Source organism: Coenobita brevimanus, chromosome 95 (genome assembly GCF_032717465.1).
Source record: "Coenobita brevimanus isolate Jiangsu-jjx chromosome 95, ASM3271746v2, whole genome shotgun sequence".
NCBI lineage: Eukaryota > Metazoa > Arthropoda > Malacostraca > Decapoda > Coenobitidae > Coenobita > Coenobita brevimanus.
The window spans coordinates 34,137,399-34,209,487 of NC_137048.1; the positions used below are offsets into that span (position 1 = coordinate 34,137,399).

The following is a 72,089-nucleotide window of genomic DNA, read 5'->3' on the forward strand; positions in this document are numbered from 1 at the left end:
TAGTAAATTCTCGATAAATTACTTTCTACAGTGCAAACTCTGCAATACTAGAAGAAAAGTATGTGGCACCTGACTCGTGGCGTTGCATACCTACGGTGAAGAAAGGATGGTGTTCCTTGGGGGTGAATTGAAAAAGCCAGAAGTATGTGATGACTGCACAACATCATTGCAGCCCATGGGAGTACAGAGCGCCTACTGGCAGCTGCCTCAGTTGCCAGTGGGCTGTCAGAGCAGATGTGTTGCACCTTGCTCCTCAAATAGGTTGATTTTTTTCGTAGAAACAGTTGGTGTTTGTGGCTTTGATACCTTACTATGGCCCCTGCGAAGGAGTTAAGCAGTGATACCAGTGCTCAGATCATTGCTTAAAGAATCCAGGCCACCAAATAAAGGAAATAAGTGAGTTGGTGGGTGTGGCAAGATCAACAGTTTAGAAGTGGTGTGTGCAGTTCCGGGAGGAAAACAGTGGTGCGATGCCATCGCAGAAACCAAGGTCTGGTTGTCCCAGGAAGACCTCTGCATGATCTGTTAATGTTGTGAAGCATGCAGTGGAGTCTAACCCCCGTGATACGGCACGCTTTATAATGTTAACAGACCTTGGAGAGGTCTTGCTGGGATGCCCAGACCTTGGTTTCTGTGATGGCATCTCACCACTGATTATCTCCCTGAACTGTGCACACCACTTCCACACTATTGACCTTGCCACATTGACCAACTCACTCATATCCCTTGTTTGGTGGCCTGCATCCTTTAAAGCAATGATATGAGCGATGGTTTCACTGCTTAACTCATTGTTAGGGGCCATAGTAAGCTATCAAAGCCACAAACACTGCCTGTTACCATGAAAAAATCGACCCAGTCGAGAAGCTACTGTAAGTGCAACACACATCCACTCTGACAGCCCACAGGCAACTGAGGCAGCAGTCAGTCAGTGCTTTGTACTTCCATGGGCTGCAGTGACATCATGTAGTCACCACATACTTCTCTGGCTTTTTTGTTTCACTTCCAAGAACATTCTTTTTCCACAAGAATTATGTGGCACCAAATACTTTTGTCTAGTAATGCATGGATCTTAAGTATTACGGTAATGGAAAATGTAATCTGATTTGAAAAATACATGCATTAGGAAATTCCCGCTAAAATACTTCCTACAATGCAAAATTAAAATCCAAATTGTTTGGATGTTAAGGATTAATGGAAAATAAAGTTTTGAAATTAACCAAGTATACTGTAGTAAGCACTATTAACTTGGGAACAAGACAAACAAGATCAGTCTTCATTCTTTTGTTTTTGAGTGACAAGTATTTACTTTGTGTGTGTGTCACTACTACTCCCTACTTGAGATCATCCCCCTCCTCTCCTGACATAATTACTGGTGCAGTCCCCTTTGACTCCTATTTATTATTGCCGATCTACCTAGAAGTTGGCATAGATGCTTTGTAATTTCATGGTACAAACTTTAATGCAGCAGTTTAAAGACTAAGAGTAATTTGAGAAGTTTGAGGACAATGGATACAAGATCATGGTATTGTAAGAAAAAATAACAGTAAATAGGAGGTACTTGAAAATAAGAATATTAGATTTTAGAGTTTGCACTGTTAAGTTCTGTATTTGATGAAAGTTTTATGACAGTGCAAGAGAACTTTGAGATAATGATTGGAATAGATTAATACAAAATAGTTTTGTTAGACAGTTGTATATCAATCAATTTGCTGTGAAAGTATGCCTTGGCCCATGTTACCATTAAATTTGTTAAAGCATTTAGTAGACACATCAGTCTTATCGTCAGTTAACGTAGGTTGTCTTATCTAGGTGTAAAGTTGAGCAAAAGTGACTGCATTGAAAGACCAGTAACATAACCAAAATGTAATGAGTTTCTCCTTATGAAGGTCTTATATGTCATTTTTGGTTGATAGTTATTTTAATGTATCTTTTATGCATTGCTGGTGTTTGTATTAGCAATGCATAATTTGTATGGAGGCCTGTTCATCGCCTATTTCCTGCGTATGTCATGGTACTCCATTACTGCTCGAGTCTCATTTGGTGTCTGAGGAGTAAGGGGTATTTAGACATAGACAGGGAATAATGGATGATCGGGCTCCGGGCCCGCCGAGAGGTATATGGGGCCGGAGCAGAAACTATCTCGATGGTCTGCCATTTTCACTCTTATGGCCTCAGCTCTGTCAGTATACGATGCTTGTGATAATAAAAGGAGGTTGATTGAACACTGTCTTTACTATACATTATATCATTACAAAATTTCTTACAATTCATTGGCCTTCCAGTGTCCTTAGTGACATGTCACTAAGAGGACACTTTGGAAGGCCATTACAAAATAGTCTTATAATTAATTGGCCTTCCAAAGTGTCCTCTTAGTGACATGGCACTAAGAGGACACTTTGGAAGGCCATTACAAAAGTGCTTACAATGGAAGCTTATATAAAACAAAGCAATGCATGATGACATAACAAGGGAAAGCATCATAGGAGATATACGATGGATAGAGCATCATACACGAGATGAAAGGATGCTTCTCTAAAACTTAGATGATGGAATCTCTCAGCAATGAAGGCAAAGCATCAAAAAACGGGAATACAGCAAGGCATCATAAAAAGCGGGAAGACGACAAGGCATCATAAAAAGCGGGAAGACGACAAGGCATCATAAAAAGCGGGAAGACGACAAGGCATCATAAAAAGCGGGAAGACGACAAGGCATCATAAAAAGCGGGAAGACGACAAGGCATCATAAAAAGCGGGAAGACGACAAGGCATCATAAAAAGCGGGAAGACGACAAGGCATCATAAAAAGCGGGAAGACGACAAGGCATCATAAAAAGCGGGAAGGCAAAGAACATCACCACCGAGATCAATGGATGCTTCTCTAAAACTTAGTATTTTTTTCTGAATCTCAAAGGACATCATATAGGAGACAAGCAAGACAAAGTACATGAGACAAGCAGGGCAAAGAACATGAAAGACAAGCAAGGCAAAGAACATGAAAGACAAGCAAAGCAAACAACATGAAAGACAAGCAAAGCAAACAACATATAGACAAGCAAAGCAAACAACATATAGACAAGCAAAGCAAACAACATGAAAGACAAGCAAAGCAAACAACATGAAAGACAAGCAAAGCAAACAACATGAAAGACAAGCAAAGCAAACAACATGAAAGACAAGCAAAGCAAAGACAATCATAAATGAGATAAGCAAGGCAAAGCATAAATGAGATGAAAGTCTGCTTCTCTAAAACTGTTTTTGGAAGCTCAATTCTAACCAAACGGCAAAGAGTATCACAAGTGAGATAACAGAGTGCCTCTCTGAAACTTTGTTTCTGGAAGCTCAACTCAAACCAAGGGAAGGAAAGCAGTAAGTGTGGCTGACTTGCAACCCTGAGATGTACCATGCACAGCATAGGACATGAGGAGATAGGACAGAGTAGGTGAGGCAGGGTGGGGGAGGAGGTGGCAGGTGAGGCAGGGTGGGGGAGGAGGTGGCAGGTGGGGGAGGAGGTGGCAGGTGAGGCAGGGTGGGGGAGGGGTAGGTGAGGCAGGGTGGGGGGTAGGTGAGGCAGGGTGGGGGGTAGGTGAGGCAGGGTGGGGGGTAGGTGAGGCAGGGTGGGGGGTTGGGGGGTAGGTGAGGCAGGGTGGGGGGTTGGGGGGTAGGTGAGGCAGGGTGGGGGAGGAGGTGGCAGGTGAGGCAGGGTGGGGGAGGAGGTGGCAGGGTGGGGGTAGGTGAGGCAGGGTGGTAGGTGAGGCAGGGTGTGGGGTTGGGGGGTAGGTGAGGCAGGGTGTGGGGTTGGGGGGTAGGTGAGGCAGGGTGTGGGGTTGGGGGGTAGGTGAGGCAGGGTGTGGGGTTGGGGGGTAGGTGAGGCAGGGTGGGGGGTAGGTGACGCAGGGTGGCAGGTGAGGCAGGGTGGAGGAGGAGGTGGCAGGTGAGGCAGGGTGGAGGAGGAGGTGGCAGGGTGGAGGAGGAGGTGGCAGGGTGGAGGAGGAGGTGGCAGGGTGGAGGAGGAGGTGGCAGGTGAGGCAGGGTTGGGGGGGGTGACAAGTGAGACAGGGTGGGGGTGGTAATATGAAGGCATGTTGGTATGGTGATGGAGGTGGTATAGTAGTATTATGGTGCTGATAATGGTAGCGGTTGTTGTGGTGGTGTAGTGGTTGTGGTTGTTGTGGTGGTGGTGGTATCATTAATGTTACATCCATACATTACCTCTCCATTTTACATTATTTCTCTATGGCAAGACACGCATTCATTATTGTGTAATCTGTTTGTTTTCATCTGACAGAACTGGTCCACTCATACAAGTTGAATATGAAGCCATGACTGCATGACACTGAATAAGCCTTAGTTATAAGACATAAGTCTCCTTAGTTACTGATCAAATCCTCCACTCACTTGACATAGTGCTGCCTACTTCTACCTTAGGTGACTCTATGCTGGGTGACAAGCATGTAACCCAGGAAACCATTGACAATGCTGGGTGATAACCATATAACCAAATAACAGGGTGATGTGGAGCCTACTATGGTGCCCCTGTTAACTGGCTGGTGAGATCTAAACAAATGTGGCATCCATCCAGGAACTAAACTCCCACACTCTTCCCCACACCTCACAGAGGCAAGATGCTGTCCACTGCATGGGAACACTGGTTTACTGCACATGATGGCCCTGCATGTGCGATTGCTTGCCTGTGTCTGCTCAGCCAGACACCCCAGGGTTGATTAACTTATATTATTAATCAAATCAATCCTCACATCTAAAGTCACATGGCCATCAACTGAGCTCAAAGAGTTGGTGATGTCGCATTAACACAACCAGACTATTGCAGCACTTCACAGTAGGCTGTTGTTGGCTTTTCTGATAAACTTTTGTACCTTTAGACAGGATCGTATTTTAAAAATAACAAGAAACAATAACTTTCTGAAATCACTAGTTTCATCTATATATGTACAATATCAATGAATGTTTAAAAAAAAAAAAAAAAAAAAAAAAAATGTAGGTCTGTGGTATGGTGGTGGTGGTGTGTTGTTGTCACTGAATAGGTGGTGATACCTTAATGGTGCTGGTATGGTGAAGGTAGTACAATGATAGCCTACTGCAATGGTGGTATACTGTGGTGCCAGCTGTAGTATGGCAGTTGTATGGTGACAGTGATGCATATGACCTATTTGTAGGGGAGGGGGGTGATATCAGGGGCATGGGTGAAGATGGCAACGAACAAACAACCACTGTCACTTCCCACACCTTGTTGGGATGAGGAAGTGAATCCCAAGGACACTGCCAAGAGGCCCACACAGCTACTCATTTCACTGGAAAGTAATCATTAAAGGGGCAATGGTAGCCACTGCCCTCATCATCTCACCTTCACATTCATTTCCTTTTAGTCCTCAATTAACACTACCGTATCTTGGACGGCCCAGCAGGAGGAGCTTTTAGGGTATATAATTTCCCATACCAAGGGGTGGGGAGAATTGAAATGCCCATGGGCAGGCATGACTCTCCTGGAATTTTTACCCTTAGGGGTATGGATAAGGTGGAGAGCCATCAGAATTACTTACTGACAGCTCAGTAGTAAAAACAGAAACTAAGAAGGGTTACCTGCTACTCTAGCTAAAATCAGCAAAGACTAACCCCAAATTCAATGGCAACATCATAGGCAAAAACTGAGACAGACCCAGTACGTAGGGCGGCATGAGCTAAAAACTGGATGTGAATCACTACATCCGATGCCACTGCCTTAGAGAGCGTGACGTACCGGCAATACCTGACCTCAGGTAACACCCAGGGTGGAACCAAGTGTGTCCTCATGCACAGGCCTGGAGTACACACACACAACTTGTGGTAGTGGTGGTGACCATCATCCACTTAATGTAGTGCTGCCTACTGCTTCCTTCACCTTTATCATTCTTTTTCTGTGTCTGCCCTCCTCTCTTCCTATTTCTCCCTCTCCTTCTTGTCACTTATAACTCTTCTTTCCAATTCAGGTGGCTCTACACTGAGTGATGAGCCTAACGGTTTAACCCGAAACCATTTGCTATGCTGGGTGGTAACCACAAAACTAAAATAATTGATGAAGAGCCTACTATGGTGCCCCAGTTAAATGGGTAGACACACTAATGCAACATCTATCCAGGAACCAAACATCCACACTTTTCCCTGCACCTTGCTGTGGAATGCCGCTGTCAATCAAATGTGAACATCAGTTCACTGCACAGGATGACCCAGCAGAGGTGACTGCTTGCCTGCAGCTGATGGGTCTGCTTGGCCAGACGAACTGGGGTTACTCAACAACAATACAGGAGACAGGTCAGTCAAGATTTCTTTTGCCCTATAACAAAAGAGGTATGGACATCAGTCATAAAATGGGTCTCAGGCAAGACTAAAAACAAAGTCATTTGTTAATGAATCCCATGAAGCTTCTGGATTCTGTACTGGCACCAGCAGCTCATAATGTGAGACTGACATCATAGCATCAGCCTCATTACCCTCACATCCACAAGCAGATTTGGGACTTGGGAGGCGTGATATGCTCCTGCAGCCAAACGAATGCTTGCATAGTACAAGGTCCAAGGTGCATGACAGGGCAAGGGTGGCTGTGGGATACACCTCATAACCATAGTACAGTTTGGACCAACCCTGGTGAGGTGCTATCACATGGGGAACCCAGTTCCCTACACAGCACTGTATCTGTAGGACGGCACAACAGTAGTTGCTTCCCCGTGACTGTCAGGTCTGCATGGACTGTCAGACTGAGGTAAAGCAACAACTCCACCTTGGATAACACCAAAGCTTGATGGGGCAGCAGAAGGGTACGGTACATGGGTTAGCACCACATCTAGCATGGGCCATAACCTCAAAATAGTTCAAAAACTTCAGGCAGGAAGACTTACCTGCTTTACATGTACAACCCAAGTAAGAGGAGGGAACACTACACTCAAAACACTCCCGAGGGAACCCATCATCTAAATGTACGGGGGAGAGAACTCACATCACACATGAATGATTGGAGTGGTGGTGGTGTGATGGTGATGGTGTATGATGGTATGGTAGTGACAGTATGACAGTACAGCGGTGATATGCTGGTATGGTGATTGTGGTATGGAGGAGGAGGTGAGGGGGAAGTAGGGTTAGGAAGGGTGAAGGAGGTGGGAAAGGAAAAGGATGGAGAGAGAGAGAAGTAGGAAAGAGGGAGAAGAAGGACAACAAAAGGATGAAAGAGCAACACAACAAAGCCCAAACTTTCATAAAAAAAGACCAAATAAACACACACACACATAAATGGTCAATAAATCATATATAAACAAAGCATCAATTACCGAGAATGGGGATTACCTCGTTATCCAATTCTTTAAAGTCTGTTCTTAACAATTTTACTTGAACTTGTTTGAATTATTTGTGTGCATTCTCAGCCTGATTATCTTTACATTTTCTTTTATATATTTACTGATGTATGTTACTCACATTTCACAGATTTCAAGGTTACTGAAGCTGACCTTACCTTTATTTAGACTTTATAAGACTGTTATGTATTTAAAATCACACTGGCACTATCTTGGAACTCCATCTAGGCATTAACTGAACTTCAACTACCGGTACTTAACAGTAATTTTATTGACCACATACTAAAAAACAAACAGTACTTTATTACTTCCTTATAATGCTTCTGAATTAGTCCAGAGGCAAGGGATAATATTTTTGGTACACAGTATATGAGAAAGGCAGTCCCACATCTCGATAACACACCCTACCTAAATTAAAAACGTATGTAAAACAAATATCCTATCACATGGGGTACAGTACCTCAAACAGTACCTACACTCAAACCTCCTTGACCACAGTTAACTGGTTCATATGTTTTATCATGGTTAACTGGTTCACTAAGTTACTGTCCTAACCCTTTTGATCACGGTTATCTGATCCACTAAATGACAGCAATAAGGCACTAAAGAGGAGCTTACAATCATGGCAGTGTGCACCCGTGATTGAACTGCTGTTGTGTTTATCTGAGAGTCAAACCACCCCATCTCTCCCCGCACCTCACTGTGGGAAGGCCTCTGATTCGACCCTGGTGAGGCACTGTCTACCCTCATGGGGATGCTGGACACCTATGTGACATTTGTACAGTATGTTAACATACCTTGTCCCATAGTTGCAGTTGTTTACTTGTGGTTGATGGGTCTGCTTGGCCAGACAAACTACAGTTAAGGAGCAACAATATGTATTCAATCAATGAAATGCTAACCCCATTTGTTATCATTAATAAAGGTTCCAGCATAGCCTAGCCTACTTGCATGCGTCAGCCTTGGTCACCTAATGGCGAATCCACACTGCTCAATCTTTGGCAGCCTCCCCATTCAGTCCCTTATCCCTGAGGTCACACACTATGACCTCATCCCAGGTTTTTTTTTTTTTTCTGCCTCTCGCAACCCTACCCTCAATGTTTGCACTTCTCACTTTCCACACCCAACTGTCATGCCCCATCCTCTCCACATTCCCAAATAAGCTCAATCTACTCCTCCTCATCACAACACCAATACGGTACACTCCAGTTCCATCGTTCCTCTCAGCTCTTCAATCGTAAAATTTTCATTTAAGTTATCTGGGGAAAAGTGAGAAGTGAGAACACTCAGGGTGGGGTTGGGGGAGAGCCACACTGAAAATGACCTGGGACAAGGTCATAAAGTGTGACCTCAGGGATAAGGAACTGAACAGGGAGGCTGCCAGAGGTCAAGCAGCATGGAGAACCACCATTAGGCGACCAAAGCAGAAACATGCAAGTACCGGTATATTGGAGCCTTTATAAATGATACAAAATGAAGCACAATAAAGTAGCTTAGTTGCTTTTTGTGTATCAAATGCAGTATTTCAAACCACTTAACTGCTGAATGTTGCTTTTTTATTTATTTTTTATTTATTTATTTTTTTTTTTAAGCACTTTCACAACAAACAGGGACTATCCCTGAAAATTCCATTGATTTTCCTCATAGCCTAACCACAATTACATTTATTTTACCACTATACTGAAGGTACTGAATATCTTATAAGACTACGATCAGCGGGGTAGGTGGTGGTGGTGGCCATCATCCAATCACTTGATGTATGGTACCCTAGTACTGCCTACTTCTTCCTTCACCTTTATCATTCTTTTTCTGTGTCTGCCCTCCTCTCTTCCTGTTTCTCCCATCTCTCCAGTCACTTTTTATTACTCTTCTCTCCTTTTCAGGTGGCTTTACATTGAATGATGAGCCTAATGGTTTCTTGTAAGCCAGGAAACCATTTACAACACTGGGTGGTAACCATACAACCAATCTATATGTGTTCCCTATGTGTCAACAAGTGGGTTGGCAGAGGGTTAGTGCCCTTCCCCGTAAAACAACTAACTCAGACAAACGTCCACTCCTTACAAGATTATGGTGGCTGGCTAAAGATAGACTGCGATAAAAAAATAACGCAAGAACGAAACCCATTTGATCTTCCTCAGTATTTCTCACGGCCTAACTACACTTACGATGGTTTTACAACTATACTGATGGTACTACATTAATTATCAGACCAAGATCAAGAAATAACACAATAACCAAACCAGCAATCAAGGAGATTTGACTCTACGAAGCTCACTTTAACTTGGCCTAACATTAACATCCTGCCACCTTGAATATTGAGCTGTAGATTACCATTTGTGATGAACTCATGGGTAAGTGCTATGGAGAGGATGTAGAACCATAGCCTTGTCTTTTTCTGCCACTAAGTAAAATAGGAAGTGGTAGGTGGGGGCACTCACCATCCACTCACTCGATGTACTGCTGCTCTCGGGTGTCTGCCCTTTCCTCTCCTCCAGCCTTCTTTTTTTCCATCCGCTTCTTTTTCTTTCCTTCATTCTTTCCTCGTCCTTCTGCCTACGGGTGACTTTACACTCCCTCTTCTGTCTTTCCTTCAATTTTTCCTCTTCCTTTTGCCTGTGGGTTACTCTACACTGAGTGACGAGCCAAATGGTTTCCTCTACACCAGGAAACCATTGACTACACTGGGTGTTAACCATATAACCAAATTTTGGCATCTGGTGGTTTAGTGAGTAATTATGGCACTCCAATTGGATTTAGCCAGTGAAGGTTTATATCCAAGGGATGGTTGGGGATTACTGCTCATGTAATGCCACTCTGGGATGAGTGAGGCTGGTCACTCTCATCTTAAATGTCAGGACCAACTTGCCTAGCCCCAGGCTCCTACACTCCTCATGGGGCAACCTAGGATTGGATGATGAATGAATGAAAATAAAATAGGCAAGAAAAGGATGAAAATTGGCCAACTTAAAGTGGACTGACTATTAAAAAAAAAAAACTGTCATCATGAGGAAAGTACTCACACTTCCTGTAGCAGTAGTATGGTAGTATGGTGGTAGTAGTAGAAAGGATCATTTCAGCAGTAGTAGTCACCCCAATAGTACCACCAACCACATCTTCATTAGTACGGTAGTTGTAGCGGTCGAGTTACACTAACTCACAGCACAAAGCATACTATCTCTCACATTAATAGTAACTACAGTACTAAGCTAATAGCAGCAGTCTGATAGGTATAGAGTACAAAGCACATATGTACACAGGGGCACAGGTAAGCAGATGAGTGTGCTGCCCATTTCACTAGGCATGTTCTTGATTATGTCTCACTTCTCACTTTTCTCTTTCTTTTTCCTTGTTTTCTAGACCTTACTTCACTTCACCTGTGGGGAAGGAAAAAAGAATGATAAGATGATGAAGATGAGGATGAATAGTACTAATAGTGCTAATACTGAATACTAATAATAATAATAACAATGATGATAATAATATTAATAATAAAAATAAAAATAATACCCAGTAATAAAAAATAACAATAATAGTAAGAGTAATGATGATGATGATGATGATAATAATAATAATTTGTGGTAGGTGGGGGCACTCACCATCCACTCACTTGATGCAGTGCTGCTTTCGGGTGTTTGCCCTTTCCTCTCCTCCATCCTTCTTTCCATCCATCCTCTTCTGTCTTTCTTTCCTTCATTCTTTCCTCTTTCTTCTACCTGCGGGTGACTTTACACTCCCTCTTGTGTCTTTCTTTCCTTCATTCTTTCCTCTTCCTTCTGCCTGTGGGTGACTCTACACTGAGTGACAAGCCAAATGGTTTCCTGTAAACCAGGAAACCATTTACTATGCTGGGTGGTAACCATATAACCAAATTTTGGCTCCTGGTGGTTTAGTGGGTAATACAGGTGCTCCAATCGGATTAAGCCAGTGAAGGTTTATATCCAAGGGGTGGTTGGGGTTTATTGCTCACATAATGCCACTCAGGGATGAGTGAGGCTGGTCACTCTCATCTTAAATGCCAGGACCAACTTTCCTAGCCCCGGGCTCCTACGCTCCTCTTGGGGCAACGTAGGATTAGATGATGGATGGATGGATGGATGGATAATAATAATAAGCTATCTACAGCCTGATGCCCTAATCTCGCAAAGAGTGGCCACAGACAAAATTCCTCCAAGTCACTGTCACCCACCATTTAACCCTCCCTCATAATAATAATAATAAAACTCGGGTGTCTGCCATGTCCTCTCCTCCATCGTTCTTTCCTTCCATCTTCAACTATCTTTCTTTCCTTCATTCTTTCCTCGTCCTTCTGCCTACAGATGACTTTACACTCGCTCTTCTGTCTTCCATTCCTTCATTCTTTCCTCTTCCTTCTGCCTATGGGTGACTACACTGAGTGACAAGCCTAAAGGTTTCCTGTACACCAGGAAACTATTTACTACGCTGGGTGGTAACCATATAACCATATTTTGGTGCCTGGTGGTTTAGTGGGTAATTATTGTGCTCCAATCGGATTGAACCGGTGAAGGTTTATATCCAAGGGGTGGTTGGGGTTTATTGCTCACGTAATGCCACTCAGGGATGAGTGAGGTTGGTCACCCTCATCCTAAATGTCAGGACCAACTGCCTAGCCCCAGGCTCCTACGCTCCTCATGGGGCAACGTAGGATTCGATGATGGATGGATGGATAATAATAATAATAATAATAGTAACAATAATAATAGCAGTAATAATAATAAGAATAATAAATATAATAATAATAATCATTTTATATATTACCAGGTTTATAAATTTACCAAAAGCAGCAAATTAATACCATATATACAAACAGAATATAACAATTTTTCTTTTATCTACTCACTTTATCTCACTGTATCTATTTATCTTCGGCCGCATGCTTTAATCCCAGAGCACGTGACCTCGATGAAACTTCCTCTGCGTCAACCATCCCTCTGTTAATCAGGCTGCCCACCCTCCCACCACTTCCTCTGTGTCAACCTTCCCTCTGCTATCAGGTTGTCCACCCTCCATTCACCTTCACTCACCTCTCTCTCTTCAACACCCCTCTCCAGCCAATGTTCTGAAATAGGGGAAAAAATTAGTATTGGAGGGGAAAAAAAATACATGCGTCAGCCTTAGCCACCTAGAGGCAGCTCTCTATGCTCCTCAATCTCTCGCAGCCTCCCTATTCAGTCCCTAATCCCTGAGGTCACACTCTTTGGCCTCGTCCCAGCTCTTTTTCAGTCTGCCCATCGCAACTCTACCCTTGACATTCACACTTCTCACCCAAATGTTCTCCTCTATCCTCTCTGCATGCCCAAACCATCTCAATCTACCCCTCCTCATCACAACACTAATACACTCCAGTCCTATCCTTCCTCCCAATTCTTCCGTAGTAAATTTAGACCCCCCAGGGCTTCCTCTCAATTCTTCCATATTAAACCTAACCTCCCCAGGCCTTCCTCTTAACTCTTCAATCGTAATCTTATTTTTTATTTAACATCTCAGATCAGGGTGATATCTGAAAATTTTTACTTTATGGTTGTTGCTATCAATTTTATTCAACTGAGGAGGGGTACAGTGTATTAAAGCTATAACCCCTAAGTTCAAAATATGGTCCAATTCTGAAAATAAAAAATGGATGGGATTAAGTTGTCAAAGTCCAGGCTGAAACTACTACTCCTATGTGTCTCCTCTCAGGGTTTATGCTTCCTCCTTTTCACCTCCACCTCTTCATATGAAAGGACAATGTTTCAACCCAAGCAAAGTTTCTCTGACGCACAAATGCAGCTGCTTTCTTGTGGTTGATGGGTCTGTTCAGCCACACAGACCAGGGTGGAGCCATAATAATAAAAATGCTACAGAAGACACCAAAACAATAGGGAAAAAACTGTATTATCAGCATCCTACCCACAGCCACTCCAACAACTCTCCAAAGCCTATCCTAACCTTCCCTAAAGTAGCCTAACAACACACTAATAAACCCACAGACACACACACTTATTTTACTTGGTGAGAGGAGGGAGGGAGGAAGAAAGGAGGCAGAGGGATGAGGGGGGAAGGTGGGAGAAAGGAGTCAAGAAGGAAGAGGGAGGATTGAACTATTGAAAGACAAGTGAGGAGGGTGAAAAGAAGGGACAGAGAAGGGAGAGAAGAGGGAGAAGCAAGGAAGAAGGGGGGAGGTACACAGTAGGTCTCTGGTGTGGGATGAAGGGGTGTGTGCGATGGCTCAAAATGCATATCAGTGCCATTAAAAATGTTTCAATTTAACTAACAGATACCAACATTACTGTATATACATAACAAACAGTTTTAAAGGCAAACTGGTAAACAGACTATGGAAGCCCTTGTATGAGTCACAGATATACTCCATGGTAACTCTGCAGACTCCTTGATGACTGTTGACTCCTGGATGACTCTGTTGACCTCCTGACTGCTCTTCTGACTTCCTAATGACTTCTGACTTCATGATGGCAGGAACATTAGGACTTCTTCACGTAAAACCAGCCAGGTCCGGTCACATCCATCTGTAAAGGCAAAATAACATGAGGTAAAAAAATGATTAATAAATGAATAAAAAAAATAAATTAAATGAGTCACTGTTTATGAGTTGAGACACACTACACCTTTTTCATAGTAACTTGGCCCAAAATTACCATCTCTCCAACTAAAATTGAGTTGAAAAATACAGACTGACGCAAGGATACAATGCTAGTCACAAAGAAGTGCTATGGTACAGATGTACAGCACTAGCACTGTCTTTCTTTTGTCACTGAACTAAAGGAAATAAGCCGCAAAAGGATGAAAATCTTTTCCACGCTCAGGTGAAAGAACTATACCTGATGTCTCTGCTGACTTCCTGCCCCTGCTCACATTGCTGACCTCCTGACTTCTTGGCAATTTCCTGCTGACTGCTTGCTGATTTCCGGCTGCATGGTAATGGTAGGAAGGTTCGGGTAATGGCAGGCAGGTCAGGTCAGCTCCATCTGTGAAGATAAAATAACAAAAGCATTAGTCATATATACTGTTTAATCCTGCTTCTACAACAGACAATTATATTCTTAAAAATGATCTGCAGTTGTCTATCTATCCATCCATCTATCACCAAACGCCTCCCGTACATGGTAGCCACGAACATATCGCCTCCATGTCACCCTGTCCAATGCCATTTGAAAAGTTCCTCTCAATCTGAATTAAAGTTTGAAAAAGAAAGAGAAACAAGGGAGTGAGGGGAAAAAAAAAATATATGCCCATTGCTTGAATAGTTAACAAGACAAGGGATAGCCACTCCAACATTCACGATAAACCAACGAATACCATAAATACAGTACGGTACATAAAAAATAATGAATTTTTAGGACAGTTGTTCATTCGCACATTTCACAATTTTTTACATTTGATACACAAATACCTGATATGAAACTTTATATATTATTCATGAAGTGTAAACAATCATAAGTACCATAATCTAAAGGGAAATGAATGCTGAGACGAGAGAGGAGCTTATACAAGAGAAACAGTTATAAGTTAACACGACAAGCAAATACCGTAAATAAATAAAATAAAAAATAAAAATCTATCTACTGCCAGGCACCTTAATCCCATAAGAGGTGGCCACAAACAAATCACCTCCATGTCAAGTTGTCCCCTGCCATTTTGCTGCCTTGGTCCCAGCTCATACACCCCTCTCTCATATACCTCTCCACTCCATCCCTCCATTTCATCCTTGGCCTCCTCCTCCCTCTCCCCACCTCCACCTCACTCGCATACACTCTCCTTGTTACTCTCCCTCTACACTTATCTTCTGATTCAGAAACTTCAGGAATGCACAAAGAAACAAACTATGGTATAATTTAAATGACAGGGACCCTGTGAGGCACCTGCTTGCCACTCTAGCCACTGTGATGACTTCAGAATTATCGAGTTTAAACCTGTCTCATCAGATTCAATACTCTTACTTTATGGCATATATTAACTACACTTACGATGATCATTTGTTTTTAATAGCTTTTTGTGATTCCCAAATTGGGCAGTCTCATAGGATGGTTACTCTATTTTATGGCATCTGAAACTAAACTGACAAACTATGAGGTTATTCTATTTTATAGCATCTGAAACTAAACCTACAACAATCTTTTTTGTTTTAATTGTTTTTCTTGACCTTTCTAATACACTTGTTTTTAATTGCTTTTCTAGACCTTTCTAATACTCTTGTTTTTAATTGCTTTTCTTGACCTACCTAATATTCTTTTTGTTTTTAATCACTTTTCTTGACATTTCTACACGTCCTTTTCATTTAATTTTTACAACAGGATCCATGTGGTAGCCTAGTTCTGAAATCTGAGAATCGGAGTCTGCTGTGGCTTATGTTACAAATCATGAAGTTCTAAAATATTCTCTGCAGCCAACTGTATTTCAGCAACAGAATAAATCTAGGAAGGTTGGGTTAGGAGCATTAACCCAGGGATTGCAAGCCACAGCTCAAGTTGGACAGTGTCGCGTTGTGAACCACAACTCAGGCTGTGCTGGCTGTGCATCACCGCTAACTACTCCACCCCTACGCAAATTTACGCATGGCACTACGCACAGACGGAGAAAGAGGTTTTTTCTTTTCACCAAATGATGCCCTGGATGTTTATCTTCCAGTTTATAAAAACAAAATCAATTTTTTTTTTTTTTAATTCATTTTTTCACTACTCCCCTACATAAACTTACGCATGGCCCTACGCAAAGACAGAGAGAGATTTTTTATTTTTTTCACCAGATAATGCCCTGGATGTTTATCTTCAAGTTATATATAAAAAAAAAAAAAAAAAAAAAAAAAAAAAAAAAAAATGCACACCACAGGGTGGGATTAAAAAAAAAAAAAAAGGTAACTGCTCAATCCACGGGTTAAGGTTAGGTTAGGTTACGATAATCAGGTTATGCTAGTTAAGGTTATGGTACGAGAAATTAGGTTAAGTTACAAGAAATTAGCTTAGGGTATGAGAAATTAGGTTAGGTCAGGATGTAAGTGAAAATAGGAAAGTTTGCTATAAATGAGGTTAGGTTAAGTTAGAATAAATGAGATTAAGTGAGTTTTTGATAAATTACAATAGGATAAACCAACACAGATGAGTTTAAGTACAGTAGGTGACAAAACAGTGTTCCGAGATAGCCGTCATGAGGTTGGGTATGTTTAAAAGAGTTTAGGTTTGGTTATATTATATCAGATTAGATTATGCTAGGTTAGGATCAATTATTGCAAGAGGTTAGGTTGGTGCCCAGCTGGTCACCTCATGTTACAAAAAGGTAACCATCCACTTTCAATGTCAATTGGCTGAGTTCTATCTATCTATTGCCAGATGCCTCAATCCCGTTTGGGGTGGCCACAAACAAATCGCCTCCAAGTCGCCGTCCCCCGCCATTTCACTGCCCTGCTCCCAACTCACACTCCCCTCTCTCATATACCACTCCACCCCATCCCTCCATCTCATCCTCGGCCAACAAAGTCATTAATTAAATACCTTATAAATGATAACACACATCAAAACTTTAAAACAAACAAAAAATATCGCAAAAAAAATGAAGGGCTTTGATATAGGAAAAATCTGAAAAAACTGCAAAATAAAAGTGCCCTGCCTCGTTAACGATTACCCTCATTTTTGTTGGAAATTCTTTGCCGTAGTGGTAATGGAGACACTGGCAAAATATGACAGTTTTGATACAGATGGGCCTCAAAAAAATCCAACCACATGAAAAATCATAAGAAGTCAAAATATGAGTACCGTAGCAGAATGAAAAAAAAAAAAAAAAAAAAAAAATGATTTAATTAAAAGAAAAAAGGATGAGGGAGGCATTAAGAGCCAAACCGCAAAATAAATATTCTTTGGTCTCCCCCTCCTCCTCTCCCCTTCCAACTCACATTTACACTCTAGTAACTCTATTATAACCTGACAATGATCCCTACTCCCTTTCAAGCGCTAGGCTACCCTAGTTACAGGCAGTGTACCGGAAGCCGTCATATAGGGCTGATTTGACTAATAACCAAGGAGATTCACTCGTAAATCCAAACTAAGGCTGATCATATGTAATGCAATCAGGACTTGAAATTTAACCTGTATGAGTAGCCCTGTTCCCGTAAGGGTGGCCCAAATTTGTCAGGCGAAAACGACCTCACTCGTCATTTCCCACATGATCACCCACATCCTTACAGATCTAAACGTCCAAATATGCTCACCCGCAGCGTTCTGGTGGGTAGAGAAGATGCCAGGGCAGGATAGGTGGCGAGTAGATACATCATACATCGCCATTCATCCGTAAATGTAAAAATAAACATACAAAATACACTGCACGTTTGTACACCAACACCAAATCCGTAACAGCAAAAACACCTGCTGAATGGAGAATCTCACCTTCGGGACAAACTTCTAATTTTACCGATTTTAAATATATTCAACATTTACATACGACTCTTGATATACCATAATTATCACATCACACGTGTCTGTTCGTAAATGTTAAAAAAAAAAAATGTATTTCATACAACACCGAAGTTGAGAATAGCAGTGTTGAACCGCGAGATGTGAATGTCTCTCTCTCTCTGCTACTATACACATCATATAGGCTAAACTGCAAGACATTGTCATGGTACATAATTCTCTCTGCGACTATTCATATCATATATAGGATACAGCACAAGACAGTCATGGCCCTGTACATATTTTTTTTCTCTCTCTCTCTGACCACTTACTCAACCCTTAGCAAACAGCATTCCATGAGCAATAAAACCTAACCACCCCTTGGCATCTATAAATAATATGAAGGCAATGACGCTAGTGCACATCAGTATAGATAACAAAGACCCATCACTAATATCCTTGTAGTGAAGTGTTCCACAAAGGGAAAAGTACACTACTACTGCTGCTGTTACCACTATTATCCATCTAGAGCCAGGTGCCATAATTCCATAAGGGGTGACCATTTATCTTTGAGTTAGTTGTTTTACTGGGAGGGGCACTAATCCTCTGCCTACCTACAGTGCTTGTTGACACGTAGAGAAAACGTATAGGTTGGTTATATGTTTACCACCCAGCATTGTAAATAGTTATGTAAAGCTACCTTAAAAAGAAAGATGAGTAATAAAATGTGACAAGAAAGATGGGAGAAATACGAAGAGAGGAGGGCAAACACAGAAAAAGGATGATAAAGGTGCAGGAAGAATTAGGTAGCACTATAGCAAGTGAGTGGATGATTGTCGCAACCACCTACCACCACCACCAACTACTACTACTAGCATCCAATCCCTTTTTGCCCGACTAGGAGCATTGGAGTCTATGCTATGGTATTCAATCCTGACGTTTAAAGCGAGGATTAACCAGCCTCACTACCTCTAATTATATTATGTGAACAAACAACTAACTTTTGGACATAAACCCTTACCAGTTTAATCTGTTTGGAGAGCCTGAACCCACTAAACCACATATTCTTATTCTCATCACTTCCAGGGGGCATCAAGATGGGTTCTTGGGGTATCCTGAAAAAACTGAACTATTTTGTGTAGGGCCATTCTTGTAGGTTAAGGAAGCTACCTAACATCTCTTCCTGACTGACTTATTTTGCTTATTATGTCTTGCTAACCTTTTCTGTGTTATGCAAATCATTCTAATATCACCATACTCTTCATAAATAATGTACAGAGTTATATTAACCTGCCATATCCAAAAACAGATAGCTATGGAAGAGGTGTTAGGGAGCCTCCTTTCAAGATGAGAATATGGGCCTATCATTCCTCTGAGCCAGGTGTGTTTGAGAAATGAGGCTCTGGACACTTCAAAAAAACAGAAGCACAAGCCCCATGCAGATCTCAGTCAGGAAAATGACACTGAATGAGAATAAATGGTGTTGCATATGATAATGTAACATGGGGAAACAGTCTGACAGTAGAAATAAGAACTTGTGTATGAATATTACTGTCTTCTGTCTACCTATAGCTAGATGCCATAATCCCATTAGGGGTGGCTGTTTGTCTTTGAGTTAGTTGTTTTACAGGGAGGGGCACTAACCCTCCGCCAACCCACTTGTTGACAAGCAGGGAACAAGTATGAGTTGGTTATATGATTACCACCCAGCATTGTAAATAGTTTCCTGGCTTACAGGAAACTATTTGGCTTGTCACTTAGTGTAGAACCACCTGAAGGCAGCACTACATCAAGTGAATGGATGGTAAGCACCCCACCTACCACAGCAATAAAGGAATAAAGGTGGTTGTGTGGCAATAAAACAACCAGCTATACAATGCCCTTATTCTCAATTAAAGATACAAGTTGTTACCCTCTGTCCTAAAAGAAGATTCCACCTGATGTCTAAACCAAGTATATAAAAGTAATTAGAAGTGGAATGCACAAGGGGATGGACCTCTCACACACACAGCCACACAGACAATGATATCAACGGAATGCTCTCACACCAATTATGGCTCCAACACTTGCTGCCTTGGAAAACTCTCAACAAATCCACCTCACTGATTTATTTTACACATTTCACCTTAATATTCAACTGTTGTGCTAATGTTACATATTTCTCCTCAATATCTGACTATTTATCTACTATTACAACACAGCATTGAAGGAGAGATGGCAATTTTAGGCCAAGTTAAAGTTAGAAGAGTATAATGCATAAAATGTTGATGTTAACTGGATATTTAAAAGATACACACGAATTTGAAGAAGATATTTCATGCTCATCCTCATCCTTATCATCATCATCATCATCATCATCACCACCACCACCATCAACACAACCATCATCATCATCCTTGTCATCATCATCATCCTTATCATCATCATCATCATCATCAACACAACCATCATCATCATCGTCATCATCCACACCTCTCTTCACACCTACTGATGGGATGCAGATACAAACAACATACAAGAATACAAAGGTGTAACATGCAAAATAAATAACTTAAGAGGAGTTGCTGAGATACCTACACCAGCAAGACCACGGCTCCATGACTTGTAACATTCCTGGAATACTGAACCTTACTGAACCCGAGTGGTCGGTTTTTATTTATTATTAATGCTGCTAACTGATTATTTATTCAGGTTAGGAAGGTTGTAGTGATAGTAATAGTAGTAGTAGTTGTAGCAGTGATAGTGGTGGTGGTAATACTGTAGAGGTAGTGGTAGTAGTAGTGGTGGTAATAGTGCTGTAGGGGTAGTGGTGGTGGAAGTGGTGGTAGTAGTGGTGGTGGTGGTAGTAGTAGTAGTAGTATAGTACAGTGTCCCATTACTTTTTTTTTTTTTTTTTTTCCTGCCTGTGTACTCTGCCTTACCACATATCTCCCACCCTTTGATAAAATACAGAGTAGTCAGATTGGTCCATATCTTACATTCCCAAATCTTGAATGTCATGGTGATGGTTCAGTGTAGTGAGGAGTACAGACATTTTAACTACTTTGTAAAATTAATCAACTATGCATTTAGAAAAAAAAAAGAAAAGAAAGAAAAAAAAAAAGGCCTTGGAAAGCAGAAAACAATGCAGGGTGGACACTGATAATGCTGACTAAGCCATCCCCACAACACACAAGACTTATCCAGCTAGTGTGTAATGGACAAAGAAAGCACTCAACAAACCCTCCCCCTTCCCTCACACTATGCCACACAATCATCAGTTTACAAATCCAGATCCCTATTTTGGTTCTACATTCAAACTGGTTGAGATATAACGACACCCTGTCCTATGGTCTAATGGTTGGCCTGAAATTGAACCCATAATGCAGTCCCACCTCATCTTGACTAGAGGTGGGACTGAGGTTGACTAAGGGCCCCAGGCTATGCTCCAAGACTAGTAGATTTAGTAGATGACTAACCAAATTCTCTTGATGGCTTTACAGGACCAAAAATTTACTTTTTGGGACTGAACCAAAGCAAGGAAGTAGATGTCCTATCACTTGACCACACAGCTGATAATTTTTCATTGGCAGGCAAACATTTTTAGAACTTGGAACTCTAGCCATTAAAGTCTAAAATATGATCTTCACTCAGTTCAATGACATCCAATCTAGTATTCCCTTTCCAGGAGTGCAGGGGCCCAGAAGTAAGCCTCGCAACGTCAAACATTTAAGCGATCAATGACTAGCCCCTACATGTATGTGAGCAAATAAAACCCTGAAACTAGACCCACTATGACTAAATCTGGTTGCATCTTGACTCACTAGACCTCCAGGCATGTAAAAACTACTGAGGGGCAATGGCATTAGGGCAAAAATAACACTCCATACCGGTACAATTATTACTTTGTTGACTGTCTCTATAACCTTCCTCAGTTTTACATTATTGGTACTTCTGCCTGCACACATCTAGTAAACAGAGATGATGATAAACCATGGGATAAATAAATATCTAAAATATTATTACCCTTTATTTGTTGATGGCATATTCAACTCAAGCTTTCATAATGCAATTTTTAGTTCCAGCATTGTTTATATTCATTCCTAGAATTTTGCAAACACTACTTTATTATAAGTACTGTATTTAAAGTTGAGGATAGTATCTGTACCAGGCAATACAATGATAAAAACTTGAATAAGATGTTAAAAAATGATGCCAGCTGAATGCATATCAACACTTTCCAAGAGTTTTCTGTCCCCCACTGAAGAGCTACAATGAATGTATATGAACAATGTGAAAGATGGCAATGGGGTGTTCACCGGTTTCAGAAAAAGGCATGGGTGTCACTAGGGTTCATGGAGAATATGACTGCAATTTCACTTCTGAATCAAATATTGTTTTTAATGTACACCACAAAGGTCTCATCATTTCTATAATTACCCTTTTTTTTGCCACATAAGCACATAAGTTAAAAGAGTTATCAAGTATATAGTATACTGAAATATTATCAACACAGCTTAATCCTTGTATAGTGTCAGTGATCCATATTCATATTCTCAACTATCCCCAATATATGACTTCAATAGGCATCCAGGAGAAAGAATGGGTTGTTAAAAGTATATTAGTATATTTCAGTTCATCTTGTCGTATAAGTTTAAATTGCAAGTTAGTATCTGAACACCATCAGTAGTTGGGCAAGGAAGTTAATTTCATAAAGATATTGAGAATAATTAACCCATTCACTCTGACTCCAAAATTTCAACAATATTCACTCAGCTGAGGCAAACAATTCCAAGTCTGCGTATGGAAAGAGTGCGGTGCCAACAAAGGTAATGCAGAGCTGGGGATGAAAAGTAAGCCACAGTGACATTACTCTTTGGCATAATTTTAATCACTTAGACTTCAATGACTCTTTAATAGTCCGTTCAGTAAAGCTTTTCATTTTTACTTTTGTCCTGGTATCTCTTATTCAGCACAGGAAACATTCAAAGTGAAGGAGTTAAATGTAGTCATCATTAACTCAATCCCAACTACAGTGCTCTCCTAAGCTGAATAAAACTGTTCATACAACAAGCTGCTGGAAAGGGACACTTTCAGACAGTGGCACCAATATACCCATGCAGCCATGCTGCCCAACAGTACACAAGTCTCCCAACTCACTCCCTGTTCCTCAAGAGGAGGATGGTGGATTGCTGGAGAAAGGCAGCTTCAAACTGCTATCCACTGGGTTCGTGGTCAAATGAACCTGGGGCCACTACAACAGCAGCAAAAAAAATAATATTACCATAATGTCCTTCGGATGAAGGTTTTAATTAAGTGAACTTTGTCATTAAAGTTCATTGAACAATCTCTTAATTTTTTACATGATCACACCTTTCACAAACTGACATGAACCAATCCCATAATACCCATTTCAAAGTGTATGGGCCCTGAGGCCAGGCTCTTATAGTCCAGGTCATATAAGGGTAGGGCACTGGCATCTGCCCCTGATAAGTATTACATGAACTAGAAATTTTATTGAAGATACATACATGCATCAAGCAAGTTCCTTCTATCTTGTCTTCTTAAGCCAAATTTTGTACACAAATACTACCAAATGCCACTTTAACATACATATTTGTGGGATATCTGGAACAACAAAACAGTGCAAAGGAGGTAAATTCCAGATAAGAAAGCTAAAGTAAACATCCAATCCCATATTTTGGGGGTGTACAGAGGCCCAGTGCAAGGCTATCACTGTTCAAACCATTTAAGAGTAGGAAGCCATCCTACTTCCCTGGCAGCATTTAACAGGACAGAAAAACTTCCAGTCAGCTCTAAGCCTGCATCATTTTAAAAGCCTACCTTTTCACTGGTGTCACTAGTAATCTAACCAATGGTCTGAAGGGAACATGATTTTAAAATGGCTGACTTCTCACAAACAAGCACATGCAAACACACAAACAGGAAGGCTCTGTGTCTTGGAAAAATAACATGCATGGTTCACATTAACTCTTGCATGATGCATTTCCTTTCTCACTGGCTGGTTATCACTCAGTTGAGCCAGCATACAACATGAGGAGAAACATAAATAATGTACTGCTCCACTTGCATCCTGTACAGGACTTATTTACTTGCATAAGGTTTTTATCAGTACACTGGGAAACTTTGTGATACTCTATAGAACAGTGTTTTCTTAGCAATGATTTGGTTGTGAGCAAACTCAATCCAAATACTTTCATAGTGTATAAACCTACATTAATAGAAGTGTAAAAATAAAAAGAAAAGAAATGAAAAAAGAAAAAAAAAAATGCCTTGTGCACAGACAGAAACCTATGCATGTCATACAAAGCAAGTGTTCCATTGTTCATAGTACAAAACAGGATGTTCTGGAAATTTAGTAGTAGTCTGAAGTATCAAACAAATCATCAGCTACTGTTAAAAATTTTCAGTCACATTACACTTCTGCCCTAGAGATATATACTGTATATATTAACAGAAGTCAGTGTGAATGGGTTAACAGCCTAAGGATGTGGGTGTGATAAGGAAACAAAGGGTGGGGAACAGCACCTGCAAACTTTATGGTACAACTATTAAAGCATCAAACTAACTTATAATTTTTTGGTAAAACACTTCAAGACTTCTTATATTTTTTTAACTATTAATACTTTTAACCTTTTCACTGCTATGGACACATTCGGGTACTTTACTCTGGCAAACACGAGAGGACTACGCTCAGCCAACCAACGTCCTGAGCAGTTAGAGGGTTCAAAATTCTTCCTCACCTCCCTTACTTTGCTTTGGACACATTTACTGGGTATTCTGGCAAGCAAGAGAGTACAGTATTCTGTTCAGCACAGGAAATTCCTTAGCAATCAAAGGGTTACAGTTAAGCCATATAACCACAAAAATATATGAAACAAGTGATTGCACTCTTTATTGATTTATTTACTGGATTTCCATTAATGTTCTGGTGCATTTTTTGTCTTGTACTATGGTCCAGCCGTTATTATCACAATGCTGTGGTCTTGGTATTATTATTTTTCCTATTCTTGATGTACCGTAACAGATAATTCATGACATAATATGGTTCACTTTGCCATTTATGTCAATCTAATGGGTGACTTGGAAAGAGGCAATTTACTATTTTCAGCAACAATATTAATCAGCCTTTTCTTACATGGTATTGCCATGCTCTACCAGTGAAGTACAATACAGCATTTAACAGAACTCCATTATCAAAGACAATGGATTAATGCATAACCTGAATTATTTAAAGGCTCATCAGGTATAGTTTGCTTGAATTTCTACTTGTACATCCACACTATACTTCAATGCAGCAAATGCTCAGAACCATTAAAAAAAAAAATAGAAAATCTTTAAATTATTAATGTTCAATACTATTATTCTCCTCCTCAAAGCTGTATAATGTATATGAATATATTGGGAAAAAAATGGTCAAAAGGTAAAGCGACGTAGTAACCAGAAATCAAGTGATGTGAAAGACCTCAGTAGCATTTTTTATTGACAGACTTCTACTACATTCTTTTCTCATTACCCTAAGCTGTATTTTGGTGCCAGAATGGACTGCAGTTACTAGTGGGGGTGTGTCACTGCTACATCTCTAATATATTGTAGGTATTTTCTAAGGTTCCTGGGTAAACACTGGTTAGAATTAGTTGCTTGAAAGATACAGGACACTGTTTAATAAAAACTGGTGGTTGGCTTCTAGGTGGCACATAAGTTACAATAGAAGCAAGGGCAGAATTAATATGCACTGTCTGGATATTATTTTACTTACTGCTCCTTAACATCAAACTTAAACCAAAAGAATGAACAAGATGATATTCATGGTAATAAAGCTTGCCAATATGATTTTAAAATGCATTAAACCTATAATGTTATAGCACTGCCATACTTACATGAATACAAAATATTGAAAGGCAGTAATTGAACTGTTACATCTGCACAAAATTTACCTATGTCCATGGTCATTAAAATGTTTTCCGGCGGCTAAATACATGGCAGAATTGCTCTAGTATCTTCTACATCAGCTTGAAACTTGGCTGTGGTGTTAATAAGGTTGTAATGCACTTCACTGCTTCACATGACCTCATCACTTACAAATGGAACTGTATTCTCAAGGGCACCAGAGGCTCCCTATCACCTCCTCCTTACCAATTTATGTAAAGTCCTAGTTATTAAGAGATGTGCTCTAAATATACAGCAAATTTTTACTTACAACTCCAAGTGTAAATTGGAAGAAATAAGCAAATCAGAATTATGTGTAGCACTGGAACTTTGATAAGCAAATGGTACATACTGAGGACTTGACAGCAAAATAGAATATCAAATAACTTATACTGAGAACATACTGTAATGTAAAAATATGAACCTAGATTTTCATCATTCATTCATCATCCAATCCTACGTTGCCCCATGAGAAGCATAGGGGCCCGGAGCTAGGCAAGTTGGTCCTGACATTTAAGATGAGAGTGACCAGCCTCACTCATCCCTGAGTGGCATTACATGAGCAATAAACCCCAACCACCCCTTGGATATAAACCTACACAGGCTCAATCCGATTGGAGCAGCGTAATTACCCACTAAACCACCAGGCACCAAAATTTGGTTATATGGTTACCACCCACTGTAGTAAATGGTTTCCTGGTGCAGAGGAAACCATTTGGCTTGCCACTCTTGTAAAGTCACCCACAGGCAGAAGGAAGAGGAAAGAATGAAGGAAAGAAAGACAGATGAGGGAGTGTAAAGTCAACCGTAGGGAGAAGAGTGAGGAAAGAATGAAGGAAAGAAAGACAGAAATGGACGGAAAGAAAGAAGGATGGAGGAAAGGAAACAGCAGACATCCGGGTACAGCACTACATCGAGTGAGTGGATGGTTAGCGCCCCCACCTACCACATGCCATTGATTCCCTGCAGTAACTAATATCTACTTTTGGATGGATGTCAAGGAAAGGAGAGCGCTAAAGCTAACCATATATCTCATTCGTCTCGCAAAAACATATCTGACATTACAACTGGGAACTGAGCCAAGTTTGTTTGAGAGTCAGGCCGATGGAACATTATTAACAGCTTGTAATTTATTTTTGCAATATACCAATAACAAAAAGATGCAAGTGACGAAGAAAGGACTCCTACAATTTCCTTATTTTATGTCTAGAAATTGTGCTGCCAAAATGGAACTGTAAGTTAAACAGCTAAAATGAAATGCTTCTAGTTCACAGTTTCAGACTTCAAAACAATTTTCAACTTGATCACAAGCTACCGGTATTTCAAGTACACAAAGTAATTCATCTACTGTTTAATAATTTAAACAACTTTCATTGAAAAATTGAATAAGGACTACAATATAGTGCATTATGCAAAATAAACTGCCAAGAAAGAGGTACTATGGAGCCTCATAAACCAACATGAACACAGCCCACAGTTCTCATAATAAACAAAATGCAAACCAACTGGAACTGAAAACAATGAGCATCAAAGTGTGAGCAATGTGATATGGAGGCTATCCTTAACTCACCCAATAATGAAAAGATGGAGATAAGATATAAAATTATAGTTACAGAGTAATAATGTAACTGCTACAAAATAATGGATATATGAGAACATGGCATTCATCACTCTAAAAGGATAATGTGTACCCGGTATCCCTTCTTAAAGTGTAAGTGTGGGAAGCCTGTGACAATGTATCCTAATCACAGTGTGTGTCAATGTGAAGCTTCTTGACCCCTTCCATGTGATGTCTTTTTCGATTTTATTCTCTGTTACCACCAAACTATTTTACTCAGCTAACAAGACCTCCAGTACTGACGGGGTTAATTAAAGATGGTTTCATCTATCCCTTCCAGTTGGAAAAGTCTCACCTAAAAGGAGAAAACTCTTATGGAGATAGCAAAAAATAAATCAGGACATCATTGTATTGTAGGGGTTATGGAAGATGACTAATATGAGACTAAACTTTGAAGTACCAGGCTGTGGCATTCCATCCTGGCTATTGTCAGACATGTGGCATATTATCACATGCCACAGCTCCCTGATTTCCATGTATCACTGTCCATTAGAGTGCTCAAGACAACATCTCAACCTTTACCATTACAGAATTATCACAAGGATACCAGGAGTATAGTGCTGGTGACAGCACTTAGGCCACATAGTTGTACGTGTTTGGGTTGTCCTTGTCCCGCTCCATGTAATCTCGGTCAATGAGGGATTCTATTCTCTTCTTCAGATCAGCAGGCTGTCAGGAAGAACAGGACTGTTAATTAAAATGGACACATGTGCTATATGATTAACAGTATAGTACCAATGCACATCTGTAAATTTTCATTACTCCACATGCTTAAAGTAAGGAATACCAAATTTACTAACACCTGTATATCCTTAAAAAGACACTGTTGATATCATTACCACACATACCGATACATGGTTATTTATTTATATATTTCCATCCATCATCCAATCCTATGCCACCCCATGAGGAGCATAGAAGCCTGGGGCTAGGCAAGCTGATCCTGACATTTAAGATGAGAGTGACCAGCCTCACTCATCTCTGAGTGGCATTACATAAGCAATAAACCCCAACCACCCCTTGGATATTAACGTGCATGGGCTCAATCCGATTGGAGCGCCTTAATTACCCACTAAACCACCAGGCGCCCCATTATCTAAAATACATGGGCACTGCTGTTCCCTGTTTATCTACAGATGGAAAAGCCATTTCTTATCAACTGAGTACTTGAAAAGCATTAGAACTGACATGAATAAATAATACACTGCTGGATACATACCACTTGTTTTTCAACACAGTCATCCTGTACTCTTACACACTTATGTCAGTAATGCTGTAGTGCTGAGTCTCTCCCAATAAAACTTGTTGTCATAAAAAATGGGATATTCACCTACTCCTTTGGTACATACATACATCATCCAATCCTACGTTGTCCCATGAGAAGCGAAGGAGCCCGGGGCTAGGCAAGCTGGTCCTGACATTTAAGATGAGAGTGCCCAGCCTCACTCATCCCTGAGTGGCACTATGTGAGTAAATATCCCAACCACTCCTTGGATATAAACCTGCACTGATTTAATCCAATTGGAGTGCCTTAATTACCCACAAAACCATCAGGTGCCATAATTTGGTTATATGGTTACCACCCAGCATAGTAAATAGTTTCCTGGTGTACAGGAAACCATTTGGCCTATCACTTAGTGTAGAGTCACCCATAGGCAGAAGGAAAAAGAAAGAATGAAGGAAAGAAGAAGAGAAAAGAAAGAAGGAAAGAAGGACATAAGAGGAAATGGCAGCCAACCGCAAGCAGCAATACATCGACTGAGTGGATGGTGAGCGCCCCCACCTACCACAACTCCTTTGGTACAAAAACCCATATTTTTCCCTATATATATATATATATATATATATATATAAAAAAGGGGGAGTTCTCTGACTGGTAAGCATTGTTAAGGTAAGCAACTTCTAACATCTGATGAACCAGTGCAAAATTTTGCTCTTAATACTTGTGCAAATTAGTTAACCCCATTTTTTCCAGTGAATTACAAGTGAAGGCAATAAATCTCTTTGAAGTCTCCTTCCAGGTTTCTAGGTGGGGGCACTCACCATCCACTCACTCGATGTACTGCTGCTCTCGGGTGTCTGCCCTTTCCTCTCTTCCATCCTTTATTCCTTCCATCCTCTTCTGTCTTTCTATCCTTCATTCTTTCCTTGTCCTTCTGCCTACGGGTGACTTTACACTCCCTCTTCTGCCTCTCTTTCCTTCATTCTTTCCTTTTCCTTCTGCCTGTGGGTGACTCTACACTGAGTGACAAGCCAAATGGTTTCCTGTACACCAGGAAACCATTTACTACACTGGGTGGTAACCATATAACCAAATTTTGGCACCTGGTGGTTTAGTGGGTAATTATTGCGCTCCAGTCGGATTGAGCCGGTGAAAGTTTATATCCAAGGGGTGGTTAAGGTTGATTGCTCATGTAATGCCACTCAGGGATGAGTGAGGCTGGTCACTGTCATCTTAAATGTCGAGACCAACTGCCTAGCCCCGGGCTCCTACGCTCCTCTTGGGGCAATGTAGGATTGGATGATGAATGGATTGATGGATGAAGTCCCTTTCAAGGTTTCTGGACTCATTCCACCATTGTGGGTGAAAAGAAACACACCAACAAAAATTACAGTTACATAACCACAGAACTGATTTGCAGTACCTTATGAGCTTCCACAACAATTATATATTATAGCACAAGACATATGGATATCCAGCATTCAATTGTACAATAAAAAATGGTGAAGACTATAAAGTACATCCCAGTAATCTCAACATCAAACATATAAACCGTTTAGCAGACAGCATACCTTAACTGGAAATTTGAGTTGGTTGTAAAGCTCGGTTATCAGGAGGTTGTGAGGCAAGACTTTACGCATTTTCATGATTCTAACTATGGCAGCATCGATCTGGTACTGGCGGTCCTGGAACACTCGCTCTTCAGTCTGCTGTTGTTCCTCACTCTGCAGAGAACACAACAATACAATAACAAAGAGTAAGAAATATGAAACCAAAAGGAGACATATTACCATAATCTTAATCCTTTCAATCTCATATTTTCCAATTTAATCTTGCTGTCATAAGATGTGTTTACTTATCATGGAAGAAATTTTTCAATTGAGGGCTTAGATACAGCCTTCATTATTCCCACCAGTTCGAAAAAATCTCTCCTATGCTGAATAAAATCTGAAGGAAGCAAGAATATACAATTATAATATTGCACTCATCCAGAAACTAAAAGGGTCAAACCACAAACAAAGGGAAACTATCTAAGGACATTTTCAGTCGCTCATCATCCAAGCCTTTGAAATGTTATGAAAACAAAAAATAAAGAGGCAACAGCTAGTCCCTCATTACTCCATGATAGGTGTTAGGACTCAGCTAACACAGCTCTGGATATTTAACCCTGCAGAACATGGGGTAGTTAACACTTACAGTCAAGTTTAACCCCAGTCAGAAAACTCTCCTGAGCTAAACAGTCATGTGGCCAGTAACCAAAATAAATGCAAACAATAATATGTGACCGAAGAAGTCAAGAAAAACTACAGTAAGTTTGCTAGAAAAGAGGGGCTTCATCACTCACTCCTACTTCCTGACAGCATTAAGAGGAAAGTGGGGCTGCCACATCTTTATATCATACTGGATCCCAATAATAAATACAGCCACCTGCCAATCTTTTCTCATGCCTTTTGAACCACTGGGGGGTCAGAAGGAGACTGACCTACTTCCCCTGGCAACATTTCTATCTATCTATCTATCTATACCCTGATGCCCTAAACCTGCAAAGGGTGGACGCAGACAAAATGCCTCCAAGTCACTCTGTCATCCACCATTTGACTGCCATCCCCCCATCTCACTCCCCCCTCCCTCATGTACCTCTCAACTCTATCCCTCCACCTTATCCTCAGTCTACCCCTCCCTCCATTTCACCTACATACACCCTCTTAGTCAGTCTTTCATTCTACATGATAAAAATAAAAAAACTTCAGTCATCTTTTGAGAGTTTGAACCACTGTGTTTATGGCATGGCTTTTATCCTTGAAAGTATTCTACAATGGGACCAACAGGCATCCTGATGATCCTGAAGTAAATTCACTCATAATATGCATCACAATGAACAGATTACTGAGTCAGGCAGTGCTCTTACAAAACAGTAATAAATATACACAGCAATCAAGCAGTTCCAGCAGAACGGTAATAATCATGAATTCCCACCGTTTCTTTCATCTGGATCTGATTAATTCTAATTCTGAAGAGCTGGTTGGTGAACTCCTTATTATAGATGAACTTGTCTTCATCATTAATGTCTTTACTACGAGGTGACTTCTGGACAACTCTTGCCTTTCCACAGGCTAATGACTGCAGAGTGCGACGCAGTTCTCCATCCTGCAATAATAAGCCATATCAATCAACTTTAGATACTACCATATTAACCTATATTTCCTCTTACATAATACATGCAATTCATACTCCCATGGAGAGAGAGATGAGAAATTCAGTACCAATAAATTTCAGCAAAGACAATCCTTATCATCTAACTACTTATAACCTGGTAATAAACAAATCACCTTTGCCACACTGCCCTTCACCATCAGGATGTCCCTTCTCCAACCCACACCACCCTCATACATATACCTCTCCACCCCATCCCTTTATCTCATTCTCAGTCCCCTCCCCCTCTCCCAATCATTATATATTACCTTTTTTAGTAATCTTTTAGTGTCCAAGTCACAGAAAATTATTACCAAGTCACAGAAAATTACAAAAAACTATCAGTTAAAGTTCCACTGCTCTCTATGAAGCTACTTCCCCAATTCCACCCACTTGAAATGATTGTTGCCTGCACTCATTCACATTCTCTACTACCAGTAATCACAAACAGGTAATCAGTTTATCTGACACATTTCTTGCTGTACTTCATTTACTCTCTGCCCAAGGAGCAGCCATGGTAGCTTGTCTGTAATGACTACTCGTATTATTTTGAAAATATCCATTCATCCCTCCATCATTCAATCCTATGTCATCCCATGAGAAGCATAACCCAGAACTAGCAAGTTGGTCCTGACATTTAAGATGAAAGTGATCAGCCTCAATCATCCCTGAGTGGCATTACGTGAGCAATAAACCCCAACCACCCCTTGGATATAAAGCTACACATCCTCAATCCGACTGGAGCACCGTAATTACCCACTAAACCACCAGGTGCCATAATTTGGTTACTGGTATATGGTTACCACCCAGCACAGTACATGGTTTCATGGTGTACAGGAAACCATTTTGGCTTGTTACTCAGTATAGAGGCATTTGTAGACAGAAGGAAGAGGAAAAAATGAAGGTAAGAAAGACAGAAGAGGAAGGATGGAAAAGAGGAATGGGCAGACACCTAAAGCAGCACTACATCGAGTGAGTGGATGGTAAGCGCCCCCACCTACCACTCTAGCCCTACAGTCTTACTGACTTTTTATCATTCATCATAAATATGTAAAATAATTTGGTACTACATTTCAACCACAAATTAATTAAGTCACAAGTCTGCATAATGCAATTTTTCCCAGAAGCTGTTCTATACTCCATGTACATTTCTTGATTATATGTCAAAGCCTGCCATCAGAGAGGGGAGGCAATAACATGTGGTCAACAAGAGTGTATCCCTCTTAACCCCTTGAATCCATTTTGTTTTTCTCCAGTTTTATCTTGCCACCTCTCCAGATTGTTTTGTTAACACTGGAGAAATCAATTGTTATTACAGAGTTGAAACAGTTTCCATTAATCCCTTCACAATCTGGTATTTCAATCTACACTGGATAATACTGTCTGAGAGAATCATAATAATGTCACAGGGACATTATCAGAATGAATGTGTTACCATATAATCTCCAATCTTTTAGTTCTACTCGCAGAAATTACTGCTGATCTTGCCCACCTTTAGGCAACAATGATTACACATAATAAATTTCAAAATCACCTCTATCAGTATTATGCATTTTATGTCAGTAAGAGCTAAATTCATCATGAAATAAACAATTCCATGTTCATCTACCAACCTCAATATTGGTTCCCGAAGCTATGTCGGCCAAGCTCAGAATATCCGCTTTGTTAAACAGTAAAAGGACTAGGGCCTGAAAGAGCGACACCTGAAGTTCCTTGGGGCCTAGTGGAAATGCCGCCTTCAAAACACAGTGACCTAAAGTTGGCTGCCACTGGAATAAAGGGGAAAAGTACAGTGAAACTCTGGATACAATACTCACACTCTGCCTTTTTTCCCCAGCCAACACTGAATGATTTTAGGCAGGTCAGAAAAAAACATCACAGCCAAAATGTTAAAAACTGTCTCAACTACAGACAACCTGAATAAAATACAGTACTGGCATCTAACTGCAACAATACTGGCACTAATGCATCAACATTATCATCACCATTATCACCCATACTGAATTACTAACAAATAAGGTGGATAGGATTTTTAAAATTCATCCATCATCATCATCTTCCAATCCTGTATTGCCCCATGAGAAGCATAGGAGTGTAGGACGAGGCAAGTTGGTCCTGACATTTAAGATGAGATTGACCAGCCTCACTCATCCCTATGTGGCATTACATGAGCAATAAACCCCAATCATCCCTTGGATATAAACCTACCCAGGGTCAATCCGATTGGAGAGCCTTAACTAACCACTAAACCACCAGGCACCATAACTTGATTACATGGTTACCTCTCTGCGTAACAAATGGCTTCCTGGTGTACGGATTAAAAAAAAAAAGTAATTAATAATCAACTCTAAGATTTCTCATGGGCCACATCCAGGTGGAACACCCTAAACCACCAGTCCACCAGGCAGCCATCATCATACAGATGGGGTTATATATAAATAATGAGATGCAAGACAAACTAACCTCAAATAACTATGCCTTACCTGAAGTTTCCTGTTGCAGTGTTTAGCTAGATAGAACTTTGTGAAGATCTGCTGATAGTGTACCATCTCTGGAGGCATATTCACTTCCATCAAGGGGTAGTTTGGCCAGTACCCCATTGTTAAAATATTTACATTAAGCTCAATTGGCGTACTGCCCAAGTGTGAGTTCTGTAAGAAAAAGATAATAATTAACTGCATACCACACCATCAACACCCCCATAGGTTGAAGGGTACAGCTGATGCTTTCAACAGACTGAAAGCAAAACCATGTGCAAAATACTAGCTACCTACTTTCAAAAAGCTGTTGAGAAAAAAATTGATCTCGGAAGTGTAATACGATCTGTGACATGGTGAGGTCTCAGCTTGGACTTCGACTATTTACTTGTGGCTGAATGTTTCCCGCCTGCACATTATGACTGTGTGGCTGGTACCCAAGCTTGCAGTCATAGTCATTCTCATGGTAGTACCATACCTCCCAAGACCAACAAACCCATTCATCTACTTTTTTCTTTTTTGTGCGAGGAAGAAGGAACCAAAGACTGAGCCCACAAAATGTTCCTCTAAAAAAAAAAAAAAAAAAAAAAAAAAATATCAAGATCCATTCATTTCAAGATGCCTGGACACACTGCATTTGAAGTAGGAAATACAGACAGAGGGAGACAGTTCCAGAGTTGACCAGATGCATAAATGAAGGACTGGGAGTAACGGTTAACTCTTGCATTAGAGAGCTGGACAGAAAAGGGAGGAGAGTTTACTAGATTGGTGCATCGCGCTCATCGCACAGGAGGAGGGATGCAAGCAGACAGTTCAGAGAAGCAGTGACCATTGAAGTAGTGACAGAAATGAGATAAAGAGGCAACAGTGCGACGAAGAGACAGAGGTTGAAGGGAGCCAGTAAGAGGAGGAGAGTTGATGAGAAGGTCGATGGTGCACTGAAGAACAAGAGCAATTTCAGCCTGCAGTCCACTAGGTTCAAATTCAGATAGGCTTGGGGCTACTACTACAAAAACAGCTAATATTCCAACTTGTAAAATTTTACAACAAATTTAAATAGTACTGAGTGAAAACAGTCTAAACTATCATCATCATCATCCGGACCTCCTTTCTCACCGTAGGGCAAGATGAGGAGCAGCAACATCCAAACTACCATAAGTGCATTACCTGCTTGAATGCCAACATTATATCTTTGGACAGCTCCATATCTTTAAACATCCCTTCTAACTTGCTAGTGAAGCCTGGCCCACACTCCTGCTTCAGTTTGCTAAGCATACTCTTCTCTGCATCAACACTTGCTGACTTCCCAACTAACAATCTCTTTGCCAGGTCCTGGGGGGGGGAAAAAAAAAATTAACTCCTCTACTCTGATTATGTACTACTTCAGTTTATAACTGCTTCAAGACAATTTACTTAACTTGGGGTTTTTAGTAGGTTTATGGTTAGCAAATGGTATTTCAAAAGAATAAATGAATGGTTATTTTCATAAGAACCAATAAACTGTATAACCATGAATGCTTCCATAAATGAGATAAATAAACAAGCAAATAACAAGAAAGACTTAAAATCAGCCAAAAAACAGATACTGTAATTTAATTTATACTATGAGATATACCAAAGGAACTACATGGACTGTTTATTTAAAGCAAAAGCAATTTATCACTGATCTGAAAGGAAGGAAAACCAAAACAGATGTCTAAATATACAGTAACATAATCCATCCATCCATCCATCATCCAATCCTTCGTTCCCCCATGTCGAGCATAGGAGCTCGGGGCTAGGCAGATTGGTCCTGACATTTAAGATGAGAGTCTAATAATAATAACAATAATAATAATAATAATAATGATAATAATTAATAAACGGGTGACTTTACACTCCCACTTCTGTCTTTCTTTCCTTCATACTTTCCTCTTCCTTCTGCCTGTGGGTGACTCTACACTGAGTGACAAGCCAAATGGTTTCCTGTACACCTTCCTTGTGTCACTCTACTTTTCACTTCTATTGCACATTTTCCTCTCTTTTCTATCGCTGCACCAGGTATTTGAACTCTCTCACCAATTCCAGTCTCTCCTTTCACTGTAACTTCACACTGGAAGTCACCTTCTCTCTCAATAACCATCGCTTTACTTGTCTACATTAACTCGCAAGGCACGACACTCACAGACATCATCAAAACTCTGCACCAGTCTACGAAGTTCTTGTCCAGTATTTTCATTCAATCAAATGCCCATTTACCCTTACACATGCTTCACTACCACCCACAATACTCTTGACAGCGCCTAGTAGCTTACCACCTACACCGTACATGTGCAAAACCTTCCACAATCCTTCTCTGTCTACTTTGTCGTATGCTCTTTCCAGATCCATGAATGCCATAAACACCATATAGTCCTTCTCACAAGCCTTTTGCACTATGTCTCACTGCACATATTTGATCCACACATCCTCTGCCACTCCTAAAGCCACCCTGTTCATCACTCACCAGGACTTCTGATATCTCTCTTACTTTCTCTATAATAATTCTTCCACATACCTTCCCTACCACACTCACGAAACTTATGCCACAATAATTCTTGCACTCACTTCGCTCACCTTTATTTTTGTGCAGGGGTACAATCACAGTTTTCTTCTACTCTGCTGGAACAGTTTCACTCATCTATGCCTTCCTGCATATCACCAACAAGCACTTCATTCTGCACTCTCCACTACACTTAATCATCTCTGCATACACCTCATCAACCCCAGTTGCTTTCCCATTTTTCGGCAGTTTCACAGTGTTCTTCACCTATGCAAGTGTCACGTTTCTTATCACTGCATTCCTTCTCTGCACCCCCCCAAAACCAATCATGTTTACAGCAGCTCTGCTCTCTCTATTCCTATTCATCAGGCTTGCAAAATATTCTTTCCATATGGTCCTTACTTCATCCCCATGGGTTAATAATCTACCATTTACATCCTTCACACTTTCAACTTTCTTTCCGCTGTCACTTCTACATTTCCGCACCTCTTTACAGAATAACTTCCTATTTTCAGAGTAATTTGCATTCATCCTTCTTCCTACACCATCAGGTGCCATAATTTGGTTATATGGTTACCTCCCAGCACAGTAAATGGTTCCTGGCGTACAGGAAACCACTTGGCTTGTCACTCAATATAAAGTCACTCGTAGACAGAAGGAAGAGGAAAGAATGAAAGAAAGAAAGACAGAAGAGGGAGTGTAAAGTCACCCGTAGGCAGAAGGAAGAGGAAAGAATGAAGGAAAGAAAGACAGAAGATGAAGGTAGGAAGAAAGGAAAGGGCAGACACCCTACACAGCACTACATCGCGTGAGTGGATGGTGACCCAACCCCAATGCTACCCCACTGCACCCCGCCCAACTCTGCTCCTACCTCAGTGCACCCCATCCAACCACAATCCCACTCCAGTGCACCACACCCAAATAATAATAACAATAACAATAATAATAAGAAGAAGAAGAAAAAGAAGAATAACAATAATAATAATACAGTAATAATATTAATTTATTTTTTTTCCCCTGAGGACAATCATTATAAAATTTACCTTTTTGTAGAAAGCTTCAAAAACATCCTTGCCATGAATGAACCTGAAAAGCACCATAATCTTGTCCAAGAGGCGCTCCAACTCATCCTCGGTGGCTTCCTTGTTACCTGCACGCAGCTTGCTATCCACAAACTTGGCTACAAAATAGAATATAATTACGGTCTGAGAAACTTAACTTTCATGGAGCATGCTGAACATACTTCTAGGTCTACGGTTGCCTGTTCTGATTTATGGACCCTATACACTCTATCTATTGGTGAAACAAGATGATGATGATGAAATATAATAGCATTCTGCTCTCTAAGCTTAATGGTTTACAGAGAAACAAACACACACAGAAATGATAAAAAAACTTTAATATCCCCTTCGATATGAGAGTTCTTTCCTAAGTAAAACAAAACAGTCTGGCGGTTGCAAAATGTATAATACAAAATTCTTGTTTGCATGAAGTGTTCCTTTTAATGCTTACAAAAACTTCTAATATGTACTTGCCTATCAATTCTGCAGGCTTATTCAGTCTCTGATTGATGAAGTGCTCAAATGCCTCTTTAAGAGCAAGAACAAATTTATCTGATGAGGTGAAGCATTCCGTGACAATGCCATCCATTTTGTCCTTGAAGTCCAGTAATTCCTGCACCATACTCTTGTCCTTTTCTGGGTTGATTACAATTGTCTTGCCATATGACTGCAAACAATACAAATGGTCAATTCACTTCCAACATCCAGGATACCATTATCAATTTCATCCTAACTTTGGTTCCCCACTAATAAATTGAGAGAAAAACACAGAAAAGAACAATATGGAAATGAAACTAAACACCAATACACAATGAGGAGTTTACTACTGGCCAGTCTGGCTGGATGAACAGTAACTCCCTCACTACAAAGGTGTGTTATTCATTTTTGTCAATCAAACCATCAAATAATCTTCTTATTTACGTAAGACCCCTAGCAGCGAAAAGGTTAATCCATAGTATATAATATGTCCTGTCACTCTCATAGGCAGTGGTGCACTGAGGTGGTAAAAGACTGGGTACATACCAGGAAACACATACAAGATGTCAAGAAGAAGAAATTTCCCAGGGATTTAATTCGTAGTGCAATCTTGATAGATGTCACCAGCAATCTGAGCCTGCTGCACTTACCAAGCCAACTGTAGTGAAAGGATAAGATATTCCTATGTTTTACAGCTAATATATGAATACCTTGATATAAGCATTAAAATGTGTGCAGAGATCCTCTAGTCCTCCCTTGATGCGTGCAAACAGCTGGTAGATGAGAGCAAGGTCACGCCGTCGATTCTGATCAAGAAGAGAATCTAGGCCCTTCTGGAGGAGAAAGGTCTTGTGTTCACTTAACAGCTGTTTTTCTACACAGTAGATCAGCTGTCGTCTGTGGGAATAATTTGTATTTAGTAAGGCTCATTATCAGAAGCTTGACAATCTGCAATTCTGAAAACTGTCAACACGGTTTCAAGTTTTGAGGGTTTCACTGCGTTAAACCATGTAGTCAGTTGAAAGTAAATGAGAAGAACAAACAGTACTCATTCATTCATCAGCAAGCAGTGTACATATACAGTATGATCCCATCCTAATGTTATTATCTGGGCTGGTACATCAAGAAAATAGTGACACTTAGAATACTGATAAAATGCTACATGAGAGGGCTGTATGTTACTAAACTGTATTCCCTTAAGCTACAATAACTTCATCTAAAAATCTAGCTGATTACTGTTTTATTATACTCCAGCTAACACTAGATGAGATTTCTTGCCACTGGAAAACTCCCCATGCTCTAAGGCTTAAATTCAAAGCACACTCATATTATTCATTCATTCATTCATTGCCAGACACCATGTATCCCAAACGGGGTGGCCAAGGGCTTAGAGTTAATTGTTTTACAGGGAGGGGCACTAACAAAAACTGAACTACTGTAATGGAATGGCATAACAGGCCTATACTTTTGAGAGGGTGGGATTGGAAAAGTTTATATCCCATAGGTGTATTTCATATTTCTCAACTCAACAGTTTTTCATAATATACCTTCTTGTTTTCACACAATGTATCAGTAAGTCATACAGCCAATAAATGCAGTTGTATACAGTATTTGCAGCAATGCCACTGTGATGTTTATAGGAGACAAAATGGGGATAAAAATTACTGATGCCACTGAGGCACTGTAAATCACAAAGTTAACTTCTTGAATGCTGAATAAAATTGTCTGGCATTAGCCTAAATATAATTCCTTGGAGTATGAATATTGGTGACAGGGTTATTCAAGGTAATTCTTTAAGCTTTTCATTATTTGTATGTCTCTGCTGAAGCAAACTGTCTGGTGCTGGCCTGAAAATTTTACCCAAGTGCACCAGCCACAATGAAAGGGTTATGCTACTCAACAGACGAACCAATCGAACATCTTTGTCACGTACGGTGAATAATGATATAAATGCTTTCATAACTTACTTTGTAGACATATCTAAGTAGTGAAGGACTCTGTTATTCTCTTCATTAAGTCTCTTGTCAACATGTAGCAGGTACTGTGGAACATCTCGGTCCTGCGTTAGTCTCTGACCCTCACGAAGGTAAAGTTGTTCTGTTGCAACTAAAAATCTGAAAAAAGGGCAAAATCCTAACCCATCCATCATGCAATCATTTACTGCCCCATCGACAGGGTACAGCCCCTGAGCTATGCTGCTTAATCAAAACATATAAGGCAAGGGTAACCAGTCATTTGCTAGCTACTAAGTGATAATACAGTCAGCAAAAAACCTAACCATCCCTCAGATTTGAGCCCTTATGGGTCATAGGTATGAGCATCCTTACCCTACTCATTATGAATGAATACATACATATATACATACATACCTTCCACACCCTGCCCTTGGGTGCCTCACCCTGCCTCAGAACCCCTTCTTATGATGATGATGATGATGATATACATATACATATATATATATATATATATATATACTCTCTCTCTATATATATATTTAGTGTATATATATACAGTACATCGCCCTAGTATGCGAAATCCTAGTATGTGAAACCCTTAGTGCGTGAGGATCTGTTTTTAACATTTTCCTAACCACAGTAAGCGTCATACCCACACGATGCGAGGTGGCAGGAAAAAACTGCCCAAAACTGGTGTTTTCCGGTGTGAACTCTAAGAGCGACACCAGCCTCTCCCCTATGCACCACCCTCATCACCCGTTACATTCAGGAATCCAAGGAAGCAGTGCCTTCTTTTGCAGAGCCAATTCCTGGGGAGGAACTAGAGGATGAGGTGATGTCAGTGGTGTCATCAATCAACTTTGAAGGACTCATGGAGGAAGTGAGTGAGGTGGCTCAAGAATGTGTTGATGAGGAGGTTGGTGAGGTGGGTGGTGCAGCTGGGAGTGCATTGGGTGGTGCGGCGGGTGGTGCAGGAGGTGCACACTAAGTGCCTCACCCTGCCTCAGAACCCCTTCTTATGTCCATCAACCCTGTTGTCTTCTTGATGAAGGTGAGCAGCCATATTTTTGTTATTTCAGTTATATCTAAAGTACTGTACTGTACTGTATATGTCTTAGATATTTTCCCTCAGACGGGTAAAAAAAGTCACCGATAGGGGGGGGGGGATCGCCCATATGTTAATTTTCCCATTAGTTAATGTATTCCTAGTACGCAAAATCCCAGTACGCAAGCACGTCTGCCCCCCATATAGGCACGTACTAGGGGGATGTACTGTATGTGTGTGTGTATATATATATATATATATATATATATATATATATATATATATATATCCATCCATCCATCCATCATCCAATCCTACATTGCCCCATGAGGAGTGTAGGAGCCCAGGGCTAGGCAGTTGGTCCTTACATTTAAGATGAGAGTGACCAGCCTCACTCATCCCTGAGTGGCATTACATGAGCAATAAACCCAAACCACCCCTTGGATAAAAACCTTCACTGGCTCAATCCAATTGGAGCACCGTAATTACCCACTAAACCACCAGGCGCCAAAATTTGGTTATATGATTACCACCCAGCATAGTAAATGGTTTCCTGGTGTACAGGAAACCATTTGGCTTGTCACTCAGTGTAGAGTTACCCACAGGCAGAAGGAAGAGGAAAGAAAGAAGGAAAGAAGGAAAGAAAGACAGAAGAGGAAGTGTATATATATATATATATATATATATATATATAGTGCCAACTCTAATATACGGATGTGAGACTATGGTGTGGCATGAAAATGAAAAGTCAAGAGTAAGAACAGTGGAGATGGGACTCCTGAGGAATGTATGTGTAGTACTGAGAGTGGATAGGATACGGAATAACTTGATTCAAGAAAGATGCGGAGTAAGGAAGTCTGTGGACACCAGAATCGAAGAGAGTGTACTGAAATAGTTTGGTCATGTGGAGAGAACGGATGACAACAGAGTGGTGAAAAAGGTACATCTGAGTGAATTTGAGGGAGGAGGGAGGCGATGTAGGCCAAGAAGAAGGTGGAGGGATATGGTGGATGAGTGTGTGATGAAGAGAGGTATGGATGTTGGTAAGGCTAAGGGACTGACAAGACACCTAGCTGGAGGGATGAATTTTGTGCGGAGAAGCGCATGACCGGGGATCTGGCACCCCTTCTTAATGTGACAGCGTTCGGATTGGCTATATCAGATAAAAATATGTAAAGCTACAGAACGTGGTGAAATTTTTCTTGGCCTATCTGATGAAGCCAGGAGTTTGATGGTTTGAATGATGAGTGAATGGAAGCGTGGCTCATTGAATTGGGCAAACTTTGGCTGTCGGGACATTGCAACTCCTCACCCTGCCCTAGGGTAGGAAAGGAGGTCCAGATGATGATGATGAATGATACCAGTATATAATATATATACTGTATTTCAATTAAATATAGGGTGACCAAGGATCCTGGAAACAAGGAGAAAAAAATCATGAAAAAGGGAGAACTAAAAAGAGTATGAACTGTGAAATGGGCCAGAGACTCATTTATACATCAATCAAGCCCTCAGAATCCTAGCTCCACTTTACTCTTAATTTTTCCCTAAATTCATTCCTTCATATAACATTCAAGCTTTCAAAATTCTCAGTGCTGCCCCACAAGGTTAGACCCCACAAAAATGTGCTTAATGCGATAATTACTAATCATCAATCAAGAGAAACTGCAACTGTTCACACTTACTTGCTTTCAAAGATCTTGTGATACACTTGTAATGAAGAAAGCATTCTTAATAACGATTTCACAAGAGACCTGTCAATGGTTTCTCCTGACCGCTCCTTCTCTATCATCATCAGCAAACCATCAACACATCGATTTTCAACAACAACTTCTTCTAATATATGTTGCCGGAATAGTTCAAGGCCCATGTCCCTGTAAAGATTTGTAAAAATCTTAATTTTGTATCCTGATATAAAGTATAATTCATATCTTTCCAGCCTAAGAGACCACTGTAGTCCTTTTACCTTAACCTGGCCCAGATTTTGTCCTTTTGCAGCTTATTTCACAAAGTACGGCAGCAGAATAAGCAATGCTATGATTCTATATCCTTTCCATAGCACTTCTTCATGATTAGCACCATAGAACAGTGTCAATCTCCTGCTACAAGTCAATACTGATGATGAAGTAGCAGTTTTAGGCCAAGTCAGAGTAAACAGGGTATTGGCACCTCTTACAATAATGACTGCCAGTATAAACAAATGTTCTCAGTGCTAACCATATTGAAGAGACGTGGGCATTTTGGAGGACGTAACCACGGTCGAGTGCAAGAAAGATATTGCAAACCATCTTCATCTGGTGGCAATGGTGAGTCCAGCAATCGTTCAGTTGTCGCAGGAACGTCAACCGGTCGCTGGTTCCACTCAGAAACTGATTCAGTCGTGACTTTATGTGCCGCTCCGTCAGCTCTGGGGATCGCACGTTTCAGTTAACGAGTGACCAACATACAGGTATCACATTATCATTAAAATTATTCATAGCCAATTGTGAGGTGCATCCTAAGAAGGAAAGAAAAGAAAAAAATAATATATAAATATATAGCTAGACAGATTCATGAATACTTATATTACCATAAGGTGGAGTAGAGAATATTGAAGACTTCAGTAACTGAATGGATGTGTGGTTCATTTCACTGGGCACTCTATTGGCTGGCCTAATTTTATATCACTTTGCACTTCCTACTTCTGGATCCTACCCATTCCACATTTAAGTGTTCAAAACATTTATGGTGATTATGATACTGAAGGTAATGAAAGATTCTAAAAAAATAATTTTATACAAAAAATCCATCCTTCGATCTTTTGCCACCTCGTCAGGAGCATAGAGGTCCAGGGTTAGGCTACTTAGTCACTCATCAGAATGGGAACATATTCCAATCACTCCTTGGATGTACATCCTTACTGGCCCTTTCCGGCTGAAGCACTGTAATTCACTATGGTACATCACCAGGAATCTACTGTACTTAGTTATGTGGCTACTATCAAATGTAGTATATTTAGCAATGGTCACATAATATAAAGTTGATATTTTAAAACATATCCCTGAAAAATAATGAGGAATGCCTGAATCATTTTGTCCCCTCCTGTACCTCTCAGATCAAAATAAAGGCGTGATGGGTCTTGCTGTGTGATGAGGTTGTCAACATAGCGATACAGATCCTCCTGAGTCAGGTTGTCACGCAGTTTCCTCGATTCCTGTATGGCCACAACTGCCTCTTGTAAGAACTGCCATGACTCAGCCACATGATCCACTGCTGACTGGTTGCGTTCTGCAAAAATACAACGGTATTGTAATGAATAGTATGAAATGCTTATCTAATCTGTTCTGTACACTGACTTCCAGTTGTGACATTCTTGTTACCACCAAGTTATATTATCCGGATTAAAAGATGCCTCTCATACTGAAGGGTTCTGAAGCAATCTCAATTTGCCTAACCCCTTCTGAATAATCATGTCTTCTCATATATATATATATATATATATATATATATATATATATATATATAAGCTATTGGTTATCAATATGTACAGGTAGCTGGTGCCTTAACCACCACATTATTGTGTCTATGGGATTAACAGACATACAAGTGATGTGTATAACCCCCACATCAGCAAACGAGTGGACTTTCTCAAGCTAAATAAAAATGTACAGTAGCAACAACAATACCCGGAACAATAAAAAAATTACATTACTGTACCAATGAGGTTAATAAAGATATTTCTTAGCCCTTACATAATGACTGGACTTGCCGAAGCTGAATAGTAGTTTGTCCTTAATATTCAAAACAGATATTCATAGTGAAGGGTTTAATTAGTTTGTTAGAACAATGCAATACTAGTGATCACACCTAACTTACAGTTCAGAATGTAAGACAGTAAAACTTTGCTGTCAATCAAAAATAAAACTCAGGTGATAATTATGTTTCTAACTCATGGTTTAAGGACTGCAAATATTAGAAAAAAAATCAAAACAGCTAAACAATGAATTATGGACATGATGACGACTATACCTGCAACAGAAGAGCCATACCCAATACTGATACTACTGTACTTTGACAATACTGTAATACAAGACACAGCCGTTTTACAGTAGGCTACAGGTATTGTACAGCATGCTCTTTACTAATTTACTTTCTTCTGATCCTTACCAGGTGTCACTACACAAACAACACCATACACAGGGTGACACAATGGCACAGTCAGTCTGGCAGTGGATCGATATTTGGGGGTCTCTGTTGTGAGATGGAGTCCTCTAATGTCCACTAAGTTTGTGGGATGGATGTTCACAAGCTAACATCGTCCACAACAATAAAATAACCAAACCTACTGTACATCACAGCATTGTCTACAACCACTTTGTTATCATCTGTCAGTGGTGGCTTTAGGGATGGGAAAACTGAAACCACTCGAGGTCTCCTCACAAAGGGGGCACCAAAATCTGGCTAATTTCATAATATTAATGGAAGATACTGTATTTTAAAAGTAATTCTAGTTTTCATTCTTTAACTTAGCATCATAGTTAGGTAAAAATAAATTAAAAACTGGAATGTTTGTAGAACTGCTACTGATATTTTAATGCCGGGATAACAAAATCACAAGTTATGCTGGAGAGTCCCACTGGACTCTCTTGCCCAGGGCTCTACAAAGGGCAAGGCCATTGCTGCAAAGCTTTTTTTCACTACCTATAGCTTGTGCCTGTCTTAAGCCTTCTCCTAATCCCCCTATGACTGTATCATGGTAAATATGTCTCTTTACCATAGGCTGTTCTTCAAACTGAGACAACAAGGGAGCATGAAATTCCGTTTAGGCTATCTGGCAGTTATGTATGGAACAGCAGTGAACATTGCATGTGGCATTTGTTTTATTTTCTTCTACCTTGTCCTTCATTTCCAGTGACCTTGCTTTCTAAATGCCCAACCTGTCATCAAGATCCTCCTGTTTCTGCTGTTCGTTAGCTGCGCAGTCCCTTAATTCAATTACATTTCCTTCAAGTTCATCTTGTTTGTTCACAAGTTCTACTGGCTGCTTCTCAATCTGCCTCATGAACTTGTGTAACTTTGCACTACCATGTTTACAATAGCTACAGTACCAAGATAAATGTTTTCCTGACTCCTCATTTACCATGAACCTATATATCTCTCTGTGTATTATGGTACCAGTACCACATTTCACACACTTCACAGTTTATAGTTTTATCCTTGGCCTTAACACTGTCCTTACATAATCTGCACTTTGCCATGTTTCCTTTTACAGTATTTTCTTCCTGCTACACACTCGCCTCGGCTCCTTCACCATTACTCATCTTGATTTTTGTATATTGTATCTTTAATATAAAGTTATTGTCACACCCTGATGCTCTCCCGCATATGCATGACAATATCGGGCAACTTCTGTAAACTTTCCCTCAATATTTATAAAACAAATATGGCACTTATATGGAGCTCCATGGGCACATCTATGCACCACGTTACCATTTATTTAACATCTACATATAAACCTGTTTTCTCTGCATGCTGTGACCGAGGACCACACATGGGCACAAATGAGGGGTAGAAACCTTCCTTCCTTTTACTGAGACGAATTTCAAGCAGTGATTTTAATGGGTAATGGAGATGCCCAGTTACAAAAATGTCCCTCAACTCTTCCTACCTCCAGAAAGGAGGATAGTGGACTGCAGAATAGGAGTAACTTCAACCTGCAGTCCACTGCATTCCCATTCTGATGAACTTGGGGCTACAAATACTATATGGTAACTGTGTAATAAAAACTCACAGTATCCAACTTGGCAAAAGTCTAATACTGGTGTGCTTTTACTATACAGTACTGCCCAGTGCTAGAAGTTTTCAGGGTATCTCAAACAACTAGTAAAGTGCAGCAGCTACACAGGGCAAGTCCTGCACAAGTACCTGCTATTAAACCATTCTAAGCAGTATGAAGTATGAATACTGTAATAATATGAAGGATATCTGGTACCTGGTACGGTAGCTACCGTAACAGTTTATAATGCACAAAGAAAAGTACTGCACAGTAGATATATGCATGCTCAGTTAAGTTCAACACTCTGAACTCAGGAGGTTTCCCAGTAACACTATCATCTGACATTTGCCAAAGCAAAATACCATACAGTACAGGTACGGTATAGTAAACAGCTAAGTCATCACTTGCCAATTACAGTTTTAAATCACAACCCATTAATATAGCTATGTATATGTTCCTCCAAACTACAGTATATACTTTGTAGTTATAATGATAGCCTACAGCACTGTAACATCTCATGATAGCAAAGTAGGCGTGATATTGAGTGGGTACCGGTATGTTACAGATACAGTACTATATTGCTATAGGTCATGAGAGTGAGAACATTGTGTTGTAAATAGCTCTGTAACTGCTGCACCTCTGTAAGGAAATAAGTATACTATCACATACAAAGAACTTCCCATCTCCTATTATCAAGTACTCATGTACAGTAGGGTACTAAACATGATAAAAGCCTCCAATACATTTCTGAATCTCCCTATTCCACCTTGCCCTAGGGTGGGAAAGGAAGTCCGGATGATGATGATGATGACAAGGAAAACAGGGTTTGGATGACAAATGATGATGATACTGTAACTTACATTGGTACAGTACAACATTTCTGCACCAGTTAAAGCAATCACTTAAGTATATAGTATTTACTACCATGGTAAAACAAGAGTGAAAAACCTCCTGCTTGGTCAGAAATCCAATGCAGCAAACCATACAAGACCACCTCAACTGGTGCCCCTGATCATTAGACCGTAGCATCTTGGTAAAAATACATAAATAAATACCCAGTAATAGCAACAGCTAATACTACATGACCTGCTTTGAAGTGTAGGGGCCAAAGGATAGGCTACCATGCTTCACCAATGCTAGCTATTGAGCTGAAGTTGTCAAATGTGACTGACATACTGTACATATCTTACTGTTATGATCCAAAGTTCACCTATACATTATACCCTCCCACTATTGTAAATTTTTTCAAATACCGGTATACACCACCTGGTGGATGAGGAATGGACAGTTAAGAATGAGCCACCCTCAGAGGATGATCAGTTCCTGTGGATGGAAATAATACAGGGAACATACACAGGTGGGTAAGTATTGTTTCTTTCACTCTCTAAAGAACTACCGGTATATTCAGCTTGAGACTTTGCTGAACCCCTCTGAGCAAAAGTTATCTGAAAGTAAGAATACCAATATTATCCTTGAGCTGAGGAGATTGTATATACTGGTAGTATTACATATTCAATGATGCCAAGTGAGGCATGGAGGCTTTTACTAAAACTTACAGACTAACAGCACCTACATCTAACATTTTTCTGCCCAAATGTTGAATGGCAATCCTCTGAGTTGTCAGAATGTCAGACACACCTGCCTATAAAGGAAAATCCAAGAAATTTTTCATCAGGTGTCTATGAAACTACAAAGGAGCAGTGAAAACTGCATGGACAATTTTTAGCAATTTTCAGATTCTAGATTTAGGTTAACAATGTACCTCCAATGGATAAAATTTGATTCTGCAACTAACAATCTGCAGCCCCTTCCTCCACTATGGCTCCTCTCCCTCCCATCTAACTTGCTTTAATATGTAATCATAACATACAGCCATACACGTCTAGGCAATACTGTGATATCAAAACTAAGCATAACACAATCCAAATACCTTTAAAATTCTTAATGGACAATATTTTCTTTTCAGTGCCCTGCTTCTTCCCCAGAACTGTGGTTTTGTTGACACCATTAGGGGCCACAGAAAAGTTTGCTAGTTTTTGATTCTCCATGATGTCTGAGTGCCTACAAAACTTCTTATGAAGGTGGGGACAGTCCGGAGAACCCGATGAAAATCTCTTCCTCTGGCCGTTTGTTACACTCTCACTGACAAAGCTTGGCCTCTGAGAGGACATCATATTCTAGTCTTCATGTAATTATATGGCCTAAGCCACCCTCACGCCGTAGCCAGCACTTTCACCACCACACACAGTTGGCTCAAATTATCTACACGTCCACATATTTGGGTGAGTGGAAAAAGACATGGTTGAGAACACAAAATAAGGTGACGACGGATTGTACAATAAGCGGTGTGTGAGCTACAGTGTCCGGGACCCTGCACACCACGCTTGCTTCGCATAAATCAATCATTCACCTCTGCCAACCAACGAACACTGTCTGTACAAAACACATGCATACTTCTTGATATATGTGGAGAATCTTTAATTATGAGAGTATGTAGTTGCAAAATGAGGAATTAATGGAATCGGACACATAAGGTTCGGACATTCCGTCTCATACTTTTGTATATAGAGGCTGGATGTGACACTCAGCTCGGACATACTATATATTATTCATGATATTTGCAAATATAGTCGTACTACAGGGTTTAATAGGATACACTCGTGAATGGCGGTGTTTTCGTGTGGCATATGTAAGTAAAAAAATTTTAAAGTGTGCAAGTCATAGAGGAAGGAGTGGGTTTATGGCCAAAAGAAGGCAATCCAGTACTCCCAAATTCGGGCTTCGATTCAACCTTGGTGAGGAAAGTTTGTATATTTTAGTATCATATGGTGTTCAAGGTCTCATTGTTGTGGTGCTAAAGCTACGACCATATCAGTAGGGGTTTACGTCTTTTATTTATCGCTATAACAGTATATACGGTATTGAAACTGAAGCATTGGTGAGTAAGGGTGGGGATCCATGGAAGGCTACCAAAATGCAGCTAACTTATGCATCTCCTGTGTGTTGTGTTGGAGGCCTGTTTGAGACCTTTAGACCTTTTATCGCGTTATCAGATTAGTGTAAATTAAGACATAAAGTGGAAAATTTCACTATTACGTGCTTTCAGCTGGAAGTCCACAGAAGTGAGGGTAATAGGTTTTCTTTGTTATAAGTTATAATACTCGGCAGAACAAGTTAAGGGTGAGGTGAGTAAACCAGGTGAGCAGTAATTTTGGTGTTGCATTATTTTAACCAATCTTCCAATGTTTTAATTGGCTTTACGCTTGACTTATGTAGGGTCACCCTGTTTGTGGCTTATGAGGGTGTCCAGCATCATTTACTAGCAAGTTATCTGTTGCCAGATGCCTCAACCCAGATGCTACAAACAAATCACCTCCATGTCTCCCTGACCCCCACCATTTCACTGCCCTTCCCCCAGCTCACATCCTCCTGACCTCATCTCTCATATACCTCTCCACTCCATCCCTCTATCTCATCTTCAGCCTCCCCCTTCTTCTCCCCCCCTCCTCCTGTCTCACATACACTCTCCTCATCAGTCTCTTGCTCTCCACATGGCCAAGCTAGTACAGTATTAAAAAAACATGCATGACATGCCATTTGTTATCTTTTTCCACCGATGGAGTGCCCTGGGTTCAATCAAATTAGAAAGCACTGCTGTTACTGATGTTACTTTTTTTTTTTTTTTTTTTTTTTAAATCCTGTGTCTCAGTTCCTCAAAGATGATCAGGAAGATGTTTCATCATGTAGACTGCAGCTCTTGAACATTTTGATCATAAGGTCATCTGATGAAATATTAAGAAGTAACCAGAAAGTTCATATTCAAGGTTAGCAGGAATGACATCTTCATCAGTGCTCTGGGCAATGAAATAAGAATCAGATCATAAGTGACATTTAGTTCCAGTATCTCTTAATCTAGTCTACATATTTCAGGAGAAAGTCCTCATAATGAGGGGGTTAGAAACTGCCTGCATTAGCCCCATACTGAATTTATTCTTTCTCTTACACAACTGCCAGACAATATTAATTTGCTTTGGAGAGGCCGTAGTAGGTTATAGTCAAAGTTTATGGTAGGCTGCTTGTAATTTCATGGGGTGTTGATAATCCATCCACCCTTTCAAGAACAGGTGTATTCTTGGCACAAAAGTGAATGTGGGTTAGGAATATGGATGTTTAGAGTCTCTGTTTTCATTCTGAGATCTACCTTACCATGTCCTTAGGTGGGAAAGATGGTGGTGATGATGGTGTGGTACTTTCTTTACAGTTTGCATTGTGAACATCAAGGAAGGCACTGCACAAGTGTTTAGGGCCAGGAGTCAGGATGTTGTCTGGGGGTCACGGTGAAGTCAATCCAAACTCATCGTGGCACAGCAGTCGGGGGGCATGGCTCTCCTACCTGGCTGGGGTGTTGGCTCTTCACCTCTTCCTCCTCTCCATACCCGTCATATCCATACCCACAGCATGGACTCTCACTAATGTCATTCATAATTTAGTAAGTTGTAACAGGATTGGCCTGATTAATATCAAATGATTTCAGTCAAGTTAGTTTAGTGGTTTATAAAAATACAGTAATAAATGTTAGAGATTATTTCAAGCCCTTTCTCTGTGAGGCATGTTTTTTCTAAGCTTAATAAAGTTATCGGGCAGTTACAAGAATAAAGTGAGAGTTGTCATCATGCCAAAGGAATGAGGGACTTTCAGAGTGTTGTCTGCAACGTAGCTGGTGAGCTCTAACTCAGTCCTAGACCTGAAAAAGTAACATACCGGTAACTATAGTGACCATTCTATATGTCTGGATAAACTTACGAGAGTTAGCAAAACCATAGACTGTTAAAGTCACTAAATTACTGTACTCATTGATAAAAAACATCACACCCATGAACAAGTACTTTTGACTGACTATTTTGCATGTGCGTTCATTGGGATTCCATCTGGCAATCCCATACACATAGTCATTTCATTATATTAGTACAGTAATGAGTCTAGTGGAATTGGCCTTCATATCTACATTAGTATTGTCTTTTTGAGTAAGAATAGTGCTTTCTTGAAGCTTGTCATTGCCTTAGTTTTCTTAAATTTAATATTTGCCAAATACTGTCACTTGACATTTGTTTCTATATGTCATAGGCGACCGTCCCTACAGTGGGATAAAACATAGCTCACATTTCTGCAGCTCTCAGTGCAGGCAGGTGTGCTTACTGTTCATTTACTAGACCGTTGTGGCGATTAACCAAGGATTTGAAGTCCATTATTGTTTGATTCTTATGATGTACCTTGATTTATACAATGAAGGAAAAAAAAAGGACAACTACAAGTTAGCCTAGAGCATGTGCTGCTAGATGAGCTTGATTAAACTACTTCCTTTACTCTGAGGACGTAAATCGTCTTATTCTGTATTCCAACGATTTTGTTCAACTCAGAGGAGACTGAACTGGATGATGATACATCTTTCATTAACCCCCTTCAGTATGAGAGTGTTCTTAATGTTAAAATCATCTGGTAACAAGAATAAAACTAGTTATATCATCGGATTGAAAAAGTTAGGCTTTTGACATCACTTTCTTATTCAGAGGCTCAAATAGAGGCTTACCTGATCTTCATTTGGTACATGTTTTATGATTTATTTTACCACCCCCTCCAAAAATTAAAGGAACATACATGATTCTAAACGGTACTGGAGATTTGGTAAGACTTCTGTCTACAGTGCTCGTCAGAAGTATTCAGCGTTGTCCGCTGGGCGCGCAATACTTATGGCCCAAAAAGAATCACCCATTTTGGGGGGTAAGAATTGAGCCACAAGTTTGAGCTCCGAGCATGACGTCACGGTAGCCTGAGGCCTTCTGATGCGCTGGTTGGTTCCCGCCTCAGTCGCCCACGGGCTGCCTGAGAGAGAGGAACTCCGCCGAGTGTCCCTCTCAAATTGCGCCATTTTTTACCGAGTGTCCCGCAGTGTTTTGGCCTTCAAAACTTTGTTATGGCACCTACCCGTGAACTATCGAGTGAAATCATATCCCAGATCATTGCTCTAAAGGAGGCAGGCCACCAGACAAAGGAAATTAGTGAATTGGTTGGTGTGGCACGATCGACAGTGCGTCGTTGGTGTGCGCGGTTTCGGGAGGAAAACAGTGGTGAAGTTCCCACAAAGAAACCGAGGTCTGGTAGGCCTAGGAAAACTTCCCCAAGGTCTGTTAATGTTTTAAAACGTGCAGTGGAGTTTAATCCTTGTGTGAGTGCATGGAAAATTAAGGAGAGCAACCCGGAAGTGTTTGGTGAGGTGTCAGTGAGAACAGTGTCTCGTAGGGTGCATGAGCTTGGTTACACAAGTCACAGGCCTGTGAAAAAGCCTCTTCTCTCTAGCAGCCAGAGAATTCGTAGGCTTGCCTTTGCTAATAAATATCTAAATTGGGGTGAGGAGCAATGGTTGTCAGTGTTGTGGTATGATGAGGCAATGTTTAGTGTTACCTGTAACAGAGGAGCATGCAAAGGTAGTGACCCACTTGACCCACGGTATGTAGAAAGCACAGTTAAACATCCTGATTCACTCATGGTATGGGGTTGTTTTTCAGGGAAGGGTTTGGGGAAGCTTGTTGTACTTCCCAAGAACCTCAGAGTGAATCAGGATGTTTACCTGGAGCTTCTGTGTGATCATTTACCAGACTCCTTCGAGCTAACAGGTGCACGAGTGTTTCAGCAGGACGGTGCACCTGCTCACAAGGCCAAATCGGTCACCAATTGGCTTCGTGACTGCGAGGTATCATTCATGACAGACTGGCCAGGAAATAGCCCAGACCTCAACCCTATTGAAAACCTCTGGTACCTCGTAAAGAAGAGTCTCCAAGGGAAGGACGTGAGCTCTTTGCCTAAGCTGGAAGCCGCCATTCGTGACTCCTGGGACAAAATACCCCTCCAGCACCTCAGGAGCCTCGCCCTTTCACTTCCAAGACGTCTCAGGTCCGTGAAGAAACGTAAAGGCTACCCTACAAAGCACTAAAGGTAAATAAAATGCATTATTTATATGTTTTTTCAATGTTGAAAGGTTTGTTTCTCAGGAGGGACGCAGGGCGCCCCATACTTCTGACGAGCACTGTATATTACACGTTAATATCCTCTTGTACGTTAAATGATGCAAACTGTCGATGTTGAAATATACATACTGTACATTTTGTTTCTTCAGTTTTCATATTTTAAATAAACATTAAGGTGGCAGCTTTTTGCAAAACTTAGTCAGGTAATGTAATTTCATCATAAATACAAAGCAAGAGGTAATGGCAAAGTTATAACAGTAGCAATAAAAGTAACTAGGCATTTTATTTTTCTTTCTGGCACACTAGTGCAAGCCAATAATTTCCTTTGTTCATTAGCTGATAGAAAAAAGATAAAGTTATATATATATATACAGTATATATGTACAGTATGGTAGTATGCGATTTTCGAATCTGTTGTCGTTATTAGGATAGGATATTGATAATAAAAAGGCAAATAAACAGTTCCTGAATTAATTCGGCAGCCTCTGAATTTGAGTTATCGCATTTAGTCCCTTTAATTCAGTATAGTTCATTCTCAAACATTAACACAGGACAGACGAAACAAGCACTGCTTTTTGGTAAAAAAGTGTGGATGGCACTCCTATTCAGGACTGTCCCTTTAATGCACATGTGAGTCTCTAGGCGATACCGGTATGTTAAATGCTTAAATTTGCACAATATTTAATTGCAGATAATACAAGGACTGTCAGTACAAAAGTTGATGATAATAATAAATAATAGGCAGGCCATAATGTATATAAGAGATCAGCAGCAATATCCAATAAACCACATAGAATTTATGCAAGGCTTAGTTGTGAAGACCTGACACTTTGGTATCAAGTCTCTACAATCATAAATTTTAAAATTATGAAAATAAAAGAGTAATTTCAACAGCATATGCCATTCCTATATCTCACAGCTCAGCACGGGAGTAAACATAATCCACGGCTATTACAAGCATGGTAACCAGCAAAAGTCTTGTGTACAACCGAGTTCGGAATGACTTGGCACTCTGAAAGTCTCTCATTAATGCATGTAGCTACGAGCAACTGATCTGGTATTTAGAATACCCCAGTCAAAATGATAATCTTGCATAGTGTTGATTCTCAAGAGGAGACTGCAGAGATTTCAGTCATATAATGCCACCACGAGGAGTAGGCTGATTAGTCTTAAATGTACTGGACTACACTAGCCTAGCCTGAGGCCCCAACAGTACATCTCAAAATTTGTAAAATGGAGTTGGTGATTTGCTGTATTCTCTGTCATGTGGAGACCTAAAGCATAATTTTCCTCTTACAGGCCAACTACTTATTCCTACATCAGATAAAGGGAACACCATGGGAGCTTCTTGACCAGGGAAAAGCTCGTCGTATGACTGCTTGGGAACAGATTGACTATGGTCAGCAGTTCACAACCACTCGCAAGTTTATTACCATTGTTCCAATTGTCTTGTAAGTATGTCTGCTGTGTACTTTACCTTAAACCCATTATTCCAAGGCTGTATTTTATATTTTACTTGTGCCATCTAAAGATGATTTTATTCACCTTAGGAGAGACATTTCCCACTGAATGAATTAGAACCTTCATTAAGCCCATCACTATTAGATATTCTTCCTGAGTTGAATAAAATCATCTGGAGGTAGCAAGAAAAAATCAGAAGTGCCACCAGATTCAGTGAGATAATTATTGTTTTTAGAATACATATCATCATCATCTAGACCTCCATTCCCACATATACCATTGTTAATCTCATGAAAGCAAGTTTTGTCATCAGCAGTACAGAATGTGAACTACTGTATTTTTATCTTTTCGCCATGTTTCACAGATATACTCACTGATTGTATTAATATTAAACTAGTGGTGGTACAGTATCAATATGTATCTTTCATTTACCATACATTTTTTTTTTTCCAGGTTTCTCCTAGCCAGTTTCTATACCAAGTATGAATTTAACCACTTTGGAATCAACTTTTCAACATTACTTCTGGTCCTGATTCCCAAGCTTCCTCAGTTCCATATGGTTCGCTTGTTTGGGATCAACAAATACTGAAAGGGACAGCTGCTCTTTGAGAGTGTGAGGTTCTCCCTCCTTTATTAAACTCCATTAATACAAGAGGTCTTTCTAAAGCTTAAATCAAATGGAGATTACGGTAATAAAGTGAAACAGGAAACTGTTATACTGAGAGGGTTATCAGAAATTGAACCTAACCCCATCTGTATGATATATTTCCTAAGTTGGATAGAAGTGTTTGGTTAGAATACCTGTAAAGTAAAGACACTGTATTGAGAGGGTAAAGTTCTAGGATTCCAAAGACTAAGCATTTATTTATTCAGTAAGTCTTTAGAGACTGACCTTTTTCTCTTAATTTAAATAGGGAAACGTAGCAGAATGTCTAAAAGAAAAAAAATAGTGAATCTTATCAGTATAGATCACTATACTCCTGTTACTCTAAGCTGGCTTAAATTTGCCATCTCTCCATCTTCAGTGCTAAGGTGTAACAATACGCTGTGTGTTAACACTAGAATATGTTGCCAGTCTTGAGGAAGTATTGAAAAGATGTACAGTGATGGTATTGTCTCTCTGCCACTGAACTATGTGAAATTAACAGTAAAGAAGCAAAAATGTGTCCAAAGTACAGTATAAAAAGAGTATAGCCCATTCTTTTCTTTTCGCAGCTTTCCACAATGGGTAGCCAAAGAGGTTAAGTATCAAGGCAACTTTATTAACAGTTCTGTTTTTTTTTTTATTCTCTCCTTTTCCTGTCATTTTACTTGGCTTATGATTATCGAGATATTGGGGATCTATAAAACTTCCTTTGCAATGAGCCTTTTTTTTTTCTCTCTTTTTTTCTTTTTTTTTCTTTTTTTCCCATTAGCTTGTATATCATCATCATCATCCAGACCTCTTTTCCCACCCTAGGGCAGGGTGAGGAGTAGCAATGTCCAAACAGCCCAAGTTTGCCCAGTCCAATGGGCCATGCTTCCATTCACTCTTAATTCAAGCCCCTGGAATCCTGGCTTTGTCTGATACGCCAAAAACTTTTATCACATTCTGCAGCTTCACATAAACATATCCAGTATATGTTTTTTTTTTTTTTTTTTTTTTTTTTTTTTTTTTTAAGTCACCAGGATCCATTTCCATTACCAGGTTACATTAACTCACCAACTCCTGTGATTCACTCTCAGCTGCATAAAATTATCTGGCAGTAGCTAGAATGAAATACTGTATGAGAGAAAACAGCTTTGAGAAGATTAACTTTTTCATTTTTCCCTGCTTCATCCTTTCCTCATGTGTTTTTCACTTATTATTTATTTTTTTCTAAACTATTAATTTTCAGTACTGTACCATGACAATACATGTCTGTACCCTAATTTTATTCATTTGTCATACAGGTTTGTTCGTTATATTTGCAGTATTTTCTTTGGGCTGCATCATGTCATGTCCATAATGCAGTCTCTTCACCATTTACTGTACAGTAGACATAAACATTCCCCCTAAGTATGCTCATTCAGGTTTATTCTCAGCTGTCCCATTTTCATATCCCTTACCCTTTATCTTTGTGGGTAGGTCTTTACAACTTTGGTGACCTGCATATGCAGTGGAATCTCCTAAATCGCGGCTTTATGAGACTGGTCACACACCACGATTTGAGAATTCCGCAAGTTAGAAATAACTAATCTCATGGGGAAAATTACTTATGAATCTGTCATCTTAGAAAAGTTGCCCCCCTCACCCCCAAACCTATATCACACTGGTCACCAGCGAGTGATAATGACCTGGAAAAGAAATTAGTAAAACATAAATGAACAATGCTGTAAGATTCTTACCTGACAACATTGTTTGAATGGACAGGGGAGGGGGGAGGGGTTCTGAGGCTTGAGGTTGACGACAGCCTTTCAGCACAAGGCAAATGTGCTGCTGCCTCTGTGCTGCTTCCTCCTCATCAACCTCCCTCAGAAAGCCCCTCAAAGTCCAGTGTGGATACAACAGAAGCAGTGTCGTCGTCGCCCTCAGCTGCCTCCGTGTTGTCGTATGAGTCAGCTGCGTGCAAAGAGCCAGGCTGTAATTCAGGCTGTGGATTTGGCTGAAAGTGGCCAAAATAACAGGTGATTAGCTTCGGGTGGCACTCATTCACTTGCATGTTATGCAGACCTTTATAACACTGCACTACCTTTTGAAGAGCAACGCTAACCTCATTATGCCTCACTTCATCTCTGTCCATGCTTTCCACTTTTTCCTTTGCCACATCTATGGCCACAAGCATATCACTCATGTCTTTCATTGAAGGATCCACATTTTCTATCACATTTTCACTTCTTTTTCTCACGCTCCATCCTAACCACATGCTCACCATCCTCCATAACAGCACTCAACACTGCCTCTGCCGCCTCCGGCAGTGCGTTAACCACCTCCACAACATCCTCAAGTGTCACGTTGTTAAACCCAGGCAAGCACTGGGAGTTCCACAACTGAGGCTGCTCCCTCATCGACTAGCTGTACAGGACCTGGCGGTGGCAGATAAAGGTGAGGAAGGATGAGCCACCAAGCATGGAAGATTGTTGCCACATTCACCTGGCCCCATGTCATGAGCAGCCCATGAGTCGAGTCCTTAACATTGTGCCGATGCCAAAACTCCACTAATGTCAAGGCAGACTGAGGGGCTGTGGGGTCATGCTGCAAATTTTTGACCTCTTCCTGGCCTTTGTCACCATCATCATCATTGCCAGTGTTGCCACCAACAGCTCCCTGTTGCTGTTCTCCACCACACACAGGCCTCTCCATCTCAACTGTGTTGTTTTGAAGCACAGCCATCTTGGGAGCGTCATCTGTTATAGCCTTGATGAACCATTGATACATTAGCTGCTGATGGTGAGGTTGGTGTTCACTATTTCCTCTTGGTCAAGGGGCTGGAAAAGGGAGGTGGTATTGGGTGGTAAAAACAACACCTTGACTCCAGGGTGGAGAGAGGTAAGATGCTGCGGGTGGCACGGAGCATTATCCATCAACAGGAGCACCTTGAAGGAAATACCCTCTTTCCGACAACGTTCCTCAGCTTCCTGTACAAATAAATCAAACCACTCAATGACAAGGGAGATTGTAGCTCAAGCTTTGTCTTGCTGCCACCAATATACCTCTGACTGGGTCATATCCTATAGGTTCCTGTAGGCGTGCGGTTTCCTGGCCTTGTGGATGACAAAGGGCTTCATTTTAAAGGTCCTCGTGGCATTTGTATACAAAATTGTGCACTGCGACTGGACAGGCTTACGTCCCTTAACCTGCTTCTGCTGACGGGAGTCGTATGTCGACATGGGGAGCAGTTTCTAGTGAAGGGCTGTCTCGTCCCTGTTGAATATCATCGAGCTGGTGTAACCACCCTCGTCTCATCCACAACAGCCTTCAAAAACTCAGGGAAATCTAAGGCCATTGCTGTGTCAGCCAACGCCCTCTCGCCAAAGAGATGCATGTTTCTGATCCCCTTCCTTCGAAGAAAACTTGTAAACCACCCGTAACCAGTGGAGAAGGGCTTCTCAGAGGTGGTACCAAGACATCTACAGGCAATACTGTGAAATACCCTTGCCTTCACACAGTGTTGGTCCATCACCTGTGATGTTGTATCTTGCCTGCCATTTTATGAACATCTCCAAACACCTTTCTGTCCAGATGTGATCCTTGCTTTGGCATCTTACACAGCTATCAGTAGATACCGATCCATAGGCTCAAATGTTGATTCGTTGAGTCCGTAATGGTGGGCAACTTTAGCATTCTTCTCATTGCTGTCAGTCCTCACTACATCGAACTTCTGCGTGCAAGTTAACATTGGCTTCTTCTTCCCCTTCCTGGAAGATGTTGTAGGCTTAGGAGGGTTATGATTGACCTTAGTAACAGTGGGCAGGTGGAGGAAGCATGGGGGGGGGGGGATGTGCTCGTAAACCACACCGGAACCACGTGCTGTCAACAGAGAGGAGACAGTGCACTGAGCTGGGCGGGTGCTGGGCTTCAAGCAAGTGCGTCCTTCATTCTTGGCATGGGAGGAAGCACTGTGATTTGCTCAAAGTAAGTGCAATGCTTAAATATGATTGGTTTAGTAATTGCCATGCTTGAGTATGATTGGTTAATGCCTGGCTAGACGCTGGGTCTTGAGGCAATGATGGCGCGTACTACATGAGGCATCGGAATAGCTTCAATTTTGAGGCTGCAGTTGCGAATTTTGTATAATTTCCACGAGTGAGTGATATTGCAAACTGCTGCCTGATGTTGCCATGTACAGAATTATGAAACTGCTGTTTAGGATCGTGTGATTTAGGAGATTCCACTGTACTTTCCATATTATCCTTTTCTGTGTACTGTACTTCATGGTATAATTACTCAGTGACTAAATATCAGTCATGTTTTTGATATCTTGCAAGTTAATGAGGTATATAGGCTATTGATTGTTCACACCACATAAGTGAAAGCCTATTTTGGGTGTTTGGTATGATGTACAGTTATTATAATGTTACCAGATTTTTTTTTTTTTTTAATATTCCTCATTAAATGAATTAAATTATAGCTGTCCCCAGTTTCATATATTGGTTCAACTGTATCTTCTATGAAACTACTATAATGATGGTAAGGATTTCTCAGCCATACCATACATTGCTGCTAAATCAATGCAGTTTTGTGCCCTAGAGCTTCTTCACAATATCACTTATAAGACGTTACGAAACATCAGTTGGTTGCTTGAATGTGGAGAAAAGCTGCGTTAGTACCTCTGTATGGTTGTTTGCAGAAAAGTGAGTGAGAGGTAGGCAACATGTACTGTACAGTCTTTATCACATCTGCTGTGCTTTCCTTGGACTTTGAAAATGCAGTTCAGTGAAATATCAGTGTTGAAAATTCAGTGCATTGAATCTACAGCAACTGACTCTGGCCATATATCAGTGTTGAAAATTCAATCTAGTGAATCCAAAGCCATTCATCAATGTCATTAGTGTCAGTTTCTGCAGATTCACCAGACTGAGTGGAGAGAGAAGCAAGAGAGGCAACAGAACTACTCTGGTATCATGGGCATTGAAGCTACGAACTGTACAGTACTCGTAATCACCTGAATGTCATCCCCACCAAGGAGCTCTTTGATCACCACAGTCACTTCTGTCAGCTATTATTTTATACTCGTGTCACCACTCTAACCCCTTTACTTTGCTGTTTGTACTCCTCTTTTGCTGTGACCATTAGAAGACATTCATCCTTTGCCGAGTCCAAGTCCCATCAGGAGTGTGGGAGTTTTATTTAAACCAGGAAGAACCTCTCACACTCTGGAAATAAGATCTGATGAAACCCCTACACCTCAAGATTCCTCCCATAAGCTGAATAAAATGAATACGATAGTACCGGTAGTAAAATATCTTAACTTTTAGACATCCGAAGATTTCCCAATGTAAAGCAAAGCTCTCTGGTGTTAGCCAAAGCAAAATGCATCAGTCATCAGCTGATCCCTGAGGGTTAAGTACATAGCCATATATTGTATTAAAGAAGGACTAGTGCAGTGAATTATAGTTTAATCACATATGTTTTGGATATGACTGTCTAGATTTGAAAGTTTGGGTATTGGGCTTTCTTCAAAAAGTAATAAGAGTAATTATGTATAAAGCCTTGTACATTTAGAAAGAACTTGCCCTGTTGGGTGTATGATAGCTATTTAAGAATGAATTTAGAAAAGGAATACTTCCCCATTTATATAATGGCCATAACAAACAATAAACATTAGTAGTTGCAGTTGGTCCTGACCAAACAAGGATTTCCCTTCTATACTCAGATGTGGTGTAATGTGAAGGGGCCAAATTATTCAGAATCTGATGCAAAAAAGGTTCAGAATTGGGAACAGCTGAGAAAATCATTTGTGATGCACTGTATGTATTTACAGTGCATTGCAATGGCAGCTGTGCAGAATGTCTGGTGTTTTTGTAACACTGGGCATTGTGGAAACCCATAATCTTCCAGTCCCAGTGACTACCCTGCTTAAACAGTTTTGTGCTTGATAATTTTTTGAAAGATTGTTGCATATTTCATTGCTTGATTTATTATGTACCTAATTTTGCATCCCATGAATTCCTTCATGTAAATAATGTTTCTAGGGCCTTCATTTAATTCTGTCTCGTATTGTTACATAGGCCATGCTGCTCTTAGGTAGGGATAATTAGGCAAGAAACCCAACTCATGAGGTCTGGAATCACCTGCTCCTTTAACACGTGAATATTGTACATGATTTCCCAGACACAGTTTTCTGAACATGGAGTATAAAATAGCCTTGTTCTTTAAGGACTGACTGTAAAGAGGTATCAGCAAGGATGAAGTAAATGTACTATATTGGAAAATATTAAGTTGTGACACATAATGCGTGAAAACCAAGTGATTCAAGGTGACATCACTAAACACAGAGCACCATGTGTTGGTCATATAACAATAACTGGATTTTTTTTTTTTTTTTTTTTTTTTTTTTTTTTAAATAGTACAGTAGCGATAATAATTCTTACCAAAATTATATCAGTAATGGCTGTGGAAGCAAACTGGCATCATTTGACCAGTTAATGAAGAGAGACAACTATTTATGAGCATAGTTGTAGACAGTGTAGAGTACACTAGTTAACTCCACTATGAAAGGTCACTCCTTGTCTGAATAAAATAAGTGTGGCAGCACTTAGAAAGATCAGAGACTTGCTCTTAATCTGTTCACCCTTAGGAACACAAAAAAACTGAGTTAACAAGATCCACTGTTTGTTGACAGTTTTAACCCTCAAAAAGTGCAGAATTACAGACAAGACTAAAGGCATCAAAGGAGATTTTGGACAGTTGTTATATACACAAAATAAAAAACTTCATGTGGTGGCACTGATGCATGAAAAGACTATATGCTTCATTCTAAGACATACATGCTCAAACAGCAAGCATGGCAGAACTATTTGTTTGTATCAGTACTCTAGCTTTCTAGGTGTAGCAGCAACATTGAGAACTACAGTAGCTCTGAAGTCAGAAAAATTATATTCAAACTGCCGAGTACAAAAGATTTTTTAACGAGTACTGCTGGTCTCCTCACATCAGAGTCAGGTCTGTCTGGTTGAGAGATCCATCTCATGTTAACATGGTTCATCCAAATGGTAATATTGCTAAAATGCCATAATAAGTGAAATTTACTAACTCCAAGGGCTAGGTTCACATGGTTTGTTAGTTTTTCCAACTTGTTCATCCTTATATGATTTACGAGTATATATACTGTACTTAAAATAATTCTAAATATAAGCGAAAATGATGAATACCTCTTCTCCCCTCCCCCCCTTATTTTAATTCATGTAAATATGAAAAATGTGTCCCCTTGGCATGTATCAGTGCTAAATGTGTGGGGTAATGGGATGTTTATGAAAACTGGTTCATTGATGTATGAGAAGGAGTGTGCTATTTATGTTCTAGTGGGCTTAGGTGGGTTTCTAGCACTTCTTTCATAATGATTTACTGTGTTTTTGCATTTGACACCTTAATATTCCTATATGCAGCTGATGCTGGGTAGGGATGACTTCAAACACAGTGGCATTGACACAGTTGGCCAGCTCAGTTGTCTGGTTATGCAAAGGTCCCTCAACCCTCTCCCTACCCCCTGAAAGTGAGATGGTGGACTACAGGAGGGGATGGGGAATGTCAGCCTACAATCTACTGGGTTTTCATTCAGATGAACCTAGGGTTACAGCTACTTTTACTACATTATGCATTTTTTTTTTTTTTTAATTGCCATTAATTATTTTAATGTATGTAACAACTGATTGCTTTGTCATGGTAGATTGTGTGTTGTTTGGAAATTACTAACAACTTACTTAAGAAATGCAGTAGGCATTTAAAAATTATCCATTGCTGTAGATCACCAATAATGTCACTCATTATTTATACCCTCAGAAGTAAATACTATAAATGTGTGGTCTGAAAGCATCAGTTCCATACTTAATGTGTGTCACAAGATTATTCTTATCTACTAGGCATGCACAGTATTGTGCCATAAATATTTAACTGCATTTCCATCTTTATTAAAAATACCCATTTCTTTAGTATGCAGGTTTATTATATGAGTGGCTGAGTTTAGTCTTGTGGAACTGTTGGCAAAAATATTTGAAGAACTGTGAACAGTGGGTAATATAGGCATTAAAAATAACAACTGGGCCCTAGACGGTTGGACTAAAGTTGAACTGACACTGACAGCCTCTGGGTTCATGTAAAGTACTGCATGCTGAATATTTCAGCGTATTAACTGATATGTGTGTGGGGTTTGCGAGTGTTTTGGGTGCAGGAAAAGATGGTTACTTTTTTGAGAATTGTGGTTTAACCCCTTCACTAAGAGAGACTGCTTTTATAGCTGAATCAGATAATAGGGTGGTAGCAAGAAAATAATAAGTATCTTTGTATTGAAGGGGCTGGAAAAAGCATCCTTCTCCTAACACCTTCGCTACAAATGATCCTTCCTAAACTCGGTGGAATCACGTGGTGGCAGCAGGAAACAAAAATGGTTTCATCATAGTGAAGGGGTTAAGACCCCTGCTAATGATATATATACATCTTTTATATGGTATCCCAATGTTTATATTTTCAGTTGTCAATAGACATTCCTTTAGAATTCCATTTGTAGATGAGACCCTGGTACCACTATGAAGTAATATGTATCCATGAATTACATACCTTAAATATAACTATTTTCATCAGTTGTGCAGTCATATTGACTTCCTTGTGAGAATGTATAATGTACACTTCTGAATTAAAATGTGGTTCATGCTCTTAGTATCAGTACAGACTGACCAACTTATCCCTGATGTTAACCGCTCAGGCTTAGTTGCGGGTCAAAACAGAATATTATAGTAAGGGATTTGGGAACTGACTGTCAGTAAATTGGAACATAACTTTGTCTGATTAATAACAATTTACCGAAGCTCAAAAGTGATGGTGTCATTTGCATTTTAGCACATGGAAAACAGCCTTATAACTAATAATGTTAAACCATCTGTGTAAAAACTTCACACACCAAAATACTGTACTGTAAAGAACATTGTTATATATTAGATGGTACTGTAATGTAATTTTTTATTACAATATAGCCACAGGAAATATTTTTTGTAAGCACTACTTATTGTAGTGCAAACAAGCAAGTTCTTTTTTAGAATGCTACACTATAATGTAGTGTGTCCAACATTAGGTTGGCAAAATAGTTGCAGTTTAATGTTTGACCAAAGTGACGAATTATTTGTATTTTTTGACATTAATTACGGAGCACTTAAAACTTCCATTCCAGTTAATACTAAGATAATTAAAGAAATTGTGCACCAGCAAATAATATGTACCGGTAATTTGAAGTACTGTAGGTAATTTTCTTATGAGTGATACAAAAGTGTAATTTTTAAGGTGATTTTAAAGTTTCTCCAACTATTTAAAAAAATACAAAGTGCTCGTCTATGTAGTCACTGTTGCATGTCGTCTTCATAAGCTTCTTTTTTGCACTGTTCATAACTAATTAGTAAATATTATATAGTGGATGTTACATTTTTCAGTACTAAACTTTTTTTTTTTTTTTTTTTTTTTTTTTTTTTTTAAAATAAATGCTGCAGTTCTTGTTGCTTAAAGCATATCCTTAAGCAGCGAGGGTTTTGGAAGAGCAGATCATGTCTCTACTGTACAAATAGCCAAGGTTGATCTCCAAGTTGCAGCATGCCTGTCAGATGGGATGTCTGTGGTTCAGGAGATTTGAGAAAAAATTATCTTTTTCATTTCAAGAAGTTTCATGGAAATACCTATCGTATGGTAATCAAAATCTTTACTATATTATTTTGTTTTTGTTGGAGGAAGTTTGGAAATAAACCTTTGTTGCCTTCAAACATAAAGTACCCATTTTCACAGGGAACACTTTTTCAGTCCCTTCCCAACCAACACATCGCAACAATGTCTTCATCCCCATGCTCGTGTATTAACCTGCCCCCCTCCATAGAACTTTAATTTGTAGCAGTAATTTTGAAATAAATCTGCACTCAAACCACTTATCCTACAACATCCATTTTCACAGGCTGTACCATCCTGCTCCAGTCCCATTGCCTACCAACATTCCAGTCCATTCCATCCATTCTTTGCACAACATGCCCATTTCTGTACACCTTCTTTGATGGTTTCATAGCACATTGCTGGTCACACTGTCGATGAATGGACTTGTTCTACTACCGTCTTCCTGGTAGCATGGTCCTCAGTCAAATAAAATTCTGGATATGGCCCAAGTAAAATTCCCAAGGAATCAGTGGCAGCAAAAAAGGTTAAAGTACAGAATACTTTACTACGAATCTCCTAAGGACTCTGTGGGGCACCCATCTTCTTTGAAAATCGTGTATTTTTTTCCACTGTGCCTTAGCCATAAGCCCTGTCCACAGTAGGGGTCATGTTGTGCGCTCTGTTGCGTATCATGTTGTCCAACTCAAGTTGGTGAGGCTGGTGATGTCCACACTCATATAGTGGTCAGTGTTTACCAGTTACTGCTGAGCTGCGAGATGATGATGATGGATACCAACACTGCAGCAGTTCAAGGGACCGTGATGTGGAGCCTTGTGGCGCTATGTTGTGCCAAAGAAAAAGAACAGGAAAAAGATGTGGTGCAAGCAATATCTTTCTCAATATAATTTTAAACTTCATTAGTTCTTGTCCTTGTGCTGCTTGTTTTTCACCTGCCAGATACATGGATGCATCTTCAGCAGTTCTATAAAATGGAGGGTGTTGCCCCTCAACCATTCAATACCTTTCTTCTCATGCGTGGTAGGTGGTGGCAAACATCATCCACTCGCTTTGATGTAGTGCTGCCTATTTCATTCACCTTTATCATTCTTTTTCTGTGTCTGCCCTCCTCTCTTCCTACTTCTGCCATCTTTCCTGTCACTTTTTTCTACTTATCTTTCCTTTCCAGGGGCTTTACACTGAGTGACAAGCCAAACTGTTCCCTTTAAGCCAGGAAACCATTTACAATTGGTAACCATATAACCTACCCATTTGTGTTCCCTACATGTCAACAAGTGGGTTGGCAGAGAGTTAGTGCCCCTCCCCATAAAACAACTAAGTCAAAGACAATCAGCCACCCTTTATGGGATCATTGCATCTGTCTATAGGTGGATAGTTAGACTTCATTTCTCCCACTGCATAGTACTGGAGATCAAAAAGAGCTGTAACAATACAGTACAGCTGCTCCCAACAGAAGCCAGACTGCTATTGCGAGAGGGCCATGGTGCACACTGTCACCATGAAATCCCTCTTGGCGAGACTTGCCACAAGGACGCTGCATAGATCTTCAGCAGCATGAAAACCCTAGTTGGGCAACATGATGCACAACAGAGTGTACAGCACGACCCTTAGCATGGATGAGGCTTTAGATATCTGGACTAAGCAACCTAGCCCTGAGCCCCAATGCTCATGGTGGTGCATCATGGAGGTGGAGGGTGGGTGGATGGATGGACATTACATCAACTGAGAAGGTTGGACACCATGCAAGCCCAGCTTACCTTGGTCCCTCCTCCCTCTTTTAATTTTTATGGAGGACTCGCTACTCTCCTATGGACGGGAGTGGGGTTCCGAGCCACCAGGCTAGGCTGTCCTGGTGAGCTGCCAGCCAAGGCTAATGATGACTTGAGAAGCTCATCTGCTCTTTGACAGGTCTTGTCTCTTCTGTCACCGGGGTCCTCTCTGCCTCTGTTATTTTGCTTGGTTTCATCAGTTTGTAGGTCCGTCAGTCCTCCACTTGCCTGCCTTTGTTACAGATTATTACAGGGTATTCCGCTCACCCATACCTAGCCACACTTTTCTATTCACGTTCAGTCTCTTCTCACATCTTTCCTGCCTGGGATTGATAAATTTTTGTTTTGTCCAACGGCCTTTCCACCTTGATTTTTACCCCGTCTGTCAGTTTGTTCCTCCAATTTGCGGTGCTGTAAATTTTCTACTCTGTTCTCCGCTCGTCCTTTTATGCTCATTTGTGTGAACATTCTTCCACTGTCTAGGCCTATATTGATGGTTCTAAATCATTGGAAGGTACAGGGTTTGCTGTCTCCCTTCCTGACTGCTCTTACAAATACAGTTTACCTTCTGTGGTTTCTATTTTAACTGCTGAACTTCATGCCTTGTTAGTTGCCATGTGGCAAGCTTTTACCCATCCTTCTACACCATTTGCTTTGTCTTTCGATTCTCTCTGCCCTTCTGTTGCAGTCTGCCTCTCGGCCTCAGCCTATAATTCTGCGGATCCTAGAATGGCTATTCTGGGTGACTGTCAAGCACAAGTCTGTGAGGCTTTGTTGGACGCCCAGTCACGTCGGAATCCCAGGAAATGAAAGTGTCGATGCCTTTGCTCGTACTGCTGTCCAGTTGCCTCGCCTCCCTTTCCATTTTGTTCCCATTACTGACTTCTTCCTGCCTTAGCCAAAGTTTTGTCCCATCGATGGCAGTCTTGCTGGTCCATGGCTATCAATGCTAAACTTCATGATGTCATGCCCTCCGATGTTCCTTGGGCTGTCTGGACATAGTTACTCATCACGCTGCCCTAGGGTGGGAAAGGAGGTCTGGATGATGATGAGGATGATATACATTAATATCTACCTTGTTATCTCAGTCTCTGAACTGATCATGTGAAACACTTGCTTTCCAATCAACCTGTCAGTCAAAATTTATTCCAATCATGTACTGTACTACTGAGCAACTACTGTAAAATTAATTTCAGTTATGTATTACTGTATCTATTAATTCTGATCTCATTTCACTCTCGTTCAATTTAGTTTTTGAAGGGTCCAACATGCTTGCATGTGTCAGCCTTGGTCACCTGATGGCAGCTATCCACGCTGTTCTATCTCTGGCAGCTTCCCTATTTAGTCTCTTAACCTTGAGGTCACACTCAATGACCTCATCCCAGGTCTTTCTTGGTCTACCTCTCACTACCCTACCCCCAACATTAACACCTCTCACCTTTTGCATCCAATTATCATCCCCCATCTTCTCCACATGCCCAAACCATCTCAATCTACCTCTCCTCATCACAACACCAACACACTCCTGTCCAATCCTACCTCTCAACTCTTCCATCATAAACCTAGCCCCCCCCCCCCAGGCCTTGCACTCAAGGACACACTGCACATCCACCTAATCATTGCCATTTCTGTACGCTTAAGCCAGCGAATATCCTCTTCCTTTACTACCCAGGTATCACTACCATACAGCATTACACTCCTAACTCATGCCACATACAAAGATCCCTTAGCATCGAGGAAGAGCCCTCTCAACATCAGGAGAGGCAACAGTTCCCTGAACTTTTCCAATGACTCCTCACTCCACCCACCTTCAGTGCATAAATTGTCTCCCAAATAACAAAACCCTTCTATACACTCAAAGAGACTCATCAGCAAGTTCAATCCCTTCATGCCTGGCAATATCTCAATATAAACTGTACTACTGGGAGAAGGATCATACCTTGCCATGCAGTTTCACCAAGTGTTGAAGAGATGACCAGTATGCTTGGAAGAAAATTTCCCTTTGTTTTCATCCATGTGATTCATGCCTTTCATATCTGAATTATTACTGCTACACCATGGCAACTGTCAAAAATAAAAGCAAGAAGACAGATTTCTGCAAATATCATAATCAGTATTGCTAAATGCAACTTGGTCTACATACAATACCCAAGATAAAATTGAAAGTTAAGATCCAAAACAAAGACATACTGACTTTCCCTCGAGTTTTTGCTGTGCACTTAGGAGTCTGTTTACATATTCCAGTTATCTGTGTTACAGTAGTTTCCGTGTCCTATTAAAATGTCGGTAAACAGTGTAATACAGTATCTTGTAAGCTGTGCTGCATTTCATACCTTTTAATGATTCAAAATGTGCCAAGATATCCTTTCAATTAAAAAAAAAAAAAAAAAAAAAAAAATCTGATGAGTACATTAATTTAAACTGTAAAACAGTAAGGTATATCACATATAAATAAAACTAACTGATGTAACTTTTATTCTTGTAAACTTTTGTTTCCTTGGCATATATCATTTCTGCAATATTTTGTAGTCATTACACCTTTATGGACATAAGGCAATGACAGGAACTAAATGCTGCATGTGCACAGTTTCCATAACATTACTTGAGTTTTTGATTCACTGTACTCAAGGGATCTTTAATGAACTTAACTTTAGAAGTCTAGTGATAAAGCATATGAAGAAAATGTACAGTTAAGATGAAAAAATGTGGATGAAATGAATAATGGAATCATTTGCTGAGTTTATGAATATTCATATGTAAAGTGGGAGTACAAGAATGAAACAATACTGGCAGAATCAAAAAATAATATACAGTCACTAGAAAATAACTAGCATTTGACCTGGAACTGAAAACATGTAAAATATGCCTACCAGACTTATTATAGTTCATTTCACTGAAAACAGGGGGGGGAAGAGAGAGAAAGAGAGAGAGAGAGAGAGAGAGAGAGAGAAATAGTAAATTCATTATCTATAAATACTGTACTGCTTAGAAAATTTCTTTGCATATACAGTAACTCCTCAGTATTGGAACCTTCCCTGCATGGGAAAGCAGTACAATCAACAATTGGATCAAGATCATATTGCTGAACACTATATGATGAGAAAAAATAGTGCTATCAACTGTCAATCAAGAACATCCCCTGAAGAGATTGGCCTCTGATTAACTTTGTAGCCCATGAGTGAGAGGAGGGAGGGTGGAACACAATTGTCCAGTTTCATAATGCTGTCTCCTATGTACCAATTACTATTCCATCCTTAATATAATTACAAGTCTTACACCTTAATATCAAGATTCCATGGCTAATTTTAATGTTCCTTGAGGGATTTTTTTTTTTCTTAAATTTATCATATATTGCAAATCTCCATTAAGTTTTTCTTATAATATATGTCTGGAAGTCTGACTAGTCTTACAGAAACCTCCCTGGCCACTGAAATGGTAATTCCCCAGTGTCAATTCCAGTTATGTAAACATTATACTGAACAAACACCTTACCCATGATTACCTCCTTACCTTGCCTTTATCTATGGGGAAAAACAGTATTAGAATTAAATTTGGGCGCAGTTTAAAATGGTTGTCAAAATGCAATAAGTATAAAAAAAAATTAATGTCAGGAATATACCAATATACAGTATACACACCTATAAAGTAACAGCAGCCAGGGAAGCATTGGTGACATGAGCATCAACATTACATGATGATCCACAAGTGTTCTATCGACTTACAGCAATAATTACACACAGGTGGTCTCATCCATTAAGTTCATGACTCATCATCACACATCAGTGAAACAGGGTGAAGTTAAGAAAAGCAGCAATTATCAAATCTGTGGGGGAAAAAAATACAAAGAAAAAAGAAAATAAAACATTAAAACATTTCTCACCAACTTTCTACCAATAGAAGGAACTTGACATTAAGTATATATACTGTATGGGTATATACTGTACCTGATTTACTGCCCATCAAAATTCAAATGGGTGTATTAAAGCTTAAATGAAAAACAAAAATGCTCTGCAAAATACTTAAAACATTTAACAGAAAAAAAAAAATAAAAAAATAAAAAAATGAAGATGCTTAATCATGACAATATTACACATCAATTCTGGGTAGCTGCCCTTCCATTCACCCTGCCACTGCATGGAGGGAGTAACACTCGTAAGGCGTCACAAGGAAAGTCATTGTGGGTCAGGGAGCATCATTTACTCATAGCCACATTTACGCATCTTCACATTCATGCCACTTAGTACAAGAGAAATTCAGACTATCACTACCTTCTCTATCATAACCACTATCACTAACTTCTCTATCACATTTGTCATCATGCATTGCACTTTTATGCAATACACAGACCTTTATGTGTGTAGCTGGGATCAACTGCAAAAACTGAAAAATGTCTGTACAACAGAAGTTACCAAAAATAATACAGGTCCACTCAAACAATAAAAATATATAATATTACCAGTAAAAAAATATATAATAATAATTAATAGTACTAGCAGTAGTAGTAGTTGTGAAATAATAATAA

The 72,089-nt window shown here is 40.2% G+C and overlaps 2 protein-coding genes across 4 annotated transcripts; one reads left to right on the plus strand and one right to left on the minus strand.

Annotated features, from left to right (window-relative positions):
* Nucleotides 1-22,686: 22,686 nt before the first annotated feature.
* On the minus strand, nucleotides 22,687-49,325 carry Cul4 (cullin 4). The gene is made up of 14 exons (XM_080282862.1): nucleotides 48,925-49,325; nucleotides 44,327-44,506; nucleotides 43,457-43,646; nucleotides 42,925-43,113; nucleotides 40,207-40,353; nucleotides 38,950-39,136; nucleotides 38,237-38,429; nucleotides 37,745-37,881; nucleotides 35,348-35,512; nucleotides 34,187-34,354; nucleotides 33,317-33,472; nucleotides 31,488-31,658; nucleotides 30,083-30,235; nucleotides 22,687-27,958 (listed from the first exon to the last, which is right to left on the minus strand). The coding sequence occupies exons 1-14, from the start codon at nucleotides 49,166-49,168 to the stop codon at nucleotides 27,863-27,865; spliced, it is 2,376 nt and encodes a 791-aa protein (XP_080138988.1). The 5' UTR covers nucleotides 49,169-49,325; the 3' UTR covers nucleotides 22,687-27,862.
* A 396-nt stretch (nucleotides 49,326-49,721) lies between these two features.
* On the plus strand, nucleotides 49,722-56,598 carry ORMDL (sphingolipid biosynthesis regulator orosomucoid 1-like). 3 transcript variants are annotated; one of them, XM_080282865.1, is made up of 4 exons: nucleotides 49,722-49,789; nucleotides 51,256-51,483; nucleotides 55,316-55,467; nucleotides 55,931-56,598. In XM_080282865.1, the coding sequence occupies exons 2-4, from the start codon at nucleotides 51,313-51,315 to the stop codon at nucleotides 56,064-56,066; spliced, it is 459 nt and encodes a 152-aa protein (XP_080138991.1). In that variant the 5' UTR covers nucleotides 49,722-49,789; nucleotides 51,256-51,312; the 3' UTR covers nucleotides 56,067-56,598. The 3 variants fall into 3 exon arrangements, with proteins under 3 accessions (XP_080138991.1, XP_080138989.1, XP_080138990.1); XM_080282863.1 differs by lacking the exon at nucleotides 49,722-49,789 and adding an exon at nucleotides 49,821-49,932; XM_080282864.1 differs by lacking the exon at nucleotides 49,722-49,789 and adding an exon at nucleotides 49,832-49,868.
* Nucleotides 56,599-72,089: the final 15,491 nt, after the last annotated feature.

Coding starts and splice junctions, on each gene's coding strand:
- ORMDL (XM_080282865.1), top strand. CDS start 51,313: ATGTTGTCTGGGGGTCACGGTGAAGTCAATCCAAACTCATCGTGGCAC. Junction 51,484..55,315: donor CTAATGTCATTCATAATTTA/GTAAGTTGTAAC, acceptor TTCCTCTTACAG/GCCAACTACTTATTCCTACA. Junction 55,468..55,930: donor ACCATTGTTCCAATTGTCTT/GTAAGTATGTCT, acceptor TTTTTTTTCCAG/GTTTCTCCTAGCCAGTTTCT.
- Cul4 (XM_080282862.1), bottom strand. CDS start 49,168: ATGATGTCCTCTCAGAGGCCAAGCTTTGTCAGTGAGAGTGTAACAAAC. Junction 30,236..31,487: donor AGATCCAGATGAAAGAAACG/GTGGGAATTCAT, acceptor TGTTCTCTGCAG/AGTGAGGAACAACAGCAGAC. Junction 27,959..30,082: donor AACTCAAATTTCCAGTTAAG/GTATGCTGTCTG, acceptor TCTTCCTGACAG/CCTGCTGATCTGAAGAAGAG.